Source organism: Lolium rigidum, chromosome 5 (assembly GCF_022539505.1).
Source record: "Lolium rigidum isolate FL_2022 chromosome 5, APGP_CSIRO_Lrig_0.1, whole genome shotgun sequence".
Taxonomy (NCBI): Eukaryota; Viridiplantae; Streptophyta; class Magnoliopsida; order Poales; family Poaceae; genus Lolium; species Lolium rigidum.
In genome coordinates, this window is record NC_061512.1 from 255137672 (window position 1) to 255209760 (window position 72089).

Consider the following 72089-nt stretch of genomic DNA (forward strand, 5'->3'; position numbering starts at 1 on the left):
ATCCTTCGGTGCACTCGCCAACAATCTCATACCATGAAGGAGTGCCTTTTTATTTTAGTTTTATTATGATGACACTCCTCCCAACCTTTGCTTACACAAGCCATGGCTAACCGAATCCTTCGGGTGCCGTCCAACAATCACATACCATGGAGGAGTGTCTATTTTTGTTAATTAATTTGGGACCTGGGAATCCCATTGCCAGCTCTTTTTGCAAAATTATTGGATAAGCGGATGTAGCCACTAGTCCATTGGTGAAAGTTGCCCAACAAGATTGAAAGATAAACACCACATACTTCCTCATGAGCTATAAAACATTGACACAAATCAGAGATGATAAATTTTGAATTGTTTAAAGGTAGCACTCAAGCAATTTACTTTGGAATGGCAGGAAATACCATGTAGTAGGTAGGTATGGTGGACACAAATGGCATAGTGTTGTTTGGCTCAAGGATTTGGATGCATGAGAAGTATTCCCTCTCGATACAAGGTTTAGGCTAGCAAGGCTTATTTGAAACAAACACAAGGATGAACTGGTGCAGCAAAACTCACATAAAAGACATATTGAAAACATTATAAGACTCTACACCGTCTTCCTTGTTGTTCAAAACTCAATACTAGAAATTATCTAGACTTTAGAGAGACCAATTATGCAAACCAAATTTTAGCATGCTCTATGTATTCTTCACTAATAGGTGCAAAGTATATGATGCAAGAGCTTAAACATGAGCACAAAAATTGCCAAGTATCACATTACCCAAGACATTATAGCAATTACTACATGTATTATTTTCCAATTCCAACCATATAACAATTTTAACGAAGAGGAAACTTCGCCATGAATATTATGAGCTAAGAACACATGTGTTCATATGAACCAGCGGAGCGTGTCTCTCTCCCACACAAGCATGATGTAATCCAATTTATTCAAACACAAACAAAAATAGAAACAAACAAACAGACGCTCCAAGTAAAGCACATAAGATGTGACCGAATAAAAATATAGTTTCAAGAGAAGGAACTCGATAATTTATCGATGAAGAAGGGGATGCCTTGGGCATCCCCAAGCTTAGACGCTTGAGTCTTCTTGATATATGCAGGGATGAACCACCGGGGCATCCCCAAGCTTAGACTTTTCACTCTTCTTGATCGTAGTATATCATCCTCCTCTCTTGACCCTTGAAAACTTCCTCCACACCAAACTCGAAACAACTCATTAGAGGGTTAGTGGACAATAAAAATTAACATGTTCAGAGGTGACACAATCATTCTTAACACTTCTGGACATTGCATAAAGCTACTGGACATTAATGGATCAAAGAAATTCATCCAACATAGCAAAAGAGGCAATGTGAAATAAAAGGCAGAATCTGTCAAAACAGAACAGTCCGTAAAGATGGATTTTATTAGGCCACCAGACTTGCTCAAACGAAAATGCTCAAATTGAATGAAAGTTGCGTACATATCTGAGGATCACTCACGTAAATTGGCATAACTTTCTGAGTTACCTACAGAGAATTAGACCCAGATTCGTGACAGCAAAGAAATCTGTTTCTGCGCAGTAATCCAAATCTAGTACTTACTTTACTATCAAAGACTTTACTTGGCACAACAAAACACAAAACTAAGATAAGGAGAGGTTGCTACAGTAGTAAACAACTTCCAAGACACAAATATAAAACAAAGTACTGTAGCAAAATAACACATGGGTTATCTCCCAAGAAGTTCTTTCTTTTTAGCCATTAAGATGGGCTCAGCAGTTTTAATGATGCACTCGCAAGAAATAGTATTTGAAGCAAAAGAGAGCATCAAGAGGCAAATTCAAAAACATATTTAAGTCTAACATGCTTCCTATGCATAGGAATCTTGTAAATAAACAAGTTCATGAAGAGCAAAGTAACAAGCATAGGAAGATAAAACAAGTATAGCTTCAAAAATTTCAGCACATAGAGAGGTGTTTTAGTAACATGAAAATTTCTACAACCATATTTTCCTCTCTCATAATAACTTTCAGTAGCAACATGAGCAAACTCAACAATATAACTATCACATAAAGCATTCTTATCATGAGTCTCATGCATAAAATTATTACTCTCCACATAAGCATAGTTATTCTTATTAATTGTAGTAGGAGCAAATTCAACAAAGTAGCTATCATTATTATTTTCATCAAGTGTAGGAGGCATATTGTAATCATAATCAAATTTATCCTCCATAACAGGTGGTACCAAAAGACTACTATCATTATCATCACAAATAGGAGGCAAAGTATCATCAAAGAAAATTTTCTCCTCAATGCTTGGGGGACTAAAAATATCATGAAAACCAGCTTCCCCAAGCTTAGAACTTTCTATATCATTATCAACAATGGTGTTCAAAGCGTTCATACTAATATTACTACCAGCATGCAAATAAGATTTCATAGGTTTTTTAATTTTCGCATCAAACAATCCATGTTTTAAATCAGGAAATAGAACAAGAAGCTCATTGTTGTCCATTATGCCAAACTAGTGTAAACAAGAAACAAAAAGATGAAATTGCAGGATCTAAAGGAAATATCTTCGAGCACAAACACAATGGCGCCGTAAAAGTACTCGTTACCTGGAACCGGAGTATGAGTGCCTTTTACCTTTCCTCCCCGACAACGGCGCCGTAAAAGTGCTTGATGTCTACGGGAGCTTCTATTCTTGTAGACGGTGTTGGGCCTCCAAGAGCAGAGGTTTGTAGAACAGCAGCAAGTTTCCCTTAAGTGGATACCCAAGGTTTATCGAACTCGTGGAGGAAGAGGTCAAAGATATCCCTCTCATGCAACCCCGCAACCACAAAGCAAGAAGTCTCTTGTGTCCCCAACACACCTAATAGGTGCACTAGTTCGGCGAAGAGATAGTGAAATACAGGTGGTATGAATAAGTAGTAGCAACGGCACCGAAGTGCTTTGCCCGGGACAATAAACAAGCAGTAGTAACGCAGCAGTAGTAACGCGATGAGTAGTAACGCAAGAAAATAGTAAACAAGCAGCGATAGCGATATTTAGGAACAAGGCCTAGGGATTACACTTTCACTAGTGGACACTCTCAACATTGATCACATAACAGAATAGATAAATGCATACTCTACACTTTTGTTGGATGATGAACACATTGCGTAGGATTACACGAACCCTCAATGCCGGAGTTAACAAGCTCCACAATAATGCTCATATTTTAGTAACCTTTAGTGTAAGATAGATCAACGAGACTAAACCAAGTACTAGCATAGCATGCACACTCGTCACCTTCATGCATATGTAGGAGGAATAGATCACATCAATATTATCATAGCAATAGTTAACTTCGCAATCTACAAGAGATCATGATCATAGCATAAACCAAGTACTAACACGGTGCACACACTGTCACCTTTGCACACATGCAGGAGGAATAAACTACTTTAATAACAAATCACTAGAGTAGCACATAGATAAATTGTGATACAAAACATATTGCAATCATAAAGAGATATAAATAAGCACTTCACTACGCCATTCAACAGTGAATAAGTATTCTGTGAAATATGGCCTAAGAGACCCACACGGTGCACACACTCGTCACCTTTACACACGTGGGACTAGGAGTCTCCGGAGATCACATAAGTAAAACTCACTTGACTAGCATAATGACATCTAGATTACAAGCATCATCATATGAATCTCAATCATGTAAGGCAGCTCATGAGATTATTGTATTGAAGCACATAGGAGAGAGATGAACCACATAGCTACCGGTACAGCCCCGAGCCTCGATGGAGAACTACTCCCTCCTCATGGGAGCAGGCAGCGGTGATGAAGATGGCGGTGGAGATGGCAGCGGTGTCGATGGAGAAGCCTTCCGGGGGCACTTCCCCGCTCCGGCAGGGTGCCGGAACAGAGACTCCTGTCCCCCGGATCTTGGCTTCGCGATGGCGGCGGCTGCGGGAAGGTTTCGTGGTTTTCGTCGAACGCCCCGAGGTTTTTAGGTCGGGGGCTTTATATAGGCGGAGAGGCGGCGCAGGAGGGCTTCCGGGGGCCCACACCCTAGGGGGCCCCCCCTTGGCCGCGCCGGGGTGTGGTGTGGTGGCCCCGCCCCCTTCTCTGGCGGTTCTCGTGTGTTCGGATGCTTCCGGGTAAAATAGGAACCCGGGCGTTGATTTCGTCCGATTCCGAGAATATTTCGTTACTAGGATTTACGAAACCAAAAACAGCAGAAAACAGAACCGGCACTTCGGCATCTTGTTAATAGGTTAGTTCCAGAAAATGCACGAATATGACATAAAGTGTGCATATAACATGTAGATAACATCAATAATGTGGCATGGAACACAAGAAATTATCGATACGTTGGAGACGTATCATACCACCACTAGTAATGATAATGCTTCACATGTTGCTACACCTCCTACTATCAATGGTAAAATAATTGGTGTTGGCAATGTTTCTACTCCTAGTGCAAAGCATGCAAAATCACTCGAAACTCGCTAAAACTAATTGAACCGATAAAACTCGCTAAAATTTTTCAAAATGTTGGGGACAATGATCCCATTGCTGTAGGTCATAATGATTTAGATTTTGATGATTGTCACATCTCTGAAGTTATAAAGTTCTTACAAAAACTTGCTAAAAGTCCCAATGCTAGTGCTATAAATTTGGCCTTTACAAAACACATTACAAATGCTCTCATAAAAGCTAGAGAAGAGAAACTAAAACTTGAAACCTCTATTCCTAGGAAGTTGGAAGATGGTTGGGAGCCTATCATTAAGATGAGGGTCAATGATTTTGATTGTAATGCTTTATGTGATCTTGGTGCAAGTATTTACGTTATGCCTAAGAAAATCTATGATATGCTTGACTTGCCACCATTGAAAAATTGTTATTTGGATGTTAATCTTGCTGATAATGCTATAAAGAAACCTTTGGGGAGGATTGATAATGTTCGTATTATGGTTAACAGTAATCTTGTCCCCGTTGATTTTGTTGTCTTGGATATTGAATGCAATGCATCTTGTCCCATTATATTGGGAAGACCTTTTCTTCGAACTGTTGGTGCTACCATTGATATGAAGGAAGGTAATATTAAATATCAATTTCCTCTCAAGAAAGGTATGGAACACTTCCCTAGAAAGAGAATGAAGTTACCTTATGATTCTATTATTAGAACAAATTATGCTGTTGATGCTTCGTCTCTTGATAATACTTGATACACACTTTCTGCGCCTAGCTGAAAGGCGTTAAAGAAAGGGATTTCTATTTTCGTGCCCCTGGCTCCTTAGTTGTGCTCAGTTTTCCCCAGCCCCTTAGTTTTTCCTCAGTTTTCCCCAAAACCTTGTCTGAAACCCGCAGAAGGAGCTCGGACGGAAGGAATCCCGTTTAGTTGACGTTGGTTGGTGCCGGCAAGTGGGGCCGCTGTTGGTGCCCCGCAGTGGACACGTCTTCGGTTATCCAGATCATCGTGGGACCCACAACTTGTCCACGTTAAGTGCGCCGGACCCACAGCTTACCCGGTGACCGTTGCAAAATGGGAGCCCGAGCCAGCCCCGCGCCCGTGCCCGTGCCATTGCTTCCCCTTTCTTTCCCCGCACCCCATTGTTCTTCTTCTCCGCCGGCGGCAGCCCCTTCTCCGGCGAGCGGGTGATGTCTAGTTTCTCTTCGACCTCCCGTTCTTCATGGCCGCGAGATGGACCCGTGCCTTTGACAAGATGCCCTGACCGCCCACGCCAGGAGCCTCTGAAGCGGTCGATCTGTAAGACGGACGAGAACGGCAACCGTGGACGTGAGTTCCTTGCATGCGAGAGCTTGCCATATAGAGAGGGGGATAAGGTTAGATCTCGCTCCAATTTCTCTCGTTTTCTCTCGATTTTCTTGCTATTCCCTCGAATTTGGGATTTAGGGTTCCCGTTGTTGTTTTCAGATCCTGAAGAAATGCAGGCATTTCGAGTGGATCGATGTGTACATTCAGAGGCTTCAATTGCAGGAATCAATTGGCGCTATTGGGGAGCGCAATTTGGAGGGGGGACTTGTCGTAGAGAATGCGGCGGAGAGAGGAGCCGTTCCGATTATGCCTAATGCTCCCAATGTAGGACTGGTGGAAGTGAAGGGAGAAGCTGAAGAAAATGCACAAGCGGCTAAGGCAGCTGATCGAGTTGAAGAAGCAAGCTAATCGATGGCCGATTGTTTTTTCGTTGTATAATTGCGATCGAATTCTTATCATTGCTCACTGTGCGCTAGAAGTTGTTACAAGGGATACCTTGTTACAAATTCATTATTCGATTACATGTACTTGTACTCCGTAGTTGTTTTCATAGTTAGTGTGTGCATTCACCGAAATTACCAACTATATTGGAATGCTTTATGTATGCCTCATGTTTATACAAGGGATTCTTATCATTGCTCACCGAACTATATTAGTGTGTGCCGTTTCAAATTACCGAAACTATATGCCAAAACTATATCCCCTAAAAGAAAAAGGAAAGTGAAAGATAGTTGATAATTGTTAGAGGGGTGACAATAATGCATTCACCGAAATCCGCAAATATGTATGCCTCATGTTTATACCGAAATTATACCACTTTTGGGCCGTTTCAAATTACCGAAACAATATGCCAAAACTATATCCCCTAAAAGAAAAAGGAAAGCGAAAGATAGTTGATACTTGTTAGAGGGATGACAATAATGCATTCACCAAAGGGAATCCGCAAATATGTATGCCTCATGTTTATACCGAAATTATACCACTTTTGGGCCGTTTCAAATTACCGAAAGTATATGCCAAAACTATATCCCCTAAAAGAAAAAGGAAAGCGAAAGATAGTTGATAATTGTTAGAGGGGTGACAATAATGCATTCACCAAAATCCGCAAATATGTATGCCTCATGTTTATACCGAAATTATACCACTTTTGGGCCATTTCAAATTACCGAAACTATATGCCAAAACTATATCCCCTAAAAGAAAAAGGAAAGCGAAAGATAGTTGATAATTGTTAGAGGGGTGAAAATAATGCATTCATCAAAATTCGCAAATATGTATGCCTCATGTTTATACCAAAATTATACCACTTTTGGCCGTTTCAAATTACTAAAACTATATGCCAAAACTATATCCCCTAAAAGAAAAAGGAAAGCGAAAGATAGTTGATAATTGTTAGAGGGGTGACAATAATGCATCCACCGAAAAAGAGAGAGAGGGGTGGCCACGAAGAGACGGGGAGGGGTATACTGCCCGTTAGATCAGTTGATCAACGGTTCGTGGAGTCGATCCGTGTGACAACGGCTCAACCAATCAGGATAAGTTTGGGCTTCTGAGAGCATTTGTGACATAATTTGAGGGCAAAACTGAGTAGTACTAACAATCCAAGGGCACATAAATAGTAAATAGACTAAGGGATTCAAACAAAAAGAATTACAAAATGAAAAATGCGTGTTTTGTACAATATAATTCATATTGGGCTACATCTAATTATTTGCAATTCAAATATACATGAGTGTGACAATTATGGCATCATTTAGACAAACTATGTTTTTGGGGAAGATGTTTTGCAAAGGGGTTTGAGTGGAAAACCATGCATCTTCATAGCTACACTAGTGATTCTGAGAAGTGGAAATTTGTGGTAAAACTTGATTTATATATGTTTGTTAAGGTTTTCTTGGTGGCAGGTTGCGTAGGAAGACTCCATGAGTAGGTGCCACTATGTTTTTATTTTTTGACTTTTTTTGCGCATGAAATGCCTCAATTAGATATGTTAATCTCATTTGTTGACTCTTTGTTGACTAGCTACTTGAGGGTAAAACTGAGTATATTGCACTTGCCAGTCTAAGTACTCGAGGGAAAACCGAGTACGGATAAAATTTATGTATAAGGCCCGAGGTTATAGCCGAGTATACCGGACGTCCCGGGGTTAGACTCGTGTCGCGGTGCACGCTGCAGCCGTGCATAGCGGACGCGTGTTGCGGTACACGCCACCTTCGTCTTTATAGAGCCCTTTTCCTCTCCCTCGACGCACGTTCTCACTGCAACCGCCTCTCCTGTCCCATCATCTTCTCCACAACCGAAGAAAAAACCCCGAAGAAAACCACCGGCGATGGAGAAGAATGAGATGCCCATTGTCGGCGCATCATCCGCCGGCGCATCGGCTGCTGCCCCCGTCCAGGCCCCTGTCGCTGCTTCCAACGTAGCAGCCGGCGCATCAGCCGCCGGCGCATCGGCCGCTGCCCCCGTCCAGGCCCCCGTCGCTGCTTCCAACGTAGCAGCCGGCGCATCGGCCCGCCGGCGCATCGGCCGCCGCCACCGTCCGAGGCCCCGTCGCTTGGGACCCGTACGAACCAGTGCCGTACGATGCGCCGGAGAACCCCTACGACACCAGCATCGTCGACGACGAGCCGGAGGTAACCCTTTGCTCCCTTGTTCTTATCCCATTTCAATCCTTTTGTGTTAGATCTAGCGTTATTAGGGTTCGTCTGTTCCTAGTTCAATCCATTTGTGTTAGATCTAGCGTTATTAGGGTGCGTCTGTTCCTAGTTCAATCCTTTTGCGTTAGATCTTGCGTTATTAGTGCTTGTGATTTGCTTTTGTTTAAGATTTGTGTCGATGATGATGAATATTTGGGCACAAATTGATTCAGGGTTTGGTCAGTAAACAATTGGTGTGTACAAATTTGTTGTGCATGATCTTTGGTTTGCTGACTCAAATCCTGGATATAAGTGTGTCCAATGTAACTGAGGCTACCTCTTTTTTCGAGCCCATATTATCATGCATGATCTTTGTTCACTCTATGTTCCATCATCGTTGCAATTGACTCCGTGTTTTTTGCACGATCTTTGGTGCTACGTGACAGGTGCAGAGCAGCGACGTCGACAACGACGACGAGTCCTTCCACACCAAGACTCGTCACGTCCTCGGGAGGCCGCAGTCCGGCCATTACGATGTCCCCTTTGCTCGAGGCATTTACAAGTGCCCCTTCGCAACGAGAAGCTCGCGCCACCGACTTCAACTGCTTGGTGAACCATGCTGAATCCATTGGCGGATGCGGCGCTAGAGTTGGAACGACGGTGAACGTGCATGCGTTCATGGCCAAACACAAAGCACTTGGGATTCACCTCCGCAACCTCCAAGCGAGTCACGGGCGCAACTCCGGAGGCGTTGAACATGCCTATCGCACTCTTCGTATGTGACTGCTCTATCCGTAGAGCAGCTTAAATTCATGTAAAATGTAGCTTATGTTGTAGGGTTCTATCGGTACTACTCGTTGGATCCGTCGTGAATATATCTATGCTATGTTGGCTGCTGTATGCGGCTTATCCTATATTTTTTCTGGATTTGTGCCCTAGATTTCCTACCTGATTGGGTAAAAACGAAGGCATAAAGAAATGAATGTCGTTAAAAAACAGAAGGAGAAGCTGCTCTAGATTTGCTACCAATTTGGGCTATCAAATATGAATGAGATCGAGCGAGAGAGAGGAAAAAGGTACATTGAAAACTGCTAATCTGGGCGAAAGAGACAGAAACCACTCGTGCCCACATCCCGGACCCACACGGCTCCACATGCTACGGCCCCACACGCTACGGCCCCACACGCTACAGCCACACAAACATGGTCTCGTCCTGTCCCACGCGGTTCTTTCCTACCAGCCCCACACGACGCGACCCCACAAACGACACGACCCCACTCGTCAGCACGGAACGGCCAACTTAACGGATCCCTTCCGTCCGAGCTCCTTCTGCGGGTTTCAGACAAGGTCTTGGGAAAAACTGAGGAAAAACTAAGGAGCTGGGGAAAACTGAGCACAACTAGTGTAAAGCTCATAAGGTATAGCAGTAACACTTGCACCAATATCACATAGACCATAATAGCAATGATCACCAATTTTAACAGATAGCATAGGAACACTAGCTTGTTTGGGTTTATTAGGATGTGAAACAATATTAGAAGCATCTTCACGTAGAAAATAATATGACCATCCTCAACATTTTCAGTCACAAGATCTTTAACTATTGCAACAACAGAGTTCAACTTTTATTTGTTCTTCGGGTTCTCTAGGTTTCTTTTCACTTTTATGAACCGCACTATTTATAACGAGTACTCTTTCATTTTAGCAGGAAAAGGAGTTTTTTCAATATAAGCTTCAGGAATAACACGATCAGCAGTTTCAATTACAACACATTTATTAATAGATGAATCAATTTTATCTTTATACGGTTCATGATACTTATCAAAATTCTTCCTAGGCAATTCATAATGAGAGGCAAAAGCTTTATAAAGGTTTGCAGCAACTTGAGAATCAAGACCATATGTAGCACTCATATTACGAAATGTATCAGTATCCATAAAAGCTTCAATGCATTTATAATCATAAATTATACCTGATTCTCTATCTTTGTCGTTCTCCCAACCTTCGGTATTTTCTTGGATCCGATCAAGAAGGTCCCTTTTAAACTCTTCTTTATTGCGTGTAAATGATCCGGAACAAGAAGTATCCAGACAAGGTCTTGTCTTGAAAAGAAAGTCTTGCATAGAAATTATCAATAATAATATTACCGGGAAGCTCATGAATGGGGCATTTGAGCATTAAAGACTTCAATCTCCCCCAAGCTTGGGCAATACTCTCTCCATCATGAGGCCAGAAATTATATATGCGGTTCCGATCTTTGTGAATTTCACTTGGAGGATAAAATTTGGAATAGAATAAAGGCACAATGTCCTCCCAATCAAGAGAATCACCATTCTTCGAGCAATTTATACCAATGCGCCGCTTTACCAGACAGCGATATAGAGAATAGCTTCTTCCTAACTTCATTCATAGCAATACCTGCACATTTGAATAACCCGCATAATTCATGCAAAAACAATAAATGATCACCAGGATGGACAGTTCCATCCCCTTCATAGCGGTTATCCATAACATGTTCAATAATATTCGTAGGTATTTTATATGGTATTACTTCCTCACCTGGCGCCTCATCCACTACCGTTGCAGTAGTAGTAGATTTCCCAAATAGAAATTGAAGAGAAGATCTCTCCATAATGACTTATAACAGCAGGCAGAAATAAAATCAGCACAAACAGTAAAGGTTTTCCTTACCAATTCCGCTTACCAATAGCGCTTCACTCCCGGCAACGGCGCCAGAAAATAGTCTTGATGACCCACAAGTATAGGGGGTGTATCGTAGTATCTTCGATAAGTAAGAATGTCGATCCGAACGAGGAGCAGAAGGTGTTGACAAGCAGTTTTGATGAAGGATTCACTGTAAATGCTCACGGAAAAGTATTCGGGGGTTTTGATGTAACAGATGAATAAAGTACGAGTAAGTAAAATGCGAGAGAAATAATTGCAGCGAGTGGCCCAATCCTTTTAGCACAAAGGACAAGCCGATTTGTTTACTTATAATGACCAAACGTTCTCGAGGACACACGGGATTTCAGTCTAGTGCTTTCGCTACATACAACTGATTAATCTTCATTGTTTTGATAAGTGTTGTGTGGGTGAACCTATGCTAATGTACCGCCCTTCCTAGGACTAATACATACTTGTGATTATACCCCTTGCAAGCATCCGCAACTACAAGAAAGTAATTAAGATAAATCTAACCACATCCTTAAACTGCGAGATCCTGCGATCCCTCCCGCATCGATATACCAACGGGGGTTTAGGTTTCTGTCACTCCGGCAACCCCGCAATTGGCAAACGAGTACAAGATGCATTCCCCTAGGCCCATAAATGGTGAAGTGTCGTGTAGTCGACGTTCACACGACACCACTAGAAGAATAACACCACAACTTAAATATCATAACATTGAATATTACTCAACCATAGTTCACTACTAACAATTAGACTTCACCCATGTCCTCAAGAACTAAACGAACTACTCACGAGACATCATATGGAACATGATCGGAGGTGATATGATGATGAATAACAATCTGAACATAGACCTTGGTTCAATGGTTTCACTCAATAGCATAAACAACAAGTAGAAATCGAGTATCGGGAGAGTTTCCCCTATCAAACAATCAAGATCGGACCCAAATTGCTACAACGAAGTGACGATGTCCGATACGTCCAAAACGTATCTACTTTCCCGAACACTTTTGCTATTGTTTTGCCTCTAATTTGTGTATTTTGGATGCAACTAACACGGACTAACGCTGTTTTCAACAGAACTGATTCGGTGTCTCGTTTTTGTGCAGTAAATCCAACTTTCGGGAAAAACCTCGGGATTTTGACGAAAGGGCCTATTTTCCCAGAATAATGACGGAGCCGGAAGGGCCATTGAAGTGGAGGCCCGAGGGCCCACACTACATGGCGGCGCGGCCCAGGGGGGGCCCGCGCGGCCATGTAGTGTGGCCCCCTCGGTCGGCCTCCGACGCCCCCTTCGGACTACTTATTCGCCTCGACCTAAAAACGCACGGAGAGAAGTCGAAGTCGCCAGAAACCCTCCAGAACGCCGCCACATCGCGAAACTCCGTCGCGGGAGCCGGAATTCTCCGTTCGGCACTCCGCCGGGACGGGGAATTGGAGGAGATCATCACCGCCATCACCGCCAACGCCTCTCCATCAACCAGCAATGTTTCCCCCATCCATGTGTGAGTAATTCCCCCGCTGTAGGCCGAAGGGGATGGTAGGGATTGGATGAGATTGGTCATGTAATAGCATAAGATTGTTAGGGCATAGTCCGTAGATGGTACTTTTATGATATTGTTGCAACTTGTTATGCTTAATGCTTGTCACTAGGGCCCGAGTGCCATGATCTCAGATCTGAACATGTTATTATTTCATCATGATATTCGTTGTTTATGATCTTACCCGCAAGTTGTATACACATGTCGTCGTCCGGAACCAATGGCCCCGAAGTGACAAAAATCGGGACAACCGGAGGGAATGGCGGTGATGTGAGGATCACATGTGTTCACGGAGTGTTAATGCTTTGCTCCGGTACTCTATTAAAAGGAGTACCTTAATATCCGATAGTTTCCCTTGAGGCCCGGCTGCCACCGGCTGGTAGGACAAAAGATGTTGTGCAAGTTTCTCATTGCGAGCACGTACGACTATAATTGGAACACATGCCTATTGATTGATTAGTACTAGGATACCGTTTTATTATTATCTCGCAAATGCCCTGCTATGATTGTTACATGAGTTTCTCTCATCCATGCAACGCCCAGTCATCCGTCCCCGTGCCTACGGTATTTTAATCCCGTTGTTTACTATAATCACTACTGCTTGTCTTTGTTACTCTGCTGTCGTTATTTCACTACTGCTATTGCTATAAAGCTGTTACTACTCGATAAACTCTTGCGAGCAAGTCCGTTTCCAGTGCAGCTGAATTGACAACTCCGCTGTTAAGGCTTTCAAGTATTCTTTGTCTCCCCTTGTGTCGAATCAATAAATTGGGTAATACTTCCCTCGAAGACTCATTGCGATCCCCTATACTTGTGGGTCATCAAGACTATTTTCACGGCGCCGTTGTCGGGGAGCATAGCTTTATTTGGAAGTTCACTTGGATTAATATTGTTCGCTGCAAATTCTCCATCATGGGTAAACCTCGCGATACTAAGGTCGCCATATTACCATCCACTACAAGAAAAGGTACAACTACGAGTACCTCTCGCTGCTCTTGATTCACCATCTCGTGATTGATAAACTTGTTTCACCGCCACATGCTTCAAATGCTCGGTACTTCGCTGAATCTGAAAACTCTCATAATACTGATAATATTTCTGCTGTGCTTGATGATAGTGGTTCATTGGGAACTTTTCTAGATGCTACAATTGCTAGGTCTAGACAAATTGAAAATACCGAAACTCCGATGTTACTACACCTGTTAATTCACCCGAACTTGAATACTCTAGTGATGATCTTGATGAAGATTATGTGGAACTTGATGATGATTTTATTGAAAAATGCCATGCTACTACTGATGCAAGAAAAATTAAAAAGTTGCTTGCAGAACATACTGTTAGATATAAACTATCTCCTGATCCTAAATTTGCCACATCTCCTATAAACATTAGGGATAAAGATTATGATTTTTCTCTTGACCTATCTCATATAGCTATTGTTGAGAAAACACCTTTTTGTGGTACTGAAAAAGAAAGCGCTGTTGAACACATGACTGAGTTATCTACTTTGAGTAGCTTGTTTTCTGATGATGTTAAGAAGCGTACTTACTTTGTTGCTAAAATCTTTCCATTCTCATTAAAGGATGACGCTAAAACTTGGTATAATAGTTTGCCACCTGGCTCTATTAAAAGTCCAAAAGAATTACTTGCTGTTTTCCTTCGGAAATACTTTCCTGCTAGTGCTCAACATGCTGCTTTGCAGAGAGTTTATAATTTTGATCAGGGAGATGAAGAGAAATTGCCTGAGGCTTGGGCGAGATTTTGCTCTCTTATTAGAGCTCGCTCGACCATGATTTGGAAAAGCATGATTTACTTGATATATTTTATAGTGGACTAACCATTGAGTCTAGGGCATACCTGGATAGTTGTGCTTGGTTGTGTTTTCAGGAAAAGAACTCCGGACGACGTCGAAGAATTATTGGCTAAAATAGGCCGGAATTATGATGATTGGAATACGCCTGAACCAACTCCAACGTCAATAGTGAAGAAGAGGGGTTTAATTAAATTGAATGATGAAGATATGAGGGAAGCCAAGAAGTCTCTCAAGGAGAAAGGTATTAAATCTGAAGATGTGAAGAATCTACCTCCAATAGAAGATATATGTGAGATAATTCCCCTTTCATCCATGATTGAGGTAAAATCGCTTCAACGCTTTACTAGGGAAGATATTCCGTATTCAAAACCTCCTGCGCAATGCTTAGATGAGTTTGATAATTATATTGTTAAGCAAGAAAATTTCAATATGAGAGTAGAGAATCATCTAATGGAAAATTCTCAAGCTATTAGTCAATTGCATGATATTGTGGAGAGAACCTCCAATGATGTTAAGATGCTTGTTAAACATTTTCATATGATTCAAACTCAAATTGATCAACTCACTAAAGTGCAAAATGACTTGTTAGGAAATAATGCTAAAGAAAAACATGCTTATGAAGTAACAACTAGAGGTGGTGTCTCTACCCAGGATCCTCTATATCCTGAAGGGCATCCCAAAAGAATTGAACAAGATTCTCAACGCATTGAACCTAGAGCTCATTCTAAGAAAAAGAAGAAGAAACATAAAAATGTTGTAGAATCCTCTCGAACTCTGTTAATGATCCTAATAGTATTTCTATTTCGATGCTGAAACCGAAAGTGGTAATGAACATGATAATAGTGAAGATAATGATAAGAATGATACTCCCGATAAAGAAGAGGTTGAAAAAGAACCCGAAAAGCATGCTAAAAATAAAAAGTATACTAAAGAAGATTTTATTGCTGAGAAACATGGTAATGAAAGAGAACCTTGGGTGCAAAAGCCAATGCCTTTTCCTGCTAAGAAACTAAAATCAAAGGAAGAAGAACACTATAATAAATTTTGTGATTGGATGAAACCTTTATTCTTGCAAATTCCTTTGACCGATGCTATTAAATTGCCTCCTTATTCAAAGTATATGAAAGATATTGTTACTAACAAAAGGAAAATCCCCAATGAGGAAATTTCCACTATGCTTGCTAATTACTCTTTTAATGGCAAAGTTCCAAAGAAGTTGGGCGACCCAGGTATACCTACTATTCCTTGTTCTATTAAGAATAATTATGTTAAAACTGCTCTATGTGACTTGGGAGCCGGTGTTAGTGTTATGCCTTTTTCTCTATACAAGAGACTTTACTTAGATAAGTTGATACCTACTTGATATATCTTTGCAAATGGCTGATAAATCTACTGCTATTCCTGTTGGTATATGTGAGGATGTTCTGTTCAAGTTACTAATAATCGCTTGATATTAACTGATTTTGTTGTGTTGGAAATGCCTGAAGATGATAATATGTCTATTATTCTTGGGAGACCTTTTCTTAACACCGCAAGGGCTGTTATTGATTGCAATAAAGGAAAGGTTACTTTCAATGTTGATGACAAGGAACACACCGTCTATTTCCCCAAGAGGATTGAAAAAGCGTGCGGAGTTAATACTATTTCTCATGTGAGAACTATCAAAGTGGGAACCATCGATTGTCCTATATATGAGCCTAAAGAAGAATATCAAACTCTTGTGATTGGATCCATATAAATACAATTCAAGGTAACATGATTGATTTGAGGTTTATTTCTTCATATGCTATGTAAAATTTATTTGGTGGCAAGACTTGATCAACCTTGTTAACAAATACCTTTTATATGCATAGAGGAGGTAAACAACATCTCTTTCTTTCTTTCTTTCTCCACTTGCTTTAGTTGCTGTAGCATTTTTATTTTGCAAAGCTTCTTAGTTGATTAGAGATTTCAAAAAATTTCCTGGCCAGTAATAATAAACTTAATACCCAGAAAATGTGCATTTTTCAAAGTTTTCAAAAATTCGCGAAAATTACACCGTTGGTCCTATTTTTCGACGAGGCACTCGGGAGCACCGAGAGGATGACCTGTGGGGCACCGAGGGCGCCAAACCACGAGCCGGCGCGGCCAAGGAGGTGGCCGCGCCACCATGTGGTGTGGGCCCCTCCTTGCCCCACTTTGCCATCTCTTCCTCCCAGCACCTTCTCTCTCCCGAAAAAACTCGAACACATTTCCTCTCACTCGCGTTTTTGCTCAAGAACTCCAGATTTCTCGATCTCTTTGCTCGGCTCAGATTTCTCTGCTGAAATTTGGCACATTTGCTTCTTGGTATGTGACTCCTCCACCCATCCAAGTAGAATTTTGTTTGGTTGAGTATATCTTGAATATTTTGCTGCTTGTAGGTAACTTGTTTAGTGAGCTTGCATGCTTGTTCTAATTGGTAGAAATTAGTTTTGATGCATGATTAGTACTCTAGCAAGTTCCTATGGTAGTTTCCCTCAATTATATGTCACCAAATCAAGTTTTATATTGTTTGTTAAAAATTTCAGAAAATGGAAGGAGGTAGGTACCAACTCAACCAACATGAGTTGGAGGTGCCACAGGTCATGAGAGTTCACCGGGAGGAAGGAGTATATCCCACTTATTATCACGTGTGTGGATTTCATGAGAAGTGCGGGGATTTTGCGGGACGTCCAAAATTTAATCTCTCGTGCGAGGATTGGATGATTTTGTTGACGGGGAACCATGCCAATATGTGAAACTGACTATGTCGGTAGTGCAAGATTTTAAATTCAATTGGTCACGATCTAACCCCATGGTTCGATACAAAATTTATAATAAAGCTTGTCAACTTGCCATTCAGTGATTTTTGTGCAGCGATCAAAGTGCCGCAATGGGGATCATGCGAGAAGATAAAAGGATCGCCGCAAGAGCTCTTGGACCTCTTCGAGATGATTTGTCATGGAAGGAGTTTCTCAGGGGATGATGGTAAAATCAGTAGTATTCATTTCCCAGCTATTTGTTATTTCGCCTATTTCATTACCAAGTGCGTTCTAGCAAGAAAGATTGGAGGTAAAATAACTATCCCGGATCTAGCCTTTCTAGCTGCTGCATTACAAGGTAATAGGACTTATAACTTGGGAGCTTTGATAGCCAACAGACTTGCCACTAATCGTGATAAGGGAGGAATTTGTGGAGGTCTCATCGCCTCTCGTTTATTAGCTATGCATAATGTGAGACCTCACAGTCTTGATATTCCGCTCCCTATGGAGAAACTTGACGTAGCTTCCATGATTAAGCATGAATTTCTTTCTACTTCGTCTAATTTAGGGAACCTATCTTAAAGAATAACATTTTACAAGAAAACTTGGACAAGGACTAAGAAAGTTGAAAAATTAGTAGGATTGCCTGCACCTTCTCTGTTTAACCTTGATTTCAGGGGGAATTGGTCAGTCACGGAAAATGCAGTTAATGCATACATCGAGGGAGGAAGCCATCGTGCACGAGACAACATGAATGAGGTCGAGGAACACCTCGACTCGTCATCCGATGCAGCAAGCTCTTCGCATCCACAAGCTGGGTATGAGGAACCCCCGCGCTTTTCTTCTGCATCGGTACCTTATTATGACTACTCCACATATGATCCACCGGCGTGGAACCCAGACCCTCGATGGGGTTGAACTCCACTTAGGCCAAAAGCCTAAGCTTGGGGGAGGTATACCGGCATCACTCATTCTTTGCATATTATGATTGCTGGATACTTGTATATACTTGTTTAGTTTGTTTGAGTGGCTTTCTAATGAGAGGAAGATGATATTTGGGTAAGTGCTGCCTGAAAACAGATTCTGGTCTGTTACCGTAAAAATTCGTGTGCCCAGCCAGAACAGTATTTTGAGTTGAAAATTTTTGTGCATGTTCCCCAGGTTGTTATCTAACTTTCATTAGTTGAACACTTTTCGAACTGAGCAACGTAAGATTTTTGTAAAAATCGATTTCTGTACTGCTGTCAGGTTTTGGCAGATTTCTGCCATCTCGCTTTTCTGTGTTTCTTTTAGTTTGCTATTTCTTGTTTTCACTTTGTTTCTTTCCCAAAACACAAAAAGACCAAAAATATTTCTGTTGTTTCTCTTCACCATTTGCTTATCTTGGTTTCTTGCATTTGTTTCACTTTATTTGCTATTGCTAGTTTGCCATAAGAAAACCCAAAAGATTTTGCTTTGTTTGCTTGTTTCCTTTTGTTCTTATTCTCAAATTCGAAAACACCAAAAATATTTGTTGTTCTTCTTTGGTTTGTAAAGTTCATCTTGAGTTCAATGGTCTTCGGTGGCTGGAGCGTGGTTTTCATTTCATATTATCCAAGCTACACAAGTGAAAAGGCAATAATGACGATCTACGACAATGCGATTGTGGTGAGAGGCTGGTATGAACTCTATTTGTTTTCATTTTTGTACATATACTCATCCATGTGAGCATGCTTAGTTGGTTCATGTGAGGTATATGTCATTTAATAAAGTCTAGTAGTTCATGATCTCTCATGATTAGCTCCAATCTATTAATATGAGTAGCATGTCATGGATGTTTGCTTGCATTGTTTTATTCATAAGTAAGTATGGCATTGTGGTATCCTCCTCTGAATAATTCATTTATATCGACTTGGCACATGCTCACGCATGCATATGACTGAACAAGAGTAAATTAAGCCTCAATGACTTACATTGCTACAGAGTTCTTGTATCACTTTTATGCCTCAGTTAATTTATTTTGCCGCAAGCATGATTATGACAGTTACTGCTCTCTTGATTTGTCGCTCCCTAGTCTTTTTGCTAGCCTTCACTTGTACTGAGCGGGAACGCTGCTCGTGCATCCAAACACATGAAAACCAAGTTATTCCAGAGTGTCCACCATAAATACCTATGCATGGCATCTCAAACCATTCCAAGTAAATTCTCATGCGCTACCTTTAAAACCTTCAAAATGCTTCTCAATTTGTGTTTATGTTTCATAGCTCATGAGGAAGTATGTGGTGTTTAGCTTTCAACCTTGTCATTTACTTTTGACGGACTCTCATATGGAATAGTGGCACATCCGCTTATCCAATAATTTTGCAAAAAGAGCTGGCAATGGGATTCCCAGTCCCGAATTAATTAACTTAAATAGACACTCCTCCATGGTTTGTGATTGTTGGACGGCACCCGAAGGATTCGGTTAGCCATGGTTTGTGTAAGAAAGGTTGGAAGGAGTGCCACATAAACATGCAAATAATTCATGGGAGCCGCTCTTGAAAGTCCGGTTGGCGAGGTAGTTGGTGTACCCATTACCATTCGTTGACAACAACAAACACCTCTCAAAATAATTTTACTCCTACTTTACAAATGAAAAGCTCTAGCGCATGTTAATCCCTGCTTCCCTCTGCGAAGGGTCAATCTTTTACTTTTATGTTGTGTCTCCATTATTTCTTTGAGCACTTTCTTGAGAGCACAACTGTCATTCTTAGTATAATATGCTTGTCTCAAAATATGATTGATTGTGGTATAACTTTGATGCTTTTATCTTTGACAATCACTACTTCTAGTCTTTCTATGAACTCCAGAGGTGCCGGGCATTTATGTTTTGCCAATCAAATACGAGGCAAGCGAGATACCACTTTATCATACTCTCTTATGAACATTGCAATCCTGCTTATATACATGATTCATGATGCTTATTCTTAATTGTTGGTACCTCTTCATGATTGACATAGTCTGTTAGATGATCTTATTTGCATGTACCTCATTATGAACTGCTCAAGTATTAGCCATATCATGAGAATATATACATCATATGAGCAAATGTGTTCGTGAAAGTTCTTTTATCGCTCAGTTGTTAACTGAATTGCTTGAGGACAAGCAATAAGCTAAGCTTGGGGGGAGTTGATACGTCCAAAACGTATCTACTTTCCCGAACACTTTTGCTATTGTTTTGCCTCTAATTTGTGTATTTTGGATGCAACTAACACGGACTAACGCTGTTTTCAGCAGAACCGTTCCGGTGTCTCGTTTTTGTGCGTAAATCCAACTTTCGGGGAAAAACCTCGGGATTTTGACGAAAGGGCCTATTTTCCCAGAATAATGACGGAGCCAGAAGGGCCATTGAAGTGGAGGCCCGAGGGCCCCACACTACATGGCGGCGTGGCCCAGGGGGGGCCCGCGCGGCCATGTAGTGTGGCCCCCTCGGTCGGCCTCCGACGCCCCCCTTCGGACTACTTATTCGCCTCGACCTAAAAACGCACGGAGAGAAGTCGAAGTCGCCGTAAACCCTCCGGAACGCCGCCACATCGCGAAACTCCGTCGCGGGAGCCGAAGTCTCCGTTCCGGCACTCCGCCGGGACGGGGAATTGGAGGAGATCATCACCGCCATCACCGCCAACGCCTCTCCATCAACCAGCAATGTTTCCCCCATCCATGTGTGAGTAATTCCCCCGCTGTAGGCCGAAGGGGATGGTAGGGATTGGATGAGATTGGTCATGTAATAGCATAAGATTGTTAGGGCATAGTGCCTAGTGTCCGTAGATGGTACTTTTATGATATTGTTGCAACTTGTTATGCTTAATGCTTGTCACTAGGGCCCGAGTGCCATGATCTCGGATCCGAACATGTTATTATTTCATCATGATATTCGTTGTTTATGATCTTACCTGCAAGTTGTATACACATGTCGCTGTCCGGAACCAATGGCCCCGAAGTGACGAAATCGGGACAACCGGAGGGAATGGCGATGATGTGAGGATCACATGTGTTCACGGAGTGTTAATGCTTTGCTCCGGTACTCTATTAAAAGGAGTACCTTAATATCCGAGTAGTTTCCCTTGAGGCCCGGCTGCCACCGGCTGGTAGGACAAAAGATGTTGTGCAAGTTTCTCATTGCGAGCACGTACGACTATAATTGGAACACATGCCTATTGATTGATTAGTACTAGGATACCGTTTTATTATTATCTGCAAATGCCCTGCTATGATTGTTACATGAGTTTCTCTCATCCATGCAACGCCCGTCATCCGTCCCCGTGCCTACAATATTTTAATCCTGCTCGTTTACTATAATCACTACTGCTGTCTTTGTTACTCTGCTCGTTGTTATTTCACTACTACTATTGCTATAAAACTGTTACTACTCGATAAACTCTTGCGAGCAAGTCCGTTTCCAGTGCAGCTGAATTGACAACTCCGCTATTAAGGCTTTCAAGTATTCTTTGTCTCCCCTTGTGTCGAATCAATAAATTGGGTAATACTTCCCTCGAAGACTGTTGCGATCCCCTATACTTGTGGGTCATCAATGTCCAGCGGTGGAGATGGCGGTGATGATGGTGGAGATGATGATGATGGTGATGGAGATGATGTCCAGCTCGATGGCGGTGATGATGGCGTCGATTTCCCCCTCCGGGAGGGAATTTCCCCGGCGGATTCTCGCCCGCCGGAGAGCTCTTTTCTCTGCGGTGTTCTCCACCCCGCGAGGCGGCCGTAACCCTTCGTGAGGATTCCTCTCGTGGCTTAGGTCTTCGGGACGAAGGGTTTCGCGAAGAAAAGGAGGCGAAAGAGGCCGAGGGGGCCCCACACCACATGGTGGCGCGGCCGGGCCATGGGCCCACCACGGGTCCAGACTGGTTCCCCCTTCCGGCTTCCTCCGTCATCCGGAAAAATAGGATTTTCTCGTAAAACTTCCTTCCACGAGTTGATCTTCCGAAATATCGCATCCCGACGGTGCTTTTTCCGAGCAGAATCTCGGCTCCGGTGCTCAATCTCCAAATAATCATGAAACATGCAAAATAGATGAAATAACATAAGTATTGTGTCCCAATATGAAATATATCAATGAATAACAGCAAATTATGATATAAAATAGTGATGCAAATTGGACGTATCAGGCAACTAGTGGATTATCTAGGATGCCCGTATCCCGAGTTCTTCGGAACACCCCTCAACAATCACTCCGGAGGACCACCTCGGTGGGAAGTTTCTGCAGATCTACGAAGAAAGCTTGGAGCCCCGGTATGGGAAACCATATGGTTTTCTATAACGGGAAACACCTGGAAGGAAGGACTAGTCAGAGCCATGCAAGAAGCAATTTCCCGTCTGTGTGGACAAAATGAGAACAAGATCAAGAACACTCGCTTCATCTGCTACCCAAGACATGACCCCATGGGAAGACCAATGACCATGCCCCCGCACACGGAGATGAACCACTATGTAGCACACCTCGACTTCCTGCTGTACAAGACCCACAAGGAGTTGGACAACGCCCTCGCCTCTCCCAAGCACAATACCCGTGAAGACGAAGTATCCACCCTAAAGAGTAGTATCACCCCAGCACTTAAGTAGGTGTGAGTTGTATCAGGATCCCCTTGTATCGTAGAGCGAATGAATGATTCTTCAAACCAACGGTGTGTTAGATTGTAATGTGTGATGTTTGGTATGAATGAAAAAGTGTTGCTGGTTTTTAACCCCTCAACACTACTCAAATTTTCAAGTTTTGAACTTGTGAACTTTAATTCAAACAAACCGTAGAAATTTCCCTCTTATCTTATCATCCACTCCGATGTTCAGATGGCCCCACCAACCCGCAGCGCCAACCAAGACGCCATGATGCAGATGCTAGAGATGATGATGGCCGACCGAGAAGCCGAGAGAGCTGAACGCCAAGCCAACATTGCTGCACTGCAGCAGATTGCTCAGAACAACAACGGCCATGGAAACCACGACCACCCTGGGTCAAAACTGAAGAACTTTCAAAACACCAACCCACCTATTTTCAGCAAGACCGAAGAGCCCCTCGATGCCGATGACTGGCTCCAGACAATGGAGAACAACCTCGAAGTTGCGGGAGTGGAAGCCGCAGAGAAAGTACTATTTGCCACCCACTACCTGTCAGGACCTGCACGAGCCTGGTGGACCAGCGCCCGCGCAATGAATGCGGGACAGATGATGACCTGGGAAGACTTCAAGCTGAAGTTTAGCAAGTACCATGTGCCCCAAGGACTGATCAAGAAGATGAGAGACGAGTTCCGCGAACTCAAACAAGGCAGGATGTCCGTGGTAGAATACCGCGACAGGTTTCTTACTCTGTCAAGGTACGCCCCGGACGAAACCGACACCAATGAGAAGCGGAAGGAAAGATTTCTGAACGGACTCCACGACGAGATGCGGATCGTACCGGTCAACATTCCCTTTGCTGACCTAGAAGCCCTGGTGGACTCCGCCATCCGGATGGAAGGGAAGCTTCACCAAGCCAACGAGAATCGCAAGCGCCGGATGATGAACCAGACATGGGTCCAAGCAATACCCGTAAGTACCGCAACAACTCATCTGGAGGATTTACTCCAAAATACTACAAGCCCACTGCTCAGAATTACCGCCCAAACTACACCAACAACCAAGGAGGACCCCCGAAGCCCGGAGGCAACAACAACAACAATCACACCAGCAACAACAACCCCAACAGCAACAACAACAACGGGAACAACAACAACAACACTGGCCCTAGGACTGGAAGCAACGCCATCCCCATCGCCCCCAAGGACAAGGCCACCATCACTTGTTATGAGTGTGGAGTGGTTGGGCATTACTCCAATGAGTGCCCCAAAAGGTTAGCCAAGATTGCCGCCAACACCGCTGCACCTGCTCCGAACCAGCGCCGCTTTGCCGCAAGAAGGAACCAGAACAACAACAACGGCCGCCTCTACAACATGACTGCAACAGAAGCCCAAGAAGCACCTCAGGCCATGCCAAGTATGTGTTCCTGTTAAATCATATCGCCCAATCTCTCTTAGGAACCTAACTTTTCTTAAAATCTCGGGACGAGATTTGTTTAAGGGGGAAGGGTTTGTAACACCCCAAATTTCAAAACAAAGAGAAAATGAATTTCCTTTTTCCAAAAATGAGAACCAACAAAAACTTTTCTTACATAGGGTGCTATGCATAGTACTTCTCCATAACCCTTGTGTTTTGCCCTGTTTGTTTGTTTATTACTTTGAACACATTTCCAAAACCCTAAACCCTAACCTCCTCAAATCCAAGTGGATCTATTTTGAGAAACCCAAAATAAAGAAAAAGACATATGTGGGCATGTAGCCCTAATATGTAAATTTTGAACCCTACCTTTCTTACTTTGCTAAATGGTGGTGAACCATTGCAAAACTTACCAAACCCTAAACCTCATCCCTCTTGTCACCAACCTTTGAAAAAAACAAAATAAAAAAGAAATGATCTTAATTAAGAAAAAGGCATATGCAAGCCTATGGCTACTTTTTGCAAATGCTATAACCTTGATTGTCTACCTTGGTAGATGGTTTGGAAATACCTCAACACACTCAACCAAGTGCTTACCAACCAATTCAAGTGAGAAACAAAACTAAGTAAAACATATGCATAGAGGCATATGTGGCACTTAGCCAAAATATCAAATCTTTGACCTAGACCAATTTGGCCTTCACCATTAGTGTAATATGTTACTGAACACTTATTACAACTTTTGGAATCAAAGAAACACAAATCAAATCAAATTCAAACTCAAATTGGGATCACATATGATAATGGTCAAATCTGCCATTTATAATCCGGTCCCTACTTTGAGCCTTTGCATTTCAAGTTTTTCAAACTAAACTCTCCCAATTCTTTGCACCTCATCCAAGAGCACATGAAGGAGAACAACTTTGGTAAAGACCACCATGTCAAATTCATCTTGGATTAAATTCTATGCTCATCCAAAGTTGGAACCTTTTATCAAATACAACAATCTCTCACTTAGCAAATTTTGTCTCTCGAGATTCAGGAGATCGCCTCCGGCACCCTGCCGGAGAGGGGAATCATATCCCGGAGGTCTCTTCATCGCCATGATCGCCTCCGGATCGATGTGTGAGTAGTCCACCCCTGGACTATGGGTCCATAGCAGTAGCTAGATGGTTGTCTTCTCCTCATTGTGCTATCATGTTAGATCTTATGAGCTGCCTATCATGATCGAGATCATCTATTTTTAATCCTTCATGTTGTGTTTGTTGGGATCCGATGAATATTGAATACTATGTCAAGTTGATTATCAATCTATCATATATGTTATTTATGTTCTTGCATGCTCTCCGTTGCTAGTAGAGGCTCTGGCCAAGTTGATACTTGTGACTCCAAGAGGGAGTATTTATGCTCGATAGTGGGTTCATACCTCCATTAAATTTGGAACAGTGACAGAAAGTTCTAAGGTTGTGGATGTGCTGTTGCTACTAGGGATAAAACATCGATGCTTTTCTAAGGATATTTGTGTTGATTACATTACGCACCATACTTAATGCAATTGTCTGTTGCTTGCAACTTAATACCGGAAGGGGTTCAGATGATAACCTGAAAGTGGACTTTTTAGGCATAGATGCATGTTGGATAGCAGTCTATGTACTTTGTCGTAATGCCCCGATTAAATCTCATAGTACTCATCATGATATATGTATGTGCATTGTTATGCCTTCTTTATTTGTCAATTGCCCAAGCTCGTAATTTGTTCGCCCAACATCTCGCTATCTTATGGGAGAGACACCACTAGTGATCCGTGGACCCCGGTCCTATTCTTTACATCTGAAATACAAACTATCGCAATTGTTCTTTCTTGTTCTTTGCAAACAACCATCATCATCCACACTATACATCTAATCCTTTGTTTACAAGCAAGTCGGTGAGATTGACAACCTCACTGTTACGTTGGGGCAAAGTTCCGTGATTGTGTTGTGCAGGTTCCACGTTGGCACCGGAATCCCTGGTGTTGCGCCGCACTACACTCCGCCGCTATCAACCTTCAACGTGCTTCTTGGCTCCTACTGGTTCGATAAACCTTGGTTTCTTACTGAGGGTAAACTTACTGCTGTTCGCATCACACCTTCCTCTTGGGGTTCCCAACGGACGTGTCAACTACGCGCATCACTCTCTCCCACATGAGCATGAATTTATTCAGAGAATGAAAATAACAAAACGAAAATAAAATAAAAGCACACAGACGCTCCAAGTAAAGTACATAAGATGTGATGGAATAAAAATATAGTTTCACTAGAGGTGACCTGATAAGTTGTCGATGAAGAAGGGGATGCCTTGGGCATCCCCAAGCTTAGATGCTTGAGTCTTCTTGAAATATGCAGGGATGATCCACGGGGGCATCCCCAAGCTTAGACTTTTCACTCTTCTTGATCATATTGTATCATCCTCCTCTCTTGACCTTGAAAACTTCCTCCACACCAAACTCAAAACAAACTCATTAGAGGGTTAGTGCATAATCAAAAATTCACATATTCAGAGGTGACACAATCATTCTTAACACTTATGGACATTACCCAAAGCTACTGAAAGTTAATGGAACAAAGAAATCCATTCAACATAGCAAAAGAGGCAATGCAAAATAAAAGGCAGAATCTGTCAAAACAGAACAGTCCGTAAAGACGAATTTTTATGGGGCACTTAACTTGCTCCGATGAAAAAGCTCAAATTGAATGAAAGTTGCGTACATATCTGAGGATCATGCACGTAAATTGGCAGATTTTTCTGAGTTACCTACAGAGAATCCTACCCAAATTCGTGACAGCAAGAAATCTGTTTCTGTGCAGTAATCCAAATCTAGTATCAACCCTACTATCAAAGACTTTACTTGGCACAACAATGCAATAAAATAAAGATAAGGAGAGGTTGCTACAGTAGTAAGAACTTCAAAGACACAACAAAACAGTAGCAAAATAAAACATGGGTTATCTCCCAAGAAGTGCTTTCTTTATAGCCATTAAGATGGGCTCAGTAATTTCAATGATGCTAACATAAGGATGAGAGTTGAAGCAAAGAGAGCATCAAAAAGCAAATTCAAAACACATTTAAGCCTAACCCACTTCCTATGAAAAGGAATCTTGTACACAAATAAATTCATGAAGAACAAAGTGACAAGCATAGGAAGATAAAACACGATTAACTTCAAGATTCTCAACACAAAGAGGGGAAACTTAATATTATTAAGATGCATATAACCATGTTTCCCTCTCTCATAATAACTTTCAGTAGCATCATGAGCAAACTCAACAATGTAACTGTCACATAAAGCATTCTTATCATGAGTCTCATGCATAAAATAATTACTACTCCCAACATAAGCATAGTCATTCTTATTAATTGTAGTGAGAGCAAATTCAACAAAGTAGCTATCATTATTATTCTCATCATCAAATATAGGAGGCATAGTATAATCATAATAACCTTTATCCTCCATAGTAGGTGGCACCAAAATACCACTATCATTATAATCATCATAAATAGGAGATCGAATGAAGCCCGGTGATCAGGGGGGTACGTGAGCACCCCCTAGTTGCTCAACACGTGTCTAACGCCATCCATTAATCCGTTAACACTGTTGGCTGTTGTCGTGTCTAGCAAGCGCACTCGATGATCAGATATGCAATGATTAGTCATGTCCTTAGCGGCAGAGAGGCAGAGTAGAGAAAGAAAAGTATTGAATATTGGGAAAAGCTAACGAACGGCCCATTGGTGCTTTATCCCATTGGTGTCCCCGTCGGCGGGAGGAAGCGGAAGTCGTCGACGCAGCACGCGGATGCCGCGCTGGAGAAGTTGGCGACGCTGCCGGCGTCGTAGGCGACGCCCTCGGCCGTGGACACGCTGGCCTCGCTCAGCGAGTACCGGCTACGCGGCCGCAGCGGCGTACCCCAGCCCCAGGTGGTCGTCGTCGCCCGAGTTGCGCCGGCTGCTGCGCCCGCGGTAGGTGGTTGGGTACGACGACGACGCCGCGAAGCTCTCCAGGTCGGAGCTGGCGTCGCTCATCGCGTGAACCCGCTGCCGGAGCTCACCACGCGGCGGCCGACGTCCGGCGGGAAGGCGGGGAACGATGAGGCGCCGCCCTGGTTCGGCGCCGGCGGGATGACGCCGTCGATGCTGGCGCGAAGCGGGAACGCGCGGCTCCCCGCGGTGCTCACGATCTTCATCACGCCCGGCTCGTCGGTCGGGGACGGAGAAGGCAGCCCAGGGCGTCGACCCGCGGGTGGTGGATCCGGGGCGTGGCCTGGCTGGGAGGCTCGGAGGCGACGTCGACGGTGACGGCCTTCCGTCCGGCGCAGGGGCAGTCCCGGCTGAAGAGCCCCCACCGTTGCCCGGTCTTCTTGCCACCGCCACGGTGGCACCGATCGTCCCTCGCGACCTCGACGACGAGGCCAAGGCCGAGGTCGATGGCATTGCCGCCACCGTGGCCTACCTTGTCGTGCTGTCTACCCGCAGCGGACGAGGACTGGTTGCAGCGGAGCGGCCGTTCCAGCTGGCCTCGGACGACGCCGCCGTCTGGTTCATTGGCGCGTCCGCGGCATGGACCGCGGCGGCGCTGTACTTGACGGCGTCGGCCGCGTTGAAGTAGCGCTCAGCCGTGACGATTTGTGCGAATCCAAGTCAACCCACGCACCCCTGCAGCTCGAGGAACCGCCGCTCGGCCTCCTGCTCCCGGCCTGGAACCACGACTTCAACAACCGGCGCGGATCTAGAGGCCCGGCGCTGCGTCGTCCGCTTGTTGGGGAACGCGGCCTGAATCGACGTCCGCGCGATATTGGGAGGGGTGCAGGGTCGAGGTTCGCGGACGCGCGTGCGGCAGAAACTTGCAATGGCATGGCCGGCCGGAGCCATAGAATCGAGATCGAGCTTGGGGGGCATCCATGGCAGGAGGCATATGGGAGGCAGAGTACATCGAGGGAAAAGAAAAAGGTTCGCAGCGAGAGTTCTCGTGTGTTGTTTTCGTCTCTAGCGACTGAGAGAGTTTTCAACCAACCGGATTAGCTTTTTCGTTTACTGCACATGCAGCTCAGAGGCATAGAGGCAGAAAAGTCACGGCCGTTTGATCACCGTGAGCATCTACTCGCGGAGCACGAATCTAAAAGCAAATCCAACGGCGTTTAGGGGGTGCTCACGTATCCCCCTGATCACCAAATCCACTCTCGATAGGAGATAATGTATCATCAAAGAAAATTTTCTCCTCAATACTTGGGGGACTAAAAATATCATGCTCATCAAAACCAGCTTCCCCAAGCTTAGAATTTTCCATAGCATTAGCAATAATGATGTTCGAAGCGTTCATACTAATATCATTGCTACTAGCATGCAAATAAGGTTTCATAGGTTTTTTAATTTTCGCATCAAACCATCCATGTCTTAACTCATGAAATAGATTAAAAAGCTCACTGTTGTTTTCCATTATGCCTAACTAGTGTAAACAAGAAACAAAAAGATGCAATTGCAGGATCTAAAGGAAATAGCTTCGAGCACTCACACACCGGCAACAGTGCTAGGAAATAGCTTAGTAGTCGGAGGATGTGAATACCTTTTACCTTACCTCCCGGCAACGGTGCCGGAAAATAGCTTGATGTCTACACACGCTTCTATTCCCGTAGACGAGTGTTGGGCCTCCAAGAGCGAGAGGTTTGTAGAACGGCAGCAAGTTTCCCTTAAGTGAATCACCCAAGGTTTATCGAACTCGGGGAGGTAGAGGACAAAGATATCCCTCTCAAGCAACCCCGCAATTACGATACAAGAAGTCTCTTGTGTCCCCAACACACCTAATACACTTGTCAGATGTATAGGTGCACTAGTTCGGCGAAGAGATAGTAAGATGCAAGTGATATGGATGAATATGAGTGGTAATAGCAATCTGAAATAAATATGGCAGCAAGTAAACATGCAATAGAACAGTAAATAAACGGAGTTTCGATATTCGGAAACAAGGCCTAGGGATCCTACTTTCACTAGTGGACACTCTCAACAATGATCACATAACTGAATAAACAAATACTACTTTCTCTACACTCTCTTGTTGGAAGACAAACACCATTCATTGTGTAGGGCTACAAGAGCTCCCTCAAGCCGGAGTTAACAAGCTCCACAACATTCGGAGTTCATATTTAAGTAACCTTAGAGTGCATGATAGACCATTGCAATTATACCGAGTACTAACATAGCATGCACACTCGTCACCGTCGGACTATGAAAGGGGAATAGATCGCATCAATACTATCATAGTAATAGTTAACTTCATAATCTACAAGAGATCACAATCATAGCTTATACCAAGTACTACATGATGCACACACCGTCAACATTACATCATGGAGGAGGAATAGACTACTTTAATAACATCACTAGAGTAGCACATAGATGATATTCAACTAGATCACAAAGCTCATGATCACATAAAGATCACATGGGAGAGAGAGATGAACCACATAGCTACCGGTACAGCCCTTAGCCTCGAGGGAGAACTACTCCCTCCTCATCGTAGGAGACAGCAGCGGCGATGAAGATGGCGGTGGTGTCGATGGAGATGCCTTCCGGGGGCACTTCCCCGTCCCGGCGGCGTGCCGGAACAGAGACTTTTGTCCCCCAAATCTTGGCTTCGCGATGGCGGCGGCTCTGGAACTTTTCTCGTATCGTGGCTTATCGGTGTCGAGGTTTTAGGTCACCAGGGCTTAAATAGGCGAAGAGACGGAGTCAGAAGGGTTCTGGGGGTCCCACACACCAGGGGGCGCCCCCCTCTGGCCGCGCCGCCACCATGTGTGGGGGCCCTGGGCCTCCTCTCTGGTCCATCTTCGGTGTTCTGGAAGCTTCGTGGAAATATGATCGTGGGCCTTGATTTCGTCCAATTCCGAGAATATTTCCTTACTAGGATTTCTGAAACCAAAAACAGCAGAAAACGAGAAGCGGCACTTCGGCATCTCGTCAATAGGTTAGTTCCAGAAAACGCATAATAATGACATAAAGTGTGTATAAAACATGTGAGTATCATCATAAAAGTAGCATGAAACATAATAAATTATAGATACGTTTGGGACGTATCAGCTCTCTCTACATCTTTCCTAGCCGCCGCTTGTGCATTATGGAATTGGGTTTGCTTCTTACCTCTTGGTTGAATAATCGGCTTCACAAATGTTTGCCACCTTGTATATATGCCGTCGGCGAGGAAGTAGCCATAGTTGTACTTGTGGCCATTTGCTTCAAACTCCACCAATAGACCTTCCCGCATTGCAAGTCTTGTCATTAGTGGTGACCGTTGAAGAACATTGATGTCATTGCAAGACCCGAGCATTCAAAAAAAAAGCATGCCATATCCAAGTCTCTTGGTTGGCCACCGCTTCAAGGACTATGGTGGCATCCTTCTTGTACCCTTTGAATTGTCCATGCCATGCCGCCGGACAATTCTTCAACTCCAATGCATACAATCAATGGAACCAAGCATGCCGGAAACCCCGGTTGGCGTTGATCTCCAAAAGCCTTGCCGTGTCTTGAGCATTGGGGGCTCTCAAGTATGTGGAGCCAAAGACATTGACAATTGCAACGACAAAGCGCTTCACACACAAGATAGAAGTGCTCTCTCCCATGGCCAAATGATCATCAAAAAGATCCGCCGGTATACCATATGCCAACATACGCAAGGCGGCGGTCACCTTTTGATATGTGCTATGACCAAGTTCTCCGGCGGCATTCCTCCTTTGCTCAAAGAAGCGATCATATTTGGTCACCTCCGTTGCGATGTGCTTGAACAAGTTGAGACTCATCCGGAAACGCCGCCGAAAATAGCTTTCGGGAAATATCGGATTCTCATTGAAATACGACCGCATCAACTTCTCATGCCCTTCAATCCTTTCTCTCCACAACTTCTGTCTACCGAACACCGATCCACCAAATTTTGGCTTCTTAACGGCGTGGTATGCTAATAGTAGCGATATGTTCTCCTCTTCCTCTTGGTCATACTCGTCATCCGATGAATCGTATGATGAACTCTACAAACATACATATAAAATTACTTAACTACAACTAACTATTATAGATAATTGGCGGATAGAGGCCGGCCGGCGGAGGTGCATGCCTTGCGAGCAAATCGGCGAGCACCATGCTCACGCCATGTTGTTAGCAAGCTCGAAGACGACGACGACGACATGGCGGCGGTGGTGCGGAGGACAACGACGACGACGCGACGGCGCCGGGAAGGAGGAGGCGGAGGAGGAGCGCCGACTACGCCGTCGCCGGCGGCGGCGCGGGCGTCACGGAGCGGCGGAGCACCCGCCGCTGCCGGGAGGGGGCGCGGGCGAGCGGATCTACGCCACGGCGGCGGGCTGGATTTCGCGGCGGCGGTCGGTGGGGAAATGAGGGCGCGGGCGGGGGGGGGGGGATTTCCTGCCGTTGGCTTTTCGCGCGTGGACGAGCGATGACCTGTAGCCGACGCGTCACATATGGCGCTCCGGATTGTGCAAAACACCGCGCGCCCAAAATTTTTGCAGCGCCGCGCCGTTTACCGCGCCTGCTGGAGCGCCCGAATTCCTCCCGCGCGTTGCATACCGGCCGTTTTTTTGCAGCGCGGCCTATATAGCGCGCCTGTTGGAGATGCTCTTAAGGTGTGAACCTATAGATTTACTGTGGCAGCACAAACTTTGCCATTTCTCTATATAATCGATACATATTCAAGGTGTGTTCTCGAGAGAGAGAAAAAAAGAATAATAGAGGAGATGATTAATTTGCGCACGACTCAGATTCTGATCAACTTTACAACGCACAACAGGTCTATATATAAAGAGAAGGTAGAGGCGCCTCCGTTTACGCAACGAACCGATCGAGCACATTACCAAACCTACAAAATCGCGGCGCGCGCGGATCCCTCGGCCGCCGCACCCGCGCGCACGTCGCGCACGGAATAATTGTTGAGATCGATCAATGGATCATCAGGAGGACGATCACGATGACCTCGTCGCCGAGTTCATGCACGTCACGGCCTGCTCCTCCCTCGCGGACGCCGCCCAGCACCTCGCCTCCTGCGGGTGGCGCCTCGACGAAGCCGTAGACCTCTACTTCGCTACCGTCGCCGGATCGTCGGAGGCAGTGCGCGCTCCGATCCCTGCCCGCTCCGACACTCTCTACGGCGCCACCTCCTCCCGCCAACCACCTGCAGCCAGACCTACCGGATGGGAGAGCGACAGCGAGCACGGCAACCTCGTAGCAGCTCCAGCGGACCACCGCCGCCGTCGTCGTCGTCGCCGCCGCCGCCGTGATGACGAAGGCGCCTCGGCCGACAACGCGGAACCGGCGGCCAAGAAGAAGACCCTGGCCGAGCTCTTCAGCCCGCCGATCGACCTCACCTACAAGGGCGGCTTCCACGACGCCAAGTCGCACGCGGCGGAGACGTCCCGCTGGCTGCTCGTCAGCGTGCAGGCCACCGCCGAGTTCGCGTCGCACCAGCAGAACCGCGACGTCTGGGCCAACGACCTCGTCGCGCAGGCCGTCAGGGACCACTTCGTGCTCTGGCAGGTCGACGTCGGCGACGACGAGGGCGAGGGCGGCAAGGTCTCCTGCTACTACAGGCTCGCCCACGACAAGATGCCCGTCGTGCTCGTCGTCGACCCTGTCACCGGGCAGATGATGCGGAAGCTGCGCGCCGCCACCGACCCCAACGAGATCCTCGTCATGGCCGAGAGCTTCGCCGAGAGGAAGCCCATCATGCCTATCAGATCCGCGAACAACAATCTGCTTGCTGTATCATCTGCCGCGCCGAGCAGTAGCCCATCTGGAAGTTCATCAGGTGAGAAGAAAGAACCGGCAATCACGGCGAGGAAGCAAGGCGAGGCCGTCGCGGCTGCGGCGGCGGCGCCGATAGGTGAGGAGCGGACGCCCGGCGGGGAGAAAGCCTGCAAACTGAGGGTTCGGTTCCCCGACGGCCAGGTGCTTACCAAGGAGTTCGGGGCCAAATGCAGCGTCGCTGCACTCTTCGCGTTTTGCCGGTCATCAGTCGCCAACAACGGGGAAGAGAAGCCGTTTCGGCTCATGCGTTTCACAGGTGGCTCCATGCAACAGATTAGCCACGAGAATGTTTCGTTCGAGGATCTGGGATTACACATGTCCACTGTTTCTGTGGCTCTTTGCTAGGTTCCTATATCTACTCTACTACGTACTGTCGACCAAACATTTCTTTCTTGCATATTTCGAAGTCTAAGATGTACAAGTAACTTCTTGTTTTTTTTGAATTGTACATATCTGGACGCACATCAGTATGTATGTTCAGTCTCATTTCAGTTCAGATGCAATCCATATTACAATATCTAAAACACTTTTGGCTTCCAAAATCCAAGCCACACTTGCCAAAGTTAGGCTTGGCAAAGTGTGGCTGGGAACCACACAAGTTCTTAGAAATGAGGGAGTAAACCTCAAAGAACATAAAAGAATGAAATGTAACTGCTATAGTGGATCTAATCTAGTGTTATGTAATTAGCAAATAACCAAGCCAAATGATGTTCGGTGTTCCGCCGCCTCCATGCCTACCCGCGTTGTTCTTAGACACCCTACAGAATGACACCGTTTGGATTCTTTTTTGCGCAAAAAACATATCCATGGTTTGAAATAGACCGAAATTTATAAGTTCATTGTGCCAAGTTTCGTGATTCAAAGTTCGGGTACGCTTTAGCATGGGAGGTTGCGGAGTGGGTAGACTAGTTAAATGCATATGTCATGTACTGCCTTATCATGTTTGTGGGGCATCCTCGAGCCTTCTGCTACTAATTGATTTGTACGCCTCATCTTGAGAAGAAACTAGGTAAATGAAAGATGTTTATATTGCCAAATTTCTAGTAGATCTCTGTTGCAAGATGGGAGTACACATATTATTTTGTACTGGGAAAGTGTTGTACTTTTTAAACAATTGAATTGCACATTACATTTTCAGTCCGAAGAATCAAGGGGGCATGTTAACTTTTATTTTGAGAAATAATCAAGGTGATATGCTAGTGCTTCAAAATGAGCTGGAAGTTTCAGCTCCCATTTAGAAGAGCCACTAATCGTTCAAATGGACTTACAATTGTGTCTACAGGGTTGTTTTCAAATTATCTACAAAGTTGTAAGAGCGTCTCTCGCATATTCCCCCCAAAATTTAACTCCATAAAGCTAGTTCTAGGGAGGCTAAAAAAATGGGTACTGGGAGGTTCTCATTTGGCAGATCCCCAATAACTTAACTCTCAGTAATATTTCTTTTGCTATTTCTCACCTATTGTGCACATAAATACCATCTAAATCAAGTTTTGACATCATGTTAATTCAAACTTTGTTGTTTCAACCGTACAAAAGTTGCATATCCATAAGTTTTGTAATTTATAAATTAAAATTCAATCACAAATTAGGGTCCTAATGAAGGAAGTAATTCAAATAAAACATGATTATACATGAATGAACTATTTGCCCATGACATTGTCAAATGTGCTCGACATGGTCATCCCAGAGTAACAATGCCAAAACCATAGGTCCCCAACTTCAAGTATGATTGTTGGATCATGACAAGACCAGTGGCATGCTCATGACATGTGGTGGGAAATTATTCCTTCGCCAATGCATGCACTCAAGGCATCCAAGCATAACGAAGAACCTCTAGAAGTACCAATCTCCATCGATCTTGAAGCGTCCTTTGCATTGGGTGCTCTCAAATACTCGCCTCCAAAGACTGCAGTCATAGACTTTATGAAATTCTTCAGTCTTGATGGTTACATCATCCCCAATGCGAAAGTATTTTGTATTCATTGGCGACGTCAGTTGGGAAATCATACTCGCTCTCATACATAAGTTATCTTATGCAAAGTACAATGGCTAAGTAGTTCTCTAGTTGCATTCCTCCTGTGCTTGAAATATTCTTGAAATAACTCAGTGGGGCAGATGTATAGAAATGTGTAAAATTTAGGCAAACTTGACCATAATCTCCTAGGATGGGACACAAATATTTTTCTTAGAAAACAATATGTTGAAAAGTAGATGCTTAGAAATACCTAAAATTTATACAAATTCAGTCAAAATCTCCTAGACGGGACAACGATCATTAAGTTTCATTTTTTTAATACAGAAAACAATATGTTGAAAAGAAGATGTCCAGAAATGTGTGAAAATTGGACATTTGAAAAAAAAAAAAGCGGGGCGTTGCGAGAATCGAACTCGCGACCTCTCGCACCCAAAGCGAGAATCATACCACTAGACCAAACGCCCTTTGATGGTAGTGCCTGCTAATAACATTTTATCATAGGATTATCCTTAATTGTCTCGGTGGCCATTTCCCTCCACTATTTTCCCTTTTTCCCTTCCCCCTCCGAATTCTTCATTTCCCTCCTCGCCGCCACCACATCTCTCTCCGCCGCCTACACAGATTCCCACACCTCGCCGGCCGCCGCAGTCATGGAGGACGCCGGCGACGATCTGGACCTCCTCATGTCCCTGGACGAGGACGGCGCCCAGGTCGTCCTCGAGACCCCTCCGTCCTCCCCGCCCCCCGCCGGCGGCCACGGCGTCTTCACCCCTCCGAGGGCGGCGCCCCGCCCCGGCGGCACCGACATGTCCGTCTTCCGCGACGCCGTCAAGGACTACATCGAGGCCGTCCCGGCCTCCACCTCCGGATCCGGCCCCAAGCGCCCCAAGTTCCCCAAATCGACCCAAACCCTCGTCGACAACTACTCCGGCCTCCGCATCAAGAACATGGCCGTCTCGCCGCCCGAGATCGCCGACCGCTTCGCCGACGTCCGATTCGTCCGCATTTCCGCCTTCCAGTACGTTTTTTTTTCTTCTGATTTCCCCCGAATTCCTCCGGGTTTTTTTTTTCTCTTGCTAGAGCTGGACATTCCGAGTCGCGTACTCATCTGCAGTATTTGGGGAACAGGAACCTGGCCGGCGGCGACACCTTCTCGGGCTGCTGGGCGACCGCCGGCGTGGTGCTGGACAAGGGCACGACGCGAGTGAGCGCGCAGGGGCAGGACTACAGCATCTGGAAGATGGGCGCGCTGGACGACTCCGAGGTGTCGGTGTTCCTCTTCGGGGACGCCCACACCCACTACTCCGGCGGCGCCGTCGGCGACGTCTTCGCCCTCTTCAACGGCAACGTCCGAATGGACAAGGCGGTACTATGCTTGGTCTCGATCAATTCATGCCCTGAGGGTGAATGCCATGATGGGTGATGGTGAGTTGATTTTTTTGTTGGTGGTAATGTTCCTGCAGGGAAAAGGGTTCTCGGTGAGTGTTGGCTCAGTGGGGCAGATGATGAAGATGGGCGTCTCGGCGGATTTCAGTCTCTGCAAAGGGAAGAGAAAAGATGGGATGGCTTGCACCATGGCCACAAACAAGTATGCAGTACTTCTTCCTGCACGATGAGATTTATCTCTGAAAAAATGTAGTTGCACATTGTAAATAAGATTCAGGAACACCGAGGAATTTTTGTGCTCATCGCCTTAGAGATAGTAACACTTACCAGGAATGCAATATGTGGTAGCACCGAAATGACATTAAGCCCATTTAGGCGTATGTTGGCCTTCCTATGATCAGATCCTTGTCAAGGTATGACGATCATGGCAACCCATCGCCAGTGGTGGACCCAGAACATTTACGAAGCTCGGGCAAACATGCTTAAGAAGTCTATTTTCGAACAAAATCGCCATAGAAAATCACAAACGCAAGCAGGTAGACTGACGGAAGCCTGGGCGGTTGCCCGGGCAGGAGGGATGCTAGATCCGCCCCTCCATCGCATACTTTAACAGTATGCTCATAAGCACATTGTATTTTTGGTTGATGACCATGATCAAATCACACTAATCAAGGGTTTTAGTGGGTTATTTGTATGGATTTTCCTATATAGTTTCTGCTATTTGAATCATGGCTTCGTGATTACATGGTTTGCTTTCTTGAAATGACTAGATTAGACAACCCCCAAAACAAATGGTGGAATGATTATAGTTTCTAGTATTTGAATCATAGATTGTTGTTGTAGAGACAAAAGAGTACATGTTACTAGAATAGTGAGAAAAATTTGTGCTCATGCCTCGGAGATATTAGCATTTACCAGGATCACATTATCTGCTGGCACTGAAATGACATGAAGCCCATTTAGACATACGGTCTCCTTCCTCTGGATATGACCAGACCCTGGTCACTGTGTGAAGATCATGGAAACAACCATAGTATAGTTAGCGGTGTGCAAATTGTCTTCCTGGCTGATGAACATGTTCGATTCACACCAATCATGTCTTGCCGGATTGTTTTTATGAATTTAGATTTACAATATAATTGTCTGGCATTTGAGCTGTGGCTTGGGTAGCTAGTTGACCTTGAAATCACCAAATTAGACAATCCCCTAAAGAAATTTTGGGAGGGTTATTTTATGGGTATTTCAGATAGCATTGTTGTTGTCCCTACATGGTGAGTGTTGCTTTTAAGTCTGAAATTTTCAATGGTGGAAGCAAATTGTAATTCAACATCTTTTCTTTATCCTGGTTTTGCCTTCAAAAGTTGTTATGTTTAGTTGTAGAGCTGATTTCACATCTTTTCATTTACATTATGGCTAAATTGCAAGAACAAATGTACATTGGTTTAGATAAATGATATTCTCATTCCGAACTTCTGATGTTCCTTTTCAGGCGTAAGGGATCATACTGCAAATTTCATTCCTCGGTAAGGTTATAATAGCTGTCACTATTTTGCAACTGAGGCAAGACAGGCATGCAGTTTTTTATTGTGGATTAATTATGCTTGCTTCCCACGGACAGAACACATCATCACAGAAGCACTTTACTGGCAGAGCGGAGCTTAAGGGTGGGTAAGTGAATCCCAAAGAGAATGGTCCTAGCTTTCCTTGTATTCCCCAATAGTTCCTCGTCATATCCACATAATTCTGTACACTTTCTTCTTCTTCAGAAACTTTCAGTTTGCTGCCAATTTACGCTCCAGAGGGATTTACATGGTCAAGCCTCCCTCAGAGCAATCTGGTCCAAGAAATCCATCAAGACCAGTGAAAGTAATGTCAATCGATGGACTGAAAAGGGCTTTAAGGTATTCTAAGTACTTCTGTGTTCATTGTTTCTCCTTATATTCGACGATAAACATGAACTTCTGTAGTGTACAAAACGATGGTGTGAATTGTGAAATACACAAATACGTGTTTCAGATAATGTTGTATTGTCCAAATGTGAATTCTGAAGGATCCTCTAGTATATGACGACAGACTAATGATTGAAAATGCATCAGCCCTTTTAATAGCATGAACTGAATTCCTTGCCATGTTAAACATGATATTTCTTAATTCTTATATTGTCTTGCAGTCATGCAGATAAAGTGACCAGTAAGAACAACTCTCAGGGCATCAGGTTCCTCTCCCATGTCACAGGTAAAAACCTCACTCTTCATCTGTTTCACCTCATACTTCAATGGGAGTTGCACCTGTTTGATGCAAAAAATTATGCGGTCATCTTGCAGTCGCAATTGATTTTCTTTCTGCATTGAGCAGGCGGCACTGAACCGAAACTCGTGAGGAATGGTGCTACAGTTCTGGAGAAGCCGATGTCAACCTGGAGCAGCCTTTCAGCAAAGCTGAGCGCAAGCAGAAGGTGAGGCGCAACATTCCCAGTTCACCTACCCGTAGTCTTCACCGCTCTATCGAGCAATTCATTTCAACTAAGTGACCTTTATTTACATGCAGAGCGACATCTTCTGGCACCAAGTTAGCACCCAAACCGAGCCTGCAGAAGCAAGAACAAGACGCCAAGAGAAGAAAGGCGAATGAACCTCCGGGGAACACAATCGAGCTGGACCTAGGCAGCTCAGATGACGAGGAGATCGACATAGTGCTCCGACGCTGATTGGCCTAGCCCACTTTTCCAGTGGGTGTCGATGTACAAGTGGTGCAGCCTAGCCAGGTTCATGGTTTAGGGACACATTTTCTTGAGTGGCTGTAAATGTACAACCAAGAGTGAACAGGGATATTCTACAGAGTTGCAAGTGCCGTTTCACAGACAACACATGATGTAGTTGAGGCACCTATGTATATTTGATTCCTTGTTTAAGAGATGATGATCTGAAATACCGGGGGCTATTGTTTTCTGTTCGCCTGAATTTTGATCTTGATCCATGAGCATCCAAAAGGACACAACACGTGCCAGGTCTGGAGCTTCTTCTGTTAAAATATTACGTAAGTTGATATGTTCAACGTCCCCGGCATCTCTTAATAGAATGGATGTTATTGGTTGCATTGAACTTGAGTAAATGTTCCAACAATTGTATATTTCTTGCCAGCAGGTGTACGAGGTATCAACGAGGATTCGTACTCTTTATAGGCAGAATGTGCCGTGAAAACTTAGGCTGAGCTACATGTAGCTCTTTATTTTCAAACACTCAGAATTGTTAGAATTTGTTATCTCTATGTAACCTAAAATATAAATCAGTTTATATTGAGATTTTACACCACTGGAGCATTCATCGTTGGTTATCTGTAGAATTTTGTTTCAGATTTTTTGAAACTTTAAAATACGAATTTTAAGTGTTAAAAAACAAAGAGCTACATGTAGCTTGGCCTCGAAAACACTATATGGAACTTTATTGAACAAGTTGGCCAAGTATAAGTTGCGTTTGGTCACTCTAGTACAGACTCTACTTTGTCATTAGAGGAGCTAACTAACCAAATGGCAAAGCCTAACCTTGAAAAACTAAACAAATGTTACTGACTGATCGGCAAACCTCTAGCGTCGAGGGCAGTGCACCTATCTGGAACGGATGGGTGGACACAGAAACAAGCTCAGCACAGACGTTGTCAGTATCACCCACATTCAAGGAGCAATAAGCAGGCAAAGGGACCAGGTTTGATCTGCTTCCGAACAGTGGTAATCACCAGCAGTACAGCACGAAGCAGAAGAGCCAGGGGCCATCCTGCACCCTGGACCATCTGGAACAGATGGGTGCATCCACAAGAAAACAAGCAAAGAATCCAACGATTCAGCACAAACACAGCAGGAAAACAAATGAAGCTCAGCACAAGAGAGTCATGCATAAGATCCAACTAGCATTAGTGCAGAATAACCAGCAACCAGCATCTCCTCATAACCAGGTTCAAGAGTGCACCAAATATCACCACCAAAAAAGAACGGAGTCAGCTCAGCAAATGGTAAGACCTCCCGATCCACCGGATCCAGAACCTACTTACAACTTCACCCTAGCATAGTTTTTCGAACCACAGACGGTTAACAGCTGCTCCCAGGCACTACCAGCGCCATCGTTACCTCTCCTTGCTGGTTATTCGCGTTACTTGTCAGGGCGGCGACCTTCACTCGAAGGCCCACGCATTCTCCTTGCGCACTTCCTCCTCTTCCTCTGGGGTGAAGTCGTTCTTGATGTTGAAGGTCGCGCGGATCTCCTCTGGGGTCTTGCCCTTGATCATGTCAGCCACCGTCTGGCAGGTCAGGTCCAGCAGCCCCTTGATGTTCAGGTAGTTTGCAGCCTGCCCAGGGACATACAAGCATACGGATAAGGTACATACACGAGCCACGAAACAGATTAAACATATAATAAACTGGAGCATCAACCAATAGACTATAGCATCATCCACTTGTTCGGGCCCAAGTTCATACTTGAACAAGAGCATGACATTATTATCAACAAAAATAGTAATATCTTCAGGTTGAGTTGACCTTTTCGGTACTGAACAACTGCCAATATTATATTATAGCTTAGACTGAGGATAATGTTTCAGTGCAGAGAATTATACACCAGCAAGATGCCCACAGCAACTATATAAAACAATATAGCCTACCAGCTAGGAGCAGAAGCATGGCATACTATATTGTGTGCAAAAGCAAAGCAAAGACCAAGACAAAGCGAAGCAATAGTACAAGCAAAGCAATGAATAATAATATCCACATCAAAAGCTACCACAGAGCAACAAATAAATATCAGGTTTCTTGCTCCCTTATGGGAGACATAATTAATAGTTGAACACAAACAGATAATCTACAACAACCTTCTTATCTGAGCATGCAACACTAAACCCCCACAAGCCACTACTGTACAAAGTAGTGGCTAAACATACCATATCTTACTGGCTTGCTGACTGTTTCAACAGGCTTCTACACAACTAACAATAACAAAGCAAGTCAAATTTTATTGGATTAATGTTCCCAAGGGAAACAAATGTGCTTCAAATTAAAACAGGAAACACAAGCTATGCAAGAAGCCTCTGCAAAGAACTCCACAGAAGAAATAAAGTGAGTGCTCAGAACTAAAACAGGAAAAAAAAATCAGGTATGTAAGAAGCTTGGATACGCTCTAAACAAAACATGAAACAGCAATCAGCTCTGTAAGAAGCTTGGTGACAAACAAATGTCAGAGCCAGCAACTACATATAGTTTCCCAAGCAGACCCCTTTTCATTACAAACTGATACTGCTAAGATGCACGTTACTGTAGAGCAATTGCATCAACCTATCAGAACAAATTTGCTACTCCTAGAAATGCAGTTTCAATGGGACTTCTTTATGCTACAGAACTGAACAAAGAAACCTGTCACTAGACACTTCCATTAATATCATCCAGTCGCCCATCAGATGACAGGTGATCCATCATAATGATAAGAGAGTTCAATTAAGCAGTTTGGGTCATGTAATAAGTATGTACATGACACAAATAACCCAGAACGAACATAAAAATGGTCACTTTCTGAATAAAAATGGTTACTTCCCCCAAACAACGCCACAAGACCCTAGATCCCAAAATGAAACCCTAGTTTTCAGAAAACGGGCAACGAATCTGGGCAATCGCCGTTCAAAACCACAGAGCACAACCGGATCTGGGCAATCGCGTACTGGGAGGGAGTGGTTGGAGGAGAGGCTCACCAGGATGAGGTCGAAGAGGGTGGCCTGGTCGACCTTGACGAAGTCCTCGTCGAAGGTCTTGAGCTCGGTGCCGGCGGCGTTGGTGCTCATGTCGCCGTCGGGGGCGAGGGCGGCGCGCGTCTGGACGTGCTTCCTGCAGTACTCGATGACCTTGGAGAGGATCTTGGCGCTGACGTTGGGGAGCGGGATGACGCCGTCGCACTCGTCCTCGATCATGTGCTTGATGGTCTGCGACTCCAGCACCAGCACCTCCTCCACCTCGAACTCCTCGCCGTCGGAGCTCCGCAGGGTGCGCTTCCTCTCCGCCGCGTCCGCCATTGCTTTGTGGGGCTGGTGGGGAGGCGGGAAACCCTAGGTGGGGAGAAGAGTGGAGAAACCCTAGGCGAGCTGAGCGCAGCGGCGGTGTTGTGGAGACGGGAGAGGAGGACAAGGGGCGGCTTTTATCAGTCCACTGATAAGAGCATCTCCAACCAAGCTCCCAGTCTATCCGTGGGCTGTCTGTTTGGGCCTCCCCAGTCCCCACATAGAAAATTTGTCGGCCTGGTCTTCTTTTGTTTACTAGTACAACCCTCTGGTCTTTTTTAATTAATTCAGATTTAGTTTTAATTTTGTATTAAATTTGAGTCAATTAAAAAGAATCAGAGGAGGTACTTCTCTCCGTATTTAATCTGTATTTTATAAAAAATAAGATAAAGTGATGTTGCATTTGCTAGTACGGCTTAGATATATGAGCAACCAATTCAATCAACATTAAAAATAATAATTGTTTAGTAAAGAGAGCAAAACCATCTCGTTTAAGTGTTATTGTCAACTACAAGCTAGTGGAATGTAGACTAGCGGTCTAGAATTCAAACTACTCCCCCCCGTTCCACGAAATATGTCGGGTTGTCTAAATTCAGATGCATCCATACACTAAATAGTAGACAAACACATCTAAATTTTAACAAATATCAGATATGTTTCATGGGGCGAAGGGAGTATTTTAGAATGGATGGGATACTTACAATCAGGTTGGGATGACGCCGGACTTCTCTTATAATCTCTACATCGGGTTTTTGCTTAGTTAGAGCAAAGAGAATGAAGAAAAAAGAAGTTGTTTCCTCCTCCTAGCTAAGGATGATCCCTTATAAAAACTAGCATTGAAGGGCGCGGCGGCACGCCGCACCGACTCTGTAATACGATGGTAGTAATAATTTTAAGGCAACATCTTAATTGATAAATACTTTCTTTTTTAATAATGCATTTTAAGATGGTTGACAATGAAATCTGATACATCATACACTAAAATTATGTGCATAAAAATTTAACCTGAAGGAAGGAACAATTAAATGGGATACACTGATAGCGGGAGGCATTGAGAAAAACGGTGAACACGTACACTACAATAGTAGACTTGCTACTTTTGATAATACACATTAGACAATGTTCTAGCTCTATGCACAAACTCTATTTTAGCCACTCTCGTCCTTTTTGTCGAATGACATACTCTGTATCTATAATCACGGTGTCACACGTGTAAAGTCGATCCATTTCCAAAGAAGATACGATGTCAGCCTGGCAGGCTTGTCATTCTAGGCGAGAATCTAGTCCTGACAGGCTTGTTATTCTAGGCGAGAATCTTGTCAAGGAGTGATCTGTTGGTGGTATGGACTTGGCAATGATGCTCTTCTCGAGCTTAATCTATGGGTCGAGGAGTGATATGTTGTTGGCATCCAATGTACGCCGTGAGATAAAAAAAAGACACATCCCTCAAGACAACTAACAACTTATGGATCTGTTTCGACTTGACCCAAAGCTGGTCTTACCAAAAAAAAAATGGCATGCCATGAAATCTAGTTTCTATTTGGTTGAAGGCCAAATTAGTTTTGGCTGGCCCCCCAGCTCTCCCTCAGTTCAAGTGTATCTTTTTGGCCAATTCGTGGACGGTTGAAGTGTATCTTTTTGGCCAATTCGTGGGTGAGGCCCGAGCGGCCAATTCCGCCACCAAATAATTGGTAGTGCCAACAGTTGGCAGGGCAGATAAAGATAACTCTGAAGATGTACAAAACTAAACCTTAGGTGCCATGTTGATATGGACTCGGAAATCATTTGCACAGGAAGTACCTAACTGGGTTAACAGTAAACATAATGATGCACTGTCCAATCATAAAAAACCATGACTATTAAACTAACCTCCCAAAGTGCTAGAGATCTGATAAGATCAATGCAGAACATGACTATTGATGAAATGAACATGTGAAACTCCTGATTTGGTCCTTTGTGAACTGCAATGTAATGAACAAATTAATAAAAGAAAATGTACTTCAGATTCAATTTGGGGAATTAATGGTTGAAAGGGGATTAAGATTTGTGTGCCTTCTCCGTGGATAAAAGATGTAAAAGAAAGGGGATTCAGAGACGACCAGAGGAACATGGTGGCCGTGAAATTAATCGACGGTGGAAGCAGCCTGCAAACAATTATGGACAAAGACAGGAAATAACATAATAAATTAGAGATAAAATTGAGGAACAGGTACTCTGTTAAGCTACCAGAAACGGAACATTTCGGAGCAGAACTTTCCTAAGATTTACTCCCTGACACCATCTTTATCTAATGAGTGGTGAAATGGTACAACAGTCAATGTGTCTTTCACGCTATGAGTGTCCCAAATTGAATGAAGAAAGGATTTGGTGCTTTCATCATGTAGAAATGCATGGGCAGACTTCAAAATCTGTAGGAGTAAGAGGAAGTTAGGAATTGAGAAATATACAAAGCAATTAAGTTGTTGTAATAGGCTCTTCCTATAACCAATGGAAACTAATCATGGCTTGATAAATGGAGAGAACAACACAATTGTACCAGTACTTACTCATCCTTGCCTAGGGTTGATTTCAGTTGTATCCTTCTACAAAAAGCTCTCTCAAATACGCTGTTACCAAAACATACATTAAAAAAGGCTATGCTATCACATATATTAAAAGGCTACGAAGCTCTACTAAGCTCTACTCACAGATCATGTTGCATGCCAGCATTGAAGTAGATATTGGCAATCTTCTGTTGGGGTCTCAAATCCTGAAGCACATGTACATGTATGAGCAATATCTGCATGGAAAATATTGAGGTTGATATTTACATGGAACTGAACTACATACCCAGAAAAATTATTTGAGATGATCCACGGGTTTGTTAGCTCGAATGATTTACCTGATTTTTCATCTGTCATAATGACTTTGCATAGGGATGATTAATGCCAGTTAAAATCAAATATTTTCCTCTTGAATTATCTCTTGCTGCAAATTCAGAGGTAAAAAATATATTGCATAGGAATTTTGGTGATTGCATCTCTTAATAGGGATGATTAATGACTTTTATTGCAGCGATATGTACTGCTATGACTTTTGGTGATCCCATCTCTTATTTGAGAAGTCCTCCATAGAAATGATTAATTCACTCCGTTGCACGATTTCTAATGTAGCTAAAAATATATACTAATTAGCAGTTCTAGTGACAAGTATAAGAACAAGAATATGGTCTTGCCACTGGAACAATTCATTATCAGTTCTAGCTTTGGTGCTTGGACAATTCAACCTACAGGCACGGCATCTCCTCACATGAAAATGTATTTTCTAGAGCAAGGCAGATTCATGTCAACAACTATGACCTGTTCTGGAAGAGGTTTCCTACAGATGCAAAGAAAAACATGCGCACATGCTTTGCTAGTTTGATATAACTTTTATTACTGGTTCTTTCTTGAGATTTTGCCAAAATAAAAAGCCCGATGCACAGAAAAATACATCTACTGCATGAAATATGAATGTACAACATGTAGGGGCAAATCAGAACTGAACGGAAGCTACTAAATAGTTCAGTTCCGGAAAAGAACATTTGGACATATCATTAATTGTTTCCTTGTTTGAATAAAGAAAACTCAATTGCAGTGATGTGTAGTGCAGCTGGAACAGAGAGAAGTACCATAAAGGCCAGAAACTTTCATAGTCACAGCTCACCAAGATTATGCTGAACCTATTTATAGTGGCATGTAGGAAAACATAGGAAGTTTCAATTAATTAAGATAAAGCAAGTATATGCAATGCTTATTCCATGAATGACATTGTATATCAATACATCTGGATTGTCAATGTAGAGCAATACAATCGAAATGCCTGACTATTTTATATGAGATAATGAATACCAAGTAGTTACCATTTTCTTCATGTCATATCTACCAATAAAACTGACACCTGAATTCCTTTGTGGTCCAAGCCAGAAAGCTTCAGTTCCAATGAGAGGTTCTTCGTGACACTCTGAAATGCACAGGGGTATAATATGCACGCTTATGATCTAAGTCTCAAAATGACCAAACAGAAATAGATTTATCCTATATACTACAATATCTCAGTTTCTTTTCAAAGTTTAAACTCTTCAGTTGCATATAAATTGAGTACAATGTGAGAAAAACGGTCTTACCTATATAATTGTCTAATCATCCAGACTATTCAACAAACTATTCGGAAAAAACTTATCCATTTAGTGCCTAGCTAAATACTGGATGATAGTTCCATGGTTAGTGTGCAAATTGTAGGTTGCATCTGGTTTGAAAAACATTTTTTGAATTCTTCTTGATATGAATATCGAGCTTCTTTGGACAGGTAAATTTCGACCAGACTGAACAAAGCTGAGACCATTGCAGAGCACCAACTTAATACAAAAGGCCTGTCAGCTCCACGGACGTAATCCTGATCTGTAGCATGTCGTCCTACTTAACAGAAAGGGTATATGTAACTAACACCTGCAAGCGAAATCATGCTTGTTGTCATCAAACACTTGAGATAGGCACATGTACAGGCAGGAAAAATAAGTAATAATATGATCAAACCAGGAATGGAATTGGTATATCTAAAGCTAGATTTTACCAGTCCCAATGAACATAACAAATTTCTTGAGGAAAAAGCTTAATTGTTCTGCTTGTTCTAGAGTGACTAATCGTCATTAAGATCATCCAAGGAAATTGCAGCTAAATTAAACTAAAAAACCAATAAGTATCTTACAGTTGAGCTATGCTTCAGCTGTAGCAGACCAGCTGCAGGTCACAATGCAACCATATCGATGTATAAAATCAGTTGTTTGCACTTCTTCAAGGCAAGTTTATCCTATGAATGACTATTCAGAAACTCTAAGCAATAATCAGAGGCATCTGAAGCAGCAAGTATATATCAAAAGCACCCTAGAACTGTTAACTAATGAAACCATTCTAACTCGTCCATATATTATAGCAACATTCATATATGCGATAATTCGGAACACCCCGGTAAAATTAGAACACAAATCGTCCATAAAATGTGTTTTCGGTATATGAATTCATATACACTTGAAGCTAGATTACACAAATGCATGGGGATGCTTTACCTTTCAGACTTCAGGAGCCGGGGAGCAAGCTCTTCTATTTTCTTCGTTAGTGCAGCAAACACGCATGACAAATAACAAATCCAATGTCACAAATATTTGCACACATGTAAATACATAGTGCCAAGGCTTGTGCTTTTCACAAATTTTGTCAAATGCAAACGTGGCAACAATAAACAACTTGGAAATCATGAAATGCATTCCGTCAAACAGGTTGTGGACAAACGGCCTGCTCACCACTTACCAACACGCAATTGCTTGAACATATGCCCTTCTTATCCACGGCTGGAGGAAATTGCAAGCTCTTCTGGTCGGCCGCCCGGCCAGAGTAGCAGAGGGCACTGCGCCGTTGCCTACGACAGCCATCTTTTGCTTGGCGGGCTAGACGAACACCGTCAACAGGTGCAAGGATAGGCAAACAAAACAGAAAAAATAAGAACCCATACAAACAAAAAAATCGAAAAATCGGAGTTACCAATGACAATATGGAAGAGCTGGAGTTTGTGCATCTTACCTGAGTCCAGGTTTGGGGCAACGACCCACCCCACGTACTTGAAGCGTGCATCAGCTGGCGAGGCTTGAGCTGCAGCTTGGCGCCTCATCTTCACGGTGGTGCCGTGGCGAGGGCCACCTCTATCCTGGCGCTCCTCCCGACACCAGCGGTGCCTGGCGGCGCTCTTACACACCAACTGCTCTGCCGGCACACTCGCCCCCGCCTCCCTCCTCCTCCCGCTTTTGGTCCTTAACCAACTACCCTCGAGAAAAGGGGCTTCAACAGGGAGGACCTCAGCCAGGGGGGCAGCTGCGGCAAGGGAAAGATAGGAGGGGCGTTGGCCTTGGGAAGGGTAAAGGATCAGGAACGCCGCCATTAGGGAGGCCACTCGCAGAGAAGGAATCGCTCCCACCGGCGCTCGCCACCTGCTCGCGTCGATGAGACGTCGCCAGCACACTCTCCATCCCAGCTGCAAGCGTGGCGCTCGTCTCCTCGGGAAACGCCATTGTTGCCGTGCGGGCTTCGACAGTGGCGAAGCCATCCAGCCTTGGAAACTGGCAGATCGGCTCGTGGGGAACCCCGTTCATGCGTCATCGCCGGACGGACGGGCCTCCCTCGTCGTGGCCGCTGCTGCCTATGAGAGAAGGGAAGGTGAGGCCCGCACGAGAGGGAGAGGAGGTGAAGCAGGGAGAGGCCAGGAGGCTGTTCTTACCGAGCGCGAGGGAAGTGCCCCCTCCCACCGCAGCCACGCTTCGGCGAGGCGGCGCCGCCTGCCGAGTTCAGCTGGAAAGATCGTTGCCGCCGGTATTTATTGCAGACTCGCAGCCCACCTCAAATGCCGGCACATCAGAATGGGCAGAGAGGAGAGCCGACAAAGATGGGGAGGGATCACGAATTCACGATGTGATGTCTGGATGGACTCGGCTGCCGCGGGGTGATTGTTTAGGAAAAATTTTACGGCAGGGGAAATAATGGGTGGAGAGAGACTTGGTAAGTGAAAGACTCTCGATGCAATTATTAAGAAACCAATGCAAACCATCGCAGCAATATACGTATGAGATTACTGTTAAACCTAAGCGGTGGAGCTGCTCGATTGTTCGAGTCGGATCGGCATAGAACACCGCTTTGACTGACGAACATGTACTGTCAGAGGTATCACATCAAAGGTCCCACCAGAGAATGCAGCTACACCCGCACCAGCAACTCACCAAAGAACACACACCAGTCTGCTACCAAAATGCTGCAGGTCCCCAATTGTACACAGAAAAGAATAAGTAGGAACCAGAATAGCCAAAGCACATACATGTCTCAAAATTCTGTCAAAAATTGAAGCTGTTCAGCTTTAATATAGTAGTTATTAGAGGAGGCTATTTTCTCCGGTGTACCATGTGTCTTCTCTTATCAACCTAATTTCTTACTAAAATTAATTGATTTTCATAACCATTCACAACGAAGATACATGAGCGTGAGTTGATCCACTCGTATGTCTTGAACACCATGGTGGAAGTGAAGCCGTACATCAAATAAGTGCTAACCATTTAGTTATTCGCAAATATTCACTCGTATGTTCGTGGCTAACTCTTCCTCCGTTCATTGTTATAAACATTGGAGGCATATCCACAGGGATCCTACCCCGAAAGAACCCAAGGATATTTTCGATAAGGGCGACGGTCACGGTTTTAGTAGCTGGTTCTGTGGTTTGGTACTATCCTATCCAAATTTTCTTGCACTATCGACATTTGTCGATAATTTCTCGTTCTAAACTTCTCATGCTAAACTTGTAGGCAAGAACTAACAAAGACATGAATCCCTTGCTAAGAAAAATTGCTAGGGGTTTTAACCATTTCGTCGACTCGTTCAATTCTTATGACGTGAACGGGTATCGCTTCCAGACCCATGAATACACAACAAGCCGTACCAACAAGAAGACAATAAATAGTGGGGTGGTATGTCAAGGTGATGATGGACTCCATTACTATGGAAGAGTCGAGGGTATATACGAGCTGAATTACGGGTTTGACAAAGGGCTAAATCTCGTCGTATTCAAATGCCATTGGTTCGACCCACGTCGGGTGAGACGAGATTCTGAAATTGTATTGGTTGAAGTTGAAAGAAGCTTTGTTTATAAGGGAGATGACATGTACATTTTGGCTACCCAGGCCTTCCAAGTATTCTATCTCCCGTACGCGTGCAAAAACCCGACAAAACGTCTACAGGGATGGAAAGTAGTGATGACGATACCTTCACGCAATAGGACACCCCCGCCAAACAAGGACGATTACCGCCGTGTAGACCCCTCAACAAAGAATGTCGAGTTTTATCAAGAAGAAGGGCTCCCCGGTCATTTCACTATCGACTTATCGGCCGTTGATGACATGGTCGTAGACGATGAACAAGAAGAAGATGCAGGCATGGAGGAAGACAATGCAGAATATGAAGCTGAGGATGTTTGTGACAATGAGGACCTGAGTTTGCTCGAGGCGTTCAAAGCAGGCCTTGACCTAGATCCGAATGGACCACCTCCAGGTTTCATCGATTATTATTGGTTCGCCGAGCCTGATGACGATGACGAAACATGTGGTCCAATTACGGATGTTGACATAGGCTACTGATCTATGTAGTTGTAATTGTGAGGCTAGCCTATTTGTAATGACTCTGTGTAATAGTTGCATTTGTGTAATTGTGAGGCTAGCCTATCTGTAATATCTCTATGTGCAACACAGCTGGCAGATGCGCGGTGGGCGGCCGTCCCCCGAGGAGCTCGATGATGGATGGGGAGCGGGTCTGGGTGTAACAGGAGGCGCGGGCGACTTGCCCGAACCATATGGAGGCGACTTTCCCTTGTATGCTGCATTCGCCGAAGGATCGCCACGGCTAGCTAAGGAACAACAGGCCTCGACACGCTGCGCAGTGAGGAGGAGGCTAATAGAGGGCATGCGCTGACATCGGTGTGGAGTGCTTGTTGGCCACCTCGACCAAGCCATTGTACTCCTCGTCGAGACCATTGAGGAGGTAAGAGGTGATCTCGCCGTCGGTGAGTGGCTGGCCCATGGAGGCGAGGGTATCTGCAAGAGAGCGGACGTGGTTGTAGTAGGCCGTGGCGGACATGTTGAGCTTATCACACTCGCCAAGTTGACAGTGGAGAGCGCTGGAACGCGCCTGAGACTAGGCCAAAAAACTCGACTCCATGATAGTCCATGCCTCGCAAGAGGTTTTGGCGTAGACGATCATTCCGGCAACCTCCAGAGTGAGTGACCATGGATGGCGGGGAGGTTATGTAATATCCCAGGTTTAGAGGCAATAAAATGAGAGAACACCAAAGTGTGCATTGCATTCATGCATAGAAAATCCGGGGAATTTTCGCGCTTTCAAATAAAACTTACCACGATGAATCGAAGTTTCACTTGACTTGCTGGAATTGAAGTAGATCATCAAGTCAAGCGCTATAAACTTCACTTGTGATCTTTGTTAAAACCTTGTTTTGGGTAGAGATGATTTGATCTATGGATTAGATCAAATGGAATTATATTTACAACAACACATTCTTTAAGAATCAAACCCTAACTTATTAACACTTAAAAGTTAGCAACTACCTTCGTGTGTAAATTAATTCACTTCTAAACTTATTACCAAATAAGGTAAACCACAGGGTCTAAAGTGCATAAAAACCACACATTCTTATTTAAATCATAACTTATTAAGTATATGGAATATCATAAAACTAAATCCATTTACATTACGATTTATAGTTCAAACTATTTGAATCAAACTGGCTATGAGTATTTTGAAACTCATATGATCATGCCTTGGTGAAATCAAACACCAACTATCCAAATTTGAGGAATAACCTTCAACCTTGATCTTTTGATCAGTATTATAATATAAATCCAATCCAATATGAGATAGTGACTCATCCACAATAATAAAACCATCCACAAGATATTTAGTAACAAATGCCACTTGGCTATCCAAAAATAAATCATATGAGAGGATAATGATCTTGCCACATAGGGTGAAAATATCTACATGACTTGCTTTCCAAGCTATGCCACCTCATGCTCAAAGGATTGTTATGGATGAGGGCATGACACCCAAGCACCTTACTCATCAAACCAACACAAGAGTCACCACCTATGTGTCATGATACTAGAGCTTGCCCAAGCCTATAAATAGAGCCACACCCTTCATCCATTTCATCATCTTATAGCATGATACATGGGAACAAACACATAGAGCCACTCCATATGAATTAGTTAGGATCAAGATGAAGAAGCTAGGAGGTGGAGGCATACCACAAGATGCAGGTTTATCATATTTCTCGAAGAACAAGCTACGTAAGATACCCGGTAGAATTCCTAGGCAGACCATATATTTATAGGATCATATCATCATCTCTTAAGTAGGACCTTAGGCTATTCCAAGATATTGAGAAGTAAGAGAAGATATAATATTAACCATAGCCATGTCCATACAAGAATACTAGAATAGTACTAAACTTAGTTGTTCAAGTCAATATTTGATCTTGGAAGTGAGAACCCTATTCCAATAGCAATACCTTAGGAAACCAATTCCATAATTATCCCAACTTGGTATTAAATATAAACCCTAAGAATCTAGGATGAGTGTGATGAGAGGAATATTAAAGAGGGATTAGTGTGGAATGAGTGAATCTTGTCTAATGCATGATCATACCTTGTAGACATAGATGATAAGTTAAACCATATGATTCCTAGATCTCATATATCACATAAAATAATAAGTATATCACTAGTAGTTAATCCCAAACCAATCCTCATGCCTTGTATGGAGGAGTAATGGCATTAAACTTAAACCTTGCCTATCCAAATCCTTGAGACAAACCTAGCATTTCCTTGATACATGAATCCTAGCCAAGTGAGGAGGATAACCCTAGCCACTAAAATAGGATCAAAGCTTATGCCATATCTTAATCCTAGTTGTGGATCACTTGGGTGATCACTACTAAAACCCTAAACCCAATTTTTAATACAAGTATAATTTAGATTATAAGTAAAACCCTGCCATGCCTCATGCCTATATTAGAATTAATAAAGCATCATCAAATTCTTAAACCCTAAGAACTATCATACAAATAAAATCATGAATCAATTCCATACCCTTTTCCATTTGTTGAACTCTAGCCATAATTCAACTATATGTGAGTAATCATTATGGTTAAGCAATAGAAAAATATAATATGTTCACCATGCACATGTTCTAAATTTTAAAAGCATTTAAATGTATTTGATTTCTAAAATTAAAGGCAATTGAGATGAACCTTAAAATAATACCTATTTGAATTTTAACTAGTACCTAATAAGAACCAAAATTAACCAATTATAAATGGTTGTTTAAAAACAAAACAAGACAATCAGTAACATTATCAAATTGTTATGATACTCAAATAATTGAGAACCCGCAAAACAAAATAGAAGTCAGATTTGAATTCAAATAACAAAATTCAAAAACAGAAAATAAAAACAGAGAATGAAAAGGAAAAAAAAAATAGAAGAGAGAAAGATTTACCTATTGGGCAGTGGCAGCCCAGTATCGCAGCAGCCCGAAGCCAGCATCTGAGCCCAACGATGAAGCCCACCAGTAGCCCAGCCCAACTTACCCCTTTCATCCGAAAAGATCAACGAGGAGCTCGTCCTCATCCTCTTCTTCTCACACGCGCTCGACAGCACGACGCCGTGAGCACCTTCTCCTCGCTGCTGTCGATCCCTCCTCGATCGGCCGTGTGACGAGGCGCATTCCTAAAGCCTATAAATACCCCAGGACGAACCCTAGTTCCCCATTTCTTCCTTTCGTCTCCGATTTGCTTCTCAGACCGAAACCCTAGCTCGCCGGCCAACTCATCTCGCCGTCGATGGAGGCACTCCCGAGCCACGCCGTGGACGCCATTGTCTTCCCCGACATCTACTTGCTCAGCTCGCGCGAGGAATCGATCCGAAGATCTCTGGAGCGTCTTCACCGAGCCCTCTTCTCCGGCGCCGGCCACTGTCGTCGCCGGCAATTGCGACCACCTCAGGCCACGCCGTCAAGCGCTCTGTGCTCAGGGTGAGCTTCTCTTCCACCTAGTGTCCTCGGCCAGCTCAATTGCATCCCAGATGATCGCCGCACCGTGAGCCCGTGAGCACCGCCGCTTCACCTCGCCGTCGACCATGCTCCGATGACCTTTAGGTAGCGGCGCTAGTATCAATCGCTTCCTTATCGTGTGCTGAAGCCAACGGTAGTCCCCAATCGTCCGGGAGGGCCCAGGTCGCCGGCGCCGTCGTCGATTTCCCGCCGGTAGTGAGCTCCGTTGCCACGTCTCGATTTTGACCAGTCAACTGCCAACGTGGCAGCTGACATGGCTTTGACCCCACTCGTCAGTCACTAGGGTAGCACCAGACCGGGTAGCTTTAGTGTTTTCGATTTAATTTTAAATCCAGTAAATTGCTGAGACTTGGCAAAATTCTAGAAAATTCATATCAACTCAGAAAATTATGAATAATATATCAAAATGTTCACAAAAATAAACTCTATTCAAATAAAATATAAAACAAAAATGTGTGTCAAAATAAAAATTCATTTATTTTTAGCTTCTTTAATTATGCCTTTTCATTTATTTAAAATGCAAATTGAATTCAATAAATAATTAAGTTCCAAACTTAAATTTTAACTATTCAGTAACTCAGTAAAATGTTAAGATTAATTTTATTTACCATATTTGCATTAACTTAAATATTAGTGGTAATTCATAAACCCTAACGTGCAAATTGCCATTTACTATTTCTTTAAATGATAATAAATCAAGAAAATACTAATGGCTAATATTATTTTGGTAACTCAAAAACCTGTTTACTTAAACATCTTTAGTTAACAATTTAATTATTTTAAAACCTAAGAACAATTATTAAACCCTATTTTGAATTAAACCTAAATGGGAGTTACCCTAATTATTAATTCTTGGGAAAGTTAATAAAATGTTAAAACCATTATCAATTTTGTTTCAAAGTAATTAGTGACCACACCTTTAGTTTCAATTATTAGTTATGAGTTGTATCATCATCCAAAAACCTAGTTCTAGTATAAGTACAGACCTTGACCCCATTATTTTATATGTTCACCCTAAACTAGTTCTAATCCTAAAACCCTAGGGGTTTAGCCCATGTGATTATATAAGCTTCACCTATACCTATAAAACCCTAGTAAGCAACAAATATATGCATGCTCATGACCCACTAGTGCCACCTAGGTATTAACCCTAGCTTGTTAATTAGAGTAGTGTCATTGATCACCACTCCTATATACCACACCATTAGGATCAACCTAAACCATCAAACCCTAGTAGAACCATAATGATGAACCCTAGTACGAACCTTGTGTAGCAAATCACAGCACATGCTCCTATCCAACTAAACCCTATTCATGAAATAATAAACCATCTAGTTTAAAAGCCATTAGTGATTACTTAGTGAAGCAAATATGAAGCCATAGTAAACCTTAATACCTAATTCATAGCATTACCTTGAATCATCCTTTGATATGATGCTTACGAGAAACCATAATAATAAACCTGCCAATACTTGCTACATATAGATCAATACAACTTAAGAACCAACTAGTTCCTATTAGTAAACTAAATGAACCCATTAGTAGACCCTAGAAGCCATAGCTCCTATTCATAGTAGTTCTTGTTCTTATTTAACCTGTTCTTCAAAAGTTATTCTTTTAAAGTACAAATGTCATTTAAACCATAGAAGCCATAGTTCTTATTTGAAATACTTATTATTTCTTAATCAACATGTTCTTCAAAAGTTATTCTTTTGAAGTATAATACATATAATCCTCAACCATGAATCATAGAACTTAAAAGTTGACAATCTGTTCTTTACATATTGTTCCACCACTATTCTTTATGTGTATGATTGTTATGATGCATTATATAACTTGTTTATGCTATTAATATCACCAACCCTAATAAGAACCTTGCTTGAGAACCATCCTAAAAGTGCAACACACACTAAAGAAATCTTTATAACTCATCCACCCTAAATCATCGAGGTTAGGTTACACTTGGGACGATTGCATCTCATATTATGCATTATAGCATCTTTGCCAATTCTTTAAACATTGTCCTTACCGGACAATGATGGTATTTCAGAATTTGGAGTTCTCACGTATCGAAGCTTTTGCCTGCATAATCTTGCAGATCAAGAAAGGCAAGTTCATCGCTTGCTCATGTCATTTGATTATTTTTATCAAATTATATGCAAAGTACTATACTTATCACTCTTGCATTGAAAAGCAAATATTATTTTACAATTATGAATATGACTATGTGGTGGGCAATGGAACCATGGTATGTGTTGATTGGTGGAGGTTCCATTGCACGGGTACTATTCATCTAGGATTAAGTACCAATGCCGTCCAGTGATTCTAGCGCCGTACATATCGCGTTAACCATAAGATCTATAATGGCTCTGGGGAAGTCAGCTGTATCTTTTCCCTCTCGCATGCCAACGGACTGGTAATAAGGGTTGCCCGTATCAGTCTATCTTTGGTAAAGGTGGGGACATGTGGTCCTGCACCGAGTCTACCATTAGATATAGGAGAGGGTAGACTTATTATCGGTCTATGAAGGATTGTAAGGGTTGTCCGGATCGGTCTATCTATGGTGTATAGAACAGGGCACATAAGTTGTTCGGATCGAGTCTATCTTTGGTAAAGGTGGGGACATGTGGTCCTGCACGGTCTACCATTAGATATAGGAGAGAACAAGTGCCCGTGTTAGTCTACCCATAGATATAGGAGAGGACAGACTTACAAAAGGGTGGGTCCGCGGGGTCGCGGAGAAGGCGAGTGATTGGCTTGGATCTTACACTGGCCTCACACCAAGGAAGTGTGGACGGGAAAGTGCACACCTGGTTGGCAACAAGGATAAGTTCTCTTATGGGAAAAGTAACGCACCTCTGCGAGAGGGTATCAAGAATTGTGACTGTCACTCCTCGTTCGGGAAGGGAACTGCGAACGCGGCAGGAAAGGAACTCCATGAAGTTCTAGTCAACCTGTGAAGACTGACGGGCATAGTTTTCGGAATAAAATAAACCTTTTGAAGAAATGTTTATGAAAACTTGCATTGCCTATGACTTTACGGTCCGTGGCTCTAGCTAGTGCATGATACACCTATTTCCCTAATATGAACTTGCTGAGTACGCTCGTACTCATCCCACTCTTAAATCCCCGCTTAGCTATGGAGGCACCGAAGGAGAATCTACCGTGGAACTCGAATACAAAGGAGTCAACTGCAACAAGATGAAGAGTTCAAGCAAAGGAGTCAATGAAGTCAACTCATCTGCAGCAACTAAAGTGGAAACTTAGACTAGTAATAGAAGGGAGCCTTTCCCTAATCTTAGCACCTAAGTAGCTAGAATTCTATAGCAAGCCTAGTATATCCGGAGATAGTGATAACAATAAGTTAGACTACGAGTCGTTCTTCTGGAGCTTTATTTGAAGTTTTACCTCACTGTAAAGTAGGAGGCTGTGTTGATCTTCTGTAAACAGCTTGTGTATCCTTCTATAGACATACCTTGGACTCGCATATGTTTACGTTGTACCACTCGAGGGATGTAATATGAGTGGAACGGTGTTTCACTTATGTTATGTCAACGACTTGTGTACTACACCATGCGAGTGGTACGCTGGGTCACCACAGCTGGTATCAGAGCAAATGCTTTGACCCTAGGATTAAAACCCTTTAAAGGAGACCTATAGGTTTGGTAGTGTCTATAGGAAGTAGTCTTAGCTAAGACAACTATGCTAAACCAACTATTCTTATGACTTGAGATGGGTATTCACTTGAGAATAATCCTGACACACTCGAGTCAATCTTTCTTATCTATCTTTCTTAAGTTAAGTTAGTTAGTTATCTTGCTTCATTCCAAATAATTAGAACACCATTGGAGCTTAAGATAATGGGTGGTAGTAGACCACAGTTGGTATACAATACATGGTAGTCCAAAGAGAGGATACAACCACAAGGAAGATATCCTATTGGAAGAAGTATACCAACACAAGTTATAGTTAAGTAATAGTCGTTTAAAATGTCAAATGACTGATGTTTAGTAATATAGGTAAGTAATATGAGGTAGTATGTACCTATGATGAGTCAATCATAGGAGGTAAGGAAGAGTGATAGGAGTTATATAAGTCTACTTTTCATGGTAGAGTTGGTAATCATATATGATTCACTTGAGAGTCATGATGTGATAGAGTAGAACATCATAAGTATGATAACAGAAGTATGATGAGGAGTAGGATTTAAGGAATAGTTCGAAAGCTTAGGCCTTAAAATCCTGGAAAACTATGTCGAGTATGCTAGAACCATAGTCCTTAGTTTAAAGAAGGCTTACTTAGAGCATATCACATAGAGAAATCATGGAGTCATAGGTGATATATTCTAACAATCCTGTATTTAGAGTAGCCATGTTATAGCCTCGAGAGATCATGTGAGGATAGATTTCAATTAAATGGAAGGTAATTTAGCACTTTCCAAGGAAAATAGGTCAACCACAACTATTCTGGACCAATTTGCTCAATTTTATTTGATTGCAAGTGAGCAATCGAGGTAAATATTGAGACAAATAGTAGTAATCCATGTGTATGTGCTAAGTATCACAACCTAAACCCATCTTATGTGGTGTTATATACTACACATCTAAGCCTGATGTCTAGGGATGTCTTACCCAACTATTATATTCAGGCATATAAGGATGTGTATTATAAGCACAAAGCTGAATCTTCTTGGACTTTATTGGATTTTTATTGATTGACTAGATCCATACATGAAGTTTGACTTTGATATGCAAATGCATGTTGCAATATCAAGCTCTTACTTGATGTTATAGGTCTAGAGGGTAAAGGTATTCGTGTGAGGAAGTGACGAATTCCGAAGATTTTGAAGACAAAATGAAGGTTCACTAGAAGAAGGAAGTAAAGTTGTGAGAAGCCACCACAATAATATGACGGAAGGACCAATCAAAACTCATTATTATCCTCAATTGAGGTGTACTTCAACATGGAAGTACCATGAAAGTGAGAAATAGTGAATATGGAGCAGAAGAAGTGAAACCATATTCATTATGGAAGAAGGGAATGCAAGTGAAGTCACTTAAGATACTATTTTTATAGTGTCAACAAGTGGTTCTTTTGCAAAACAAATCCTGGGAGAAGGAAAATGGACAAGTAAAGTCGCAGCTGATATAGGATAATTATGAAGAGGAAGCACTTAAAATGAGGTAGATTTTAACTAAAACTATTAAAGTAGCCACAACTGGTAGGTAGATATTGACTAGAACCATAACATAGCCACAGCTGACATCAAATAAGTTACATCTAGTGCTAGATAGTCTGCAGCTGGTAACAAATAGTCCACAGCTTAATCGTTCTTTCACTCTAAAGGAAAGAGGGATTCCGCGATTGGTATTCTATAGCGGGTAACCATTTAGTCGGAGGATTCCCATCGAATACCCACAACTGTGTGGATACACCGCAAATAATTCTTCGTGAGACTCTTGGAAAAAGTACAAATTAAAAGCCAGACCAAGACCAATCTTCTAACCTTGGAGTTTAATGATTAGAAGAAAAGGAGTTTAAAAGATCATTAGTAAACTCCAAGGGGAGAGGAAGATTGAAGGAGAAGTATTAAGATATGATTTGGAGTATGAAAGACGAAGAAGAAGGTCTGAACTGAGAGGAAGTCCGATCCTATTTTCATAAGATTGGTGGAAGTATCCATATAATAGTACTCTCAGGAGGTTGTCAGACCAGAAGCCGAGGTTCATATCTCGAGGAAGTAAGGGTTATACCTTAACTTGAGTGGGTAATTGATAATTACTCAGAAGCAGAAGAACTCAAGTAAGTCTAAGTTAATGAAGTTGGATGAAGAAGATGTCGGAGGACAATCAAAGTCTAAGAAAACAAAAGACCGAAGGGTTTGACCATACCAAAACATAAGCCTATTAGAAAGATTCCTTTCGTGGAACCTAAAGAAACCAAAAGGAAGATAACTAGTATGAACTAGAAGCCATGATTGGATGGACTAAATGAGTCTAATCCATTCGTAGGACTAAACAACCAGGACCATGCCTATTATAAATACCTTACGAAGTACCATTACATTCGTTATGGTAGTAAGGGAAAAACAATACCTTACTTTAAACCAATCCTTTAGACTTAAGGTTTGGGCACCGCAGCTGGATTAACGCAGCTGGTAGAACCAAGCTTTGAGCACCCAAATAGGAAGATGTCACCACAACCATTAGTAAAGTCCATTAGCATAAGAAGATGTCCTAATCCAAGAATCTTTGGAGAGCAAGCCTATAAGCTTAGAGTGTTGGAAGAAATCATGGGATTGAAGAAAGTATCAGTGCCAGACACCAAAAGACTTCAGGAAGGATCTGGACGAGGGATATATCCAATTATATCTAATGAGATCACCATGGCGTTTGAAAGGATTGTGATCTGTTCAAGTCAGTTCCACGTTCCGAAACATGAGAGCGTTCGAACTTCGGGACGAAGTTCGGTTTAAGGGGAGAGGCTCGTAATATCCCGAGGTTTAGAGGCAATAAAATGAGAGAACACCAAAGTGTGCATTGCATTCATGCATAGAAAATCCGGGGAATTTTCGCGCTTTCAAATAAAACTTACCACGATAGCTCGAAGTTTCACTTGACTTGCTTGGAATTGAAGTAGATCATCAAGTCAAGCGCTATAAACTTCACTCGTGATCTTTGTTAAAACCTTGTTTTGGGTAGAGATGATTTGATCTATGGATTAGATCAAATGGAATTATATTTACAACAACACATTCTTTAAGAATCAAACCCTAACTTATTAACACTTAAAAGTTAGCAACTACCTTCGTGTGTAAATTAATTCACTTCTAAACTTATTACCAAATAAGGTAAACCACAGGGTCTAAAGTGCATAAAAACCACACATTCTTATTTAAATCATAACTTATTAAGTATATGGAATATCATAAAACTAAATCCATTTACATTACGATTTATAGTTCAAACTATTTGAATCAAACTGGCTATGAGTATTTTGAAACTCATATGATCATGCCTTGGTGAAATCAAACACCAACTATCCAAATTTGAGGAATAACCTTCAACCTTGATCTTTTGATCAGTATTATAATATAAATCCAATCCAATATGAGATAGTGACTCATCCACAATAATAAAACCATCCACAAGATATTTAGTAACAAATGCCACTTGGCTATCCAAAAATAAATCATATGAGAGGATAATGATCTTGCCACATAGGGTGAAAATATCTACATGACTTGCTTTCCAAGCTATGCCACCTCATGCTCAAAGGATTGTTATGGATGAGGGCATGACACCCAAGCACCTTACTCATCAAACCAACACAAGAGTCACCACCTATGTGTCATGATACTAGAGCTTGCCCAAGCCTATAAATAGAGCCACACCCTTCATCCATTTCATCATCTTATAGCATGATACATGGGAACAAACACATAGAGCCACTCCATATGAATTAGTTAGGATCAAGATGAAGAAGCTAGGAGGTGGAGGCATACCACAAGATGCAGGTTTATCATATTTCCTGAAGAACAAGCTACAGAAGATACCCAGGTAGAATTCCTAGGCAGACCATATATTTATAGGATCATATCATCATCTCTTAAGTAGGACCTTAGGCTATTCCAAGATATTGAGAAGTAAGAGAAGATATAATATTAACCATAGCCATGTCCATACAAGAATACTAGAATAGTACTAAACTTAGTTGTTCAAGTCAATATTTGATCTTGGAAGTGAGAACCCTATTCCAATAGCAATACCTTAGGAAACCAATTCCATAATTATCCCAACTTGGTATTAAATATAAACCCTAAGAATCTAGGATGAGTGTGATGAGAGGAATATTAAAGAGGGATTAGTGTGGAATGAGTGAATCTTGTCTAATGCATGATCATACCTTGTAGACATAGATGATAAGTTAAACCATATGATTCCTAGATCTCATATATCACATAAAATAATAAGTATATCACTAGTAGTTAATCCCAAACCAATCCTCATGCCTTGTATGGAGGAGTAATGGCATTAAACTTAAACCTTGCCTATCCAAATCCTTGAGACAAACCTAGCATTTCCTTGATACATGAATCCTAGCCAAGTGAGGAGGATAACCCTAGCCACTAAAATAGGATCAAAGCTTATGCCATATCTTAATCCTAGTTGTGGATCACTTGGGTGATCACTACTAAAACCCTAAACCCAATTTTTAATACAAGTATAATTTAGATTATAAGTAAAACCCTGCCATGCCTCATGCCTATATTAGAATTAATAAAGCATCATCAAATTCTTAAACCCTAAGAACTATCATACAAATAAAATCATGAATCAATTCCATACCCTTTTCCATTTGTTGAACTCTAGCCATAATTCAACTATATGTGAGTAATCATTATGGTTAAGCAATAGAAAAATATAATATGTTCACCATGCACATGTTCTAAATTTTAAAAGCATTTAAATGTATTTGATTTCTAAAATTAAAGGCAATTGAGATGAACCTTAAAATAATACCTATTTGAATTTTAACTAGTACCTAATAAGAACCAAAATTAACCAATTATAAATGGTTGTTTAAAAACAAAACAAGACAATCAGTAACATTATCAAATTGTTATGATACTCAAATAATTGAGAACCTGCAAAACAAAATAGAAGTCAGATTTGAATTCAAATAACAAAATTCAAAAACAGAAAATAAAAACAGAGAATGAAAAGGAAAAAAAAAATAGAAGAGAGAAAGATTTACCTATTGGGCAGTGGCAGCCCAGTATCGCAGCAGCCCGAAGCCAGCATCTGAGCCCAACGATGAAGCCCACCAGTAGCCCAGCCCAACTTACCCCTTTCATCCGAAAAGATCAACGAGGAGCTCGTCCTCATCCTCTTCTTCTCACACGCGCTCGACAGCACGACGCCGTGAGCACCTTCTCCTCGCTGCTGTCGATCCCTCCTCGATCGGCCGTGTGACGAGGCGCATTCCTAAAGCCTATAAATACCCCAGGACGAACCCTAGTTCCCCATTTCTTCCTTTCGTCTCCGATTTGCTTCTCAGACCGAAACCCTAGCTCGCCGGCCAACTCATCTCGCCGTCGATGGAGGCACTCCCGAGCCACGCCGTGGACGCCATTGTCTTCCCCGACATCTACTTGCTCGGCTCGCGCGAGGAATCGATCCGAAGATCTCCGGAGCGTCTTCACCGAGCCCTCTTCTCCGGCGCCGGCCACGCTGTCGTCGCCGGCAATTGCGACCACCTCGAGGCCACGCCGTCAAGCGGCTCCGTGCTCGGGGTGAGCTTCTCTTCCACCTAGTGTCCTCGGCCGGCTCAATTGCATCCCGGATGATCGCCGCACCGTGAGCCCGTGAGCACCGCCGCTTCACCTCGCCGTCGACCATGCTCCGATGACCTTTAGGTAGCGGCGCTAGTATCAATCGCTTCCTTATCGTGTGCTGAAGCCAACGGTAGTCCCCAATCGTCCGGGGAGGGCCCAGGTCGCCGGCGCCGTCGTCGATTTCCCGCCGGTAGTGAGCTCCGTTGCCACGTCTCGATTTTGACCGATCAAGCTGCCAACGTGGCAGGCTGACATGGCTTTGACCCCACTCGTCGGTCACTAGGGTAGCACCGGACCAGGGTAGCTTTAGTGTTTTCGATTTAATTTTAAATCCAAGTAAATTGCTTGAGACTTGGCAAAATTCTAGAAAATTCATATCAACTCAGAAAATTATGAATAATATATCAAAATGTTCACAAAAATAAACTCTATTCAAATAAAATATAAAACAAAAATGTGTGTCAAAATAAAAATTCATTTATTTTTAGCTTCTTTAATTATGCCTTTTCATTTATTTAAAATGCAAATTGAATTCAATAAATAATTAAGTTCCAAACTTAAATTTTAACTATTCAGTAACTCAGTAAAATGTTAAGATTAATTTTATTTACCATATTTGCATTAACTTAAATATTAGTGGTAATTCATAAACCCTAACGTGCAAATTGCCATTTACTATTTCTTTAAATGATAATAAATCAAGAAAATACTAATGGCTAATATTATTTTGGTAACTCAAAAACCTGTTTACTTAAACATCTTTAGTTAACAATTTAATTATTTTAAAACCTAAGAACAATTATTAAACCCTATTTTGAATTAAACCTAAATGGGAGTTACCCTAATTATTAATTCTTGGGAAAGTTAATAAAATGTTAAAACCATTATCAATTTTGTTTCAAAGTAATTAGTGACCACACCTTTAGTTTCAATTATTAGTTATGAGTTGTATCATCATCCAAAAAACCTAGTTCTAGTATAAGTACAGACCTTGACCCCATTATTTTATATGTTCACCCTAAACTAGTTCTAATCCTAAAACCCTAGGGGTTTAGCCCATGTGATTATATAAGCTTCACCTATACCTATAAAACCCTAGTAAGCAACAAATATATGCATGCTCATGACCCACTAGTGCCACCTAGGTATTAACCCTAGCTTGTTAATTAGAGTAGTGTCATTGATCACCACTCCTATATACCACACCATTAGGATCAACCTAAACCATCAAACCCTAGTAGAACCATAATGATGAACCCTAGTACGAACCTTGTGTAGCAAATCACAGCACATGCTCCTATCCAACTAAACCCTATTCATGAAATAATAAACCATCTAGTTTAAAAGCCATTAGTGATTACTTAGTGAAGCAAATATGAAGCCATAGTAAACCTTAATACCTAATTCATAGCATTACCTTGAATCATCCTTTGATATGATGCTTACGAGAAACCATAATAATAAACCTGCCAATACTTGCTACATATAGATCAATACAACTTAAGAACCAACTAGTTCCTATTAGTAAACTAAATGAACCCATTAGTAGACCCTAGAAGCCATAGCTCCTATTCATAGTAGTTCTTGTTCTTATTTAACTCTGTTCTTCAAAAGTTATTCTTTTAAAGTACAAATGTCATTTAAACCATAGAAGCCATAGTTCTTATTTGAAATACTTATTATTTCTTAATCAACATGTTCTTCAAAAGTTATTCTTTTGAAGTATAATACATATAATCCTCAACCATGAATCATAGAACTTAAAAGTTGACAAGCTTGTTCTTTACATATTGTTCCACCACTATTCTTTATGTGTATGATTGTTATGATGCATTATATAACTTGTTTATGCTATTAATATCACCAACCCTAATAAGAACCTTGCTTGAGAACCATCCTAAAAGTGCAACACACACTAAAGAAATCTTTATAACTCATCCACCCTAAATCATCGAGGTTAGGTTACACTTGGGACGATTGCATCTCATATTATGCATTATAGCATCTTTGCCAATTCTTTAAACATTGTCCTTACCGGACAATGATGGTATTTCAGAATTTGGAGTTCTCACGTATCGAAGCTTTTGCCTGCATAATCTTGCGAGTCAAGAAAGGCAAGTTCATCGCTTGCTCATGTCATTTGATTATTTTTATCAAATTATATGCAAAGTACTATACTTATCACTCTTGCATTGAAAAGCAAATATTATTTTACAATTATGAATATGACTATGTGGTGGGCAATGGAACCATGGTATGTGTTGATTGGTGGAGGTTCCATTGCACGGGTACTATTCATCTAGGATTAAGTACCAATGCGAGTCCGAGTGATTCTAGCGCCAGTACATATCGCGTTAACCATAAGATCTATAATGGCTGCAGGGAAGTCAGTCTGTATCTTTTCCCTCTCGCATGCCAACGGACTGGTAATAAGGGTTGCCTGTATCGGTCTATCTTTGGTAAAGGTGGGGACATGTGGTCCTGCACGAGTCTACCATTAGATATAGGAGAGGGTAGACTTATTATCGGTCTATGAAGGATTGTAAGGGTTGTCGGATCAGTCTATCTATGGTGTATAGAACAGGGCACATAAGTTGTTCGGATCGGTCTATCTTTGGTAAAGGTGGGGACATGTGGTCTGCACAGTCTACCATTAGATATAGGAGAGAACAAGTGCACTGTGTTAGTCTACCCATAGATATAGGAGAGGACGAGACTTACAAAAGGGTGGGTCGCGGGGTCGCGGAGAAGGCGGTGATTGGCTTGGATCTTACACCTGGCCTCACACCAAGGAAGTGTGGACGGGAAAGTGCACACACTGGTTGGCAACAAGGATAAGTTCTCTTATGGGAAAAGTAACGCACCTCTGCAGAGGGTATCAAGAATTGTGACTTGTCACTCCTGTTCGGGAAGGGAGCTGCGAACGCGGCGGAAAGGAACTCCATGAAGTTCTAGTCAACCTGTGAAGGCGACGGGCATAGTTTTCAGAATAAAATAAACCTTTTGAAGAAATGTTTATGAAAACTTGCATTGCCTATGACTTTACGGTACAGTGGCTCTAGCTAGTGCATGATACACCTATTTCCCTAATATGAACTTGCTTGAGTACGCTCGTACTCATCCCACTCTTAAATCCCAGCTTAGCTATGGAGGCACCGAAGGAGAATCTACCGTGGAACTCGAATACAAAGGAGTCAAGCTGCAACAAGATGAAGAGTTCAAGCAAAGGAGTCAATGAAGTCAACTGCTGCAGCAACTAAAGTGGAAACTTAGACTAGTAATAGAAGGGAGCCTTTCCCTAATCTTAGCACCTAAGTAGCTAGAATTCTATAGCAAGCCTAGTATATCCGGAGATAGTGATAACAATAAGTTAGACTACGAGTCGTTCTTCTGGAGCTTTATTTGAAGTTTTACCTCACTGTAAAGTAGGAGGCTGTGTTGATCTTCTGTAAACAGCTTGTGTATCCTTCTATAGACATACCTTGGACTCGCATATGTTTCTGTTGTACCACTCTGAGGGATGTAATATGAGTGGAACGGTGTTTCACTTATGTTATGTCAACGACTTGTGTACTACACCATGCAGTGGTACGCTGGGTCACCACAGGTTAGTATGATCTTGCCCCATCCAGGCATGGTGCGCCGGTTTGAGAACCGGGCCGTGCACATAGTCCACCAGTGCAGGGGGCAAGGTAGTGTGTCGTCGATGTAGCCGAGCAGGTAATGGCTCCGGAGCAGCGGGAGGACCTGCGCACGCTAGAAGATGTAGTTCTCCGGCGGCAGCTTGATGGTGATGAGGTTACCGAAGTGGAATGGTGGTCGCAGCTGGCAAGTCATGACCGGTGAGGGAGTGGACAGGGGCGGTACATGCGTTACCGCGGGCATGTGGGCCGCCGGCGTGTTGGCCGGGGGCGTGACTGTAGGGGGCAACAGAGCAGGAACCGTGGGTGCCGCGCTGGAAGCCTAGAGCAGCAACGTGGACGAGGCCCGCGATTATGAAGCCGACGGCGGATAGGAGAACATCGAGCCTACGCTCAAAGCACCGATCCGCGGCGCTGTCGCAGCGGCTCAATCGATTTTGAGGGGGAGGAGGGCAACGAGAGAGGCCAAGAGATACCCGTCAGAGGCGAGGCTGTCAGAGGCGGCGCTCGTCATGGTGATGGTCGGGAGCGGAAGCGATGGTGGGTGGCGGCGGTCGCGGGTGAAGGCGGAGGTGGCGGTTGCATAGTTTTTTAGGTGGATCGAATATCAGCTGATACCATATGAAACACGCATGTTGGGGAGGGGGGAGGGGTGAGAACCGGCACAACCCTGATCGGGTGGCCTATCACATATATTTATAGTGGTGTACAATGGTACAATACAAGTCCAATACCGACACGGTATGGTACACAGTAAGGCTACAATACAAAGTCAAACACTCTTTATAAAAGAAAAACTGACAAATCAAGTGTTTCATATTTATAAGCCCATTGGAAGACTATTGTCATACTCGCTCGGGTCGTCCCCCTCGAGGGCGACTCGGGGCGGAAACCCTAGCCGCCGCTGTCTTCCCCTCCTCTCCCTCCCTCCTCGTCGTCCCCAGAGGCCGTCGCCGGCGAAGCCTCGCGTGGCCGGTGATGGGGGCGGCGGGGATCCTCGCGTGATTCCCCGGTGCGGCGGATGGAGGCTAGCCTCCGCACGGGGGATGGCCCCGACCCGTGGAGGATGTTGGCGGCGCGGCCTCTAGCCGGGTGGGCAGTGATGGCGGCAGCGGTGTGGCCATGATCTGGTGGCGCGGCCTCTCCTCTTCCTCGTCGCGGCCTCATCGGGCGGGCGGTGTTGGGGGTGGCGGCGCAGACCCGTGGCGGTGCGGTCCTCTCCTTCCGTCCTAGCCTCGGCATCGCCGGGCCAGCGGTGATGTAGACGGATCTCGTACAGCTCCTCCTCAAGGTCTGGGACCAAGGCACCAAGGGCGGCGGCCCTGGATGGCGGGGACGGCGTCGACCTGGTGGCAGGTGGCGGGCGTCTGGTGCCACTGCCCGTGGCACCGCGGTGGTGGTCTTATCTCTCGCTGGAGGAGATCGGCTAATTGTGTGGCTAGCCGTGGCGGATCTCGCGATCCGTCGCCTAGCTCCCGATGGCGAGGCGCAGCTGCCGGTGAAAGCCGGGCTGGTCTTCGGTCATGGCGGCATGCTTCGTCGTTACCTTGTTGAAGGCATTGTCTCTGGAGTCTGTGTTCTTCGCCTGGGCTGCTCCAGGGGAAACCCTAGACCCGGGTCTCCCAGATCGGATGATGGTGGCGCGCAACACCGTTCTCCCTGTTGGGGGCATAGTTTTTTGGAGCAGACAATGGATGGCGGTAGTGCTGAGGTGGAGCGGTGTGCTTTTGCTGTGTCGGCATCGTCGAGTCGCCGCGGCATGGTGCAGTGGTGTCTCGGGACGGATGCAGTGTGATGGACTCGCGTAGGATGTTTAAGTCGTCTGGCGCTGTGGCGGCATCGATGGCAGACCTGGTATGGTCAATGCGATGATCTCTCTTGAAGATGGAGTCGAGGAAGACGGCGGTAGCAACTCCTAAGGCGTGTGCGTTGGCGTATGCTGAGAGTCTGCTTGACTGGATGTGCTTCTCATCTGCTATTGGGCGGCATGGGAAGGCATTTGGTTTTTGGTTGATGTGAGTTGGTGAATTGTCACCCCCTTCATCCCTCTGTAGGTTTAGCAAGGTGGCTTCAAGTTTGATTTTTTGTATTGCTCTTGTAAGGTGTTGTGAATAATCTAATAAAAAAATCCGTGTGCATCCCTTGGATGCAGAAGCTGGGGCGATTTTCCCCCATTTCGAAAAAATCACCTCCCATTGCACAGCGGCTAGCCATGGCATCTTCTGCGCCACAATCTTCCCCCTCCTCCTCCTTGCCGTTCTAGTTCTAGCGCGAGCCAAAGAGGATCCGCCAACTTACCGCACCTACTTCATATTTGTCTCGCCGCCGGCCGATGCGGAGGCGATGAGCTGAAGCTCGTACAGCGAGTGGCATGAGACATTCCTGCCCAAAAACCCTGACGGCGTCTGGCGAGAAGCGCAGGGTGTGTTCCTACACTGCCGTCTTCCACAGCTTCGCGGCGCAGCTCACGGAAGCGGAGCTCGCGGCGGTGGCCAAGCTTCCCGGCTTCGTTCGCGCGCTGCCCGACGGCAGGTGCGAGCTCCAAACGACGCGTTCCTGGGCCAAAACACGGACGGCGGCCAGACCTGGAGCGACACCGGCTTTGGGCACGGAGTTGTCATCGGCATCGTGGACACAGGTATTTACGGCAAGCACTCCTCTTTCAGCGACGAAGGCGGACGAAGCAAGGAATGAAGTATAAGGGGGGCAATCTTAGTATGAGGGGGCAGAACTAGCTAAAATCACACAAATAAGAAGCTGTCATGGCTTATGTTCAAAGGAAAATCATGAGCATGGGGGGCGCAGCCCCCCCCCCTATCTCCGTCCCTGGAAGGCGTCCCAGGGCCACCAACCAGGTGGAAGGGGAACTGCATGGACTCCGACGCCACCCGGTGCAACCGCAAGCTCGTGGGAGCCAAGTCGTTCACTGGCGATGCTGATCCCCAAGATGACGATTCTGGCGGCCAGGGAACGCACGTTGCGAGCATCGCCACCGCCAACTTCGTCGAGGGCGCGTCGCTCGACGACGAACTAGGCTTCGGCACGGCCGCGGGGATCTCCCCCCATGCGCACGTGGCGATGTACAAGGTGTGCAAAAGAGGAGGCGGCTGCTCCTATTCCAGCCTCACATGCGGCATGGAGGAAGCCGTCCATGACGGCGTGGACGTCATCAACCTCAGCATCGGCTCTAGCTTGAAGAAGGCCTTCGACCAGGACCCTATAGCGATCGGCGCATTCAACGCGATGGCCAAGGGGATCCTTGTGGTCACGTCGGCCGGAAACTATGGCCCCACACCGTACACTCTGTCCAACGATGCCCCCTGGATGCTCAGCGTCGGCGCAGGCTCCGTCGACCGCCACTTCGAGGCCAAGGTGGAGTACGATCATATAATTTTCGACGGCGAGACCCTTGTGCATAATACGGGTCTGGAGGGCGACTATGGTGTCGTGGACGGAAACTACTGCGGCAACGACCGCCAGTTAGGCGACATCGCCCACAAGATGATCGTCTGCAGGTTGGTCACGGACGGTTCCCAACGATCCATAATCAGGAGGGTCAGGGACTTGGGGGCAGGAGGCGTGATCCTCATCGACGACGTGAGGCACGGCTACACCACGATGCTCACCAAGTTCGACAGGTTCAACGTGATCATGGTCAGTGTTTTACATTTTGGCTTTTTTTTGCCACTAGCTGATTTTGCGAAGTCGATGAAATTTCATAGAACAAATTCAAATGTTTCCAACGGATTTCAAGTCTGGATATTAAAGTTATTTAGCAAAATTAAATGCAGCCTTAGTTTCTAATTGACTTTAGTTCATACGTTTCTTGCATTAGAATCTTACTTCCGTGTGTAGAAAATAAGTAAATCTGTAAATGTAGTACGGAGTAATAGCTTTGGGTATGTAGAGTAGTATGAAAACCATATCACTCTTGTGGTAGTGGATCTTTTTCTTTTCTTAGATATAGCTAGCTTAGCTTATACGCAAGTCAAAAT

The 72089-nt window shown here is 43.7% G+C and overlaps 2 protein-coding genes and 1 non-coding gene across 3 annotated transcripts; 1 reads left to right on the top strand and 2 right to left on the bottom strand.

Annotated features, from left to right (window-relative positions):
• Window positions 1–36402: 36402 nt before the first annotated feature.
• Window positions 36403–36474, bottom strand: TRNAP-UGG. The gene has a single exon. It is a non-coding gene; the product is annotated as a tRNA-Pro (tRNA).
• Window positions 36475–36657: 183 nt separating this feature from the next.
• LOC124654710 (protein MCM10 homolog) lies at window positions 36658–40324 on the top strand. The gene is made up of 9 exons (XM_047193706.1): window positions 36658–37028; window positions 37139–37376; window positions 37474–37598; window positions 38886–38919; window positions 39015–39064; window positions 39163–39297; window positions 39567–39631; window positions 39752–39851; window positions 39944–40324. The coding sequence occupies exons 1-9, from the start codon at window positions 36661–36663 to the stop codon at window positions 40101–40103; spliced, it is 1275 nt and encodes a 424-aa protein (XP_047049662.1). The 5' UTR covers window positions 36658–36660; the 3' UTR covers window positions 40104–40324.
• Window positions 40325–41282: 958 nt separating this feature from the next.
• LOC124652483 (SKP1-like protein 1) lies at window positions 41283–43528 on the bottom strand. Its single transcript, XM_047191500.1, has 2 exons — window positions 43124–43528; window positions 41283–41734 (listed from the first exon to the last, which is right to left on the bottom strand). The coding sequence occupies exons 1-2, from the start codon at window positions 43439–43441 to the stop codon at window positions 41561–41563; spliced, it is 492 nt and encodes a 163-aa protein (XP_047047456.1). The 5' UTR covers window positions 43442–43528; the 3' UTR covers window positions 41283–41560.
• Window positions 43529–72089: the final 28561 nt, after the last annotated feature.

What these genes read in the sequence shown, in the direction of transcription:
- LOC124654710 (XM_047193706.1), top strand. Translation starts at nt 36,661, where the DNA reads ATGGAGGACGCCGGCGACGATCTGGACCTCCTCATGTCCCTGGACGAG. An exon ending in GTTCCTCTCCCATGTCACAG is followed by an intron (nt 39,632 to 39,751) that starts GTAAAAACCTCA and finishes TGCATTGAGCAG; the next exon opens with GCGGCACTGAACCGAAACTC. An exon ending in AAGCTGAGCGCAAGCAGAAG is followed by an intron (nt 39,852 to 39,943) that starts GTGAGGCGCAAC and finishes ATTTACATGCAG; the next exon opens with AGCGACATCTTCTGGCACCA.
- LOC124652483 (XM_047191500.1), bottom strand. Translation starts at nt 43,441, where the DNA reads ATGGCGGACGCGGCGGAGAGGAAGCGCACCCTGCGGAGCTCCGACGGC. An exon ending in CCCTCTTCGACCTCATCCTG is followed by an intron (nt 41,735 to 43,123) that starts GTGAGCCTCTCC and finishes GTCCCTGGGCAG; the next exon opens with GCTGCAAACTACCTGAACAT.